Genomic DNA, 61098 nt, shown 5'->3' on the forward strand with positions numbered 1-61098 from the left:
CCTTATGCCCCTTCACTTAATTTTACAGGCCTCCTATTCTCTTTTTCTGAAGAGACATGCTTATATGTGTGTCCCCTCTCAATCGCCATGCCATAAGACCAGGATATCCTCGCTGACATTTGGCCATCTGTATTGGTATACAGTGTATTTATTTATTTTGATTTTAATGTAGGAAAATGAGCACAAAATACAGAGTTTAAAATTGCTGTTTCTACCAGCTATATTAATTTTTAAAGCTGTTTTAGTGATATCCTATTGTTATTTCATAATATTTATATCTACATATGGGAAGCTTTCAAATAAATTAAAAATTTGTCCAATAAGTAAAAAATATATATATTTTGTCCTCCACCTTTTAAGGCACTGCCTCTCCAGCTGAAGCAAGACTTGTTACATACAGATGGACCAACAATAAAGAAGGACAACGTTGATGCCGCAGCTCAAAAGTTTGCTTGCTTTGTTTTAAGTGTACTAGAGATGACGGCTGCACGGGGGAGTGGAAACAGATATTAACCTTATTGATTCAACGTGTTGACGTCACTTGGTCTGAAGCTTGGAATATACTGAGATTGTATTATTTGAAAACTAGAATGAAGCTTGGAATACATCGGGAGATGCTATTGGAGCACCAGACTGAGGCTTGGAATACACTGAGAGGCTATCGGAGCACCAGCCTGAGGTGTGGAATACACTGAGAGGCGATTGGAGCACTGGTCTGAGGCTTGGAATGCACTGAGAGGCTATTGGAGCACCAGACTGAGGCGTGAAATACTGTACACTCGGACTGGAGCAGACTACAGAGGGTGAATGGCAGCGGGGAAGTAGGAAACAGGCTGTTTTTTTCTGCAGCTGCAGTCAACACGGTGAGGGAAATAGGTGGCATGCTCTGAGAAGGAGGCTGGGGGGTGGTGGTGGTGGTAGGTATAAGATAGAAAGAGCCTGGGTGAAAGCTGGAGGTGTACCTAAAAAAGAGAGAGAGCGCGCGAGAGAGAGCCAGACACTGGATAAGGCCTGGGGGGGGGGGGGGGGGGGGGTAGATAGAGAGAGATTGGCTGGTGGGAGTGGAGGATATATGAGAGAGAGAGGTGGTGATATTAGAGAGAGGCAGTTATTAAATTGTTTGATTACAGACGTACATTGGGAAAATAGCCTTAATAAAGCAGTTTCTAAAGGAGCTGCTGAGTTCTAAGGGAATCCCCCCTCCCCGAACTTCACTGTGGACAGCATTGACACATTTTCCCACTTATTTGCAGGCTCAATGTGGCTTACATAGTACCGTAATGGCGTTTGCCAAGTCAGTAGATAACAAATACAAACTTATATTGTGGTCTAATGAGGTAGGTGTGTATTAGGTACCATGAGGGTCGAGGGGAGTGAAGATTGTATATTGTCCGGTACGATCATTGGTTATTCTGTGTTGCTGGGTGTGGGGATTTACGGTGGATTTGTGGGGTAAACCTTTTTGAAGAGGTTGGTTTTTAGTGATTTCCTGAAGTTTATATGGTCGTGGATTGTTTTCACAGCTTTTCGGAGTTTGTTCCATAGTTGTGCGCTTATGTAGGAGAAGTAGGATGCATAAGTTGTTTTGTATTTAAGACCTTTGCAATTTGGGTGATGATCTGATTCTATTTCTGATTGGTAGGTCTATGAGGTCTAACATGTATCCTGGGAGTACGTCGTAGATAATTTTGTGGACCAGAGTGCAGATTTTGAAGACAATCCTTTCTTTGATTGGGAGCCAGTGCAGCTTTTCTCAAAGGGGTTTAATTGGCACTTTTTCGAATCGTGTTTTACCAAATATCAGCCTGGCTGCTGTGTTTTGGGCGGTCTGGAGTTTTTTTGTGAGTTGTGCTTTGCATCCCACGTAGATTCCGTTGCAGTAATCTGCATGGCTTAGGACCATTGTTTGTATTAGGTTTTGGAAAATTTCTCTCGGGAAGAAAGGTTTTAATTGTTTAAGTTTTCACATTGAATAGAACATTTTCTTTATTACAGAGTTTACTTGGCTCTCAAGGGTAAGGTTATGATCGATTGTGACTCTGAGTATTTTTAGGCTGCCTGAGGTAGGGAGGGTGTGTCCTGGGGTATTTATGGTTGTGGGTTTGTGCTTGTTATGTTGAGATGATAAGATGAGGCAGTGTGTTTTTTCAGTGTTCAGTTGGAATGAGTTTGCCCAAGAGTCCATGATGTTTAGGCCGTCATTGATTTCATTGGCTATTTCTGTTAGATCATGCCTGAAGGGAATGTAGATTGTAACGTCATCTGCATAGATGAATGGGTTGAGGCCTCGATTGGATAGGGACTTTGCCAGTGGGATCATCATTATGTTGAAGAGTATTGGTGATAATGGTGATCCTTGGGGTACTCCGCAGGCTGCTTTCCATGGTGGTGATAATTTTGAGTTTGATTTTACTTGGTATGTTCTGGTGGTTAGAAAACCCTTGATCCAATTAAGTACGTTTCCAACAATCCCAAAGTGGCCAAGGAGTCTTAATAATATATTGTGGTTTACCATGTCAAGTACGCTCAACATGTCGAATTGGAGGAGGAGTATGCTTTTACCTGTGGCTATTTCCTGCTTGAATTTCGGCAGGAGAGTGACTAGGACAGTTTCAGTACTATGGTGGGGGCGGAATCCTGATTGAGAGTCATGTAGTATTGAGAACTTGTCCATGTATTCCGTGAGCTGTTTGGTCACCAAGCTTTTCATCAGTTTGACTACTAGTGGGATAGATGTAACTGGACGGTAATTGGTGAGGTCATTTGTGTTTTTCTTAGTGTCTTTTGGTATTGGGTTGAGTAGGATGTTACCATATTCCTCGGGGAAGAGACCTTGTTGTAGCATGAAGTTGAGGTGGGATGTGAGGTCTGCTATGAAGCGGTTGGGGTCGGATTTAAGTAGATGACTGGGACATATGTCCAGTTTGCAGTGGGTGTTGGCGAATCTGAGTCGCTTGTGTAACTGATTCAATGGTAAGGAGGGTAAATGCTGTCCAGATACGGTGAGCTGGGTATCCACCAGGGTTTAGGTCCAGGTTGTTGATGAATTTTTCAATGTCGGTATTGTGCTGAGGAAGTGTGCTCCGTAATTTTATTATTTTTTCGTTGAAGTAGTTAGCAAGTTTGTCCGCGGGTGGGATGTCTGTGTTGGTTTGTAATCCGGTCCTATTTTAGTTTTGTAGTAGGACCTCTTGGTTTGTCTTATTGCATATTTGTATTTTCTATTTATTTCTTTCCATGCATTGAGTGTATGTTCATCTTTTGCTTTTTTCCATGCTCGTTCCAGTTTCCTGGTTTGTGTTTTGATTTTTTTTTTTAAATTCGTCATTGAACCATGGTATTGAGTTTTGTCTTCTTGATATTCTTGTCTTTAAGGGTGCTATTTTGTTTAGTACGCTTCTACATCTATCCTCCCAGTGATTGAGATAATGTATGGAATCCGTTCGTGTTGTCCATTCGTTATCATATATCAGTTGCCAGAATACTTGTGGGTTTATTTGCCCTCTTGTGGTGTAATTTGTTTGTTCTGGTGTACGGTTTAATCCCTTTCTCCGCCAGTCTAGGGATAGGTTCAGTTTGTAGTGATCGGTCCAAGGTGTTTGTCCATTTGATGTCTGATATAGATAGGTTACGATCCGTGGACAGTTTGTGTGATAAGTCTTGGTCTTATATATGTATAATGTTCTAGATAAATAGTTCCTACATTGAGGTCTGGAAAGTATGAGCAAATATACTTCACCCTAGAACAGGGAATGAGCAACAGTGGATCCTATTAATGGGTTTTGCCTATATCAGTGAGTCTCCCTCACTGTAGCTAAGAACCATTTCCATATCATCAAGCTGATCAATCCATAGACTGGTGGGTTGTGTCCATCTACCAGCAGGTGGAGATAGAGAGCAAACTTTTGCCTCCCTATATGTGGTCATATGCTGCCGGAAACTCCTCAGTATGTTCTCTATCTCAGCAGGTGGTGGTCACACACAGCAGCAGCTCTGGCTAGGCCTCCAAGCCTAATTCTTAGGTTTTGTTGAGTGCCTGGGGTTGAGGGCTCTTTTGAGCAAGTGCAAACCTGGTGGTGCCAGGTCCCTCCTTTTCTCCCCCCTCCCGCTGGCTCCGTTAAAAAAAAAAATAAAAAAATTTTGAACGTCCTTAAAGGCGTTTATTTCGACGTTTATTTAAACGTTTATTGCAGCTACTCACTGGGACACCAGGTCGTTACAGCTCGGAGCGGCAAGCAGGTAATTTTTACCTTTTTATAGCGGGCAGGGGGTTCCCCGATTCTTCTCCTCGTGGCATATGGCGTCGGAGGGCGAGGGCGCAAAGAGTCGCTCCCCGGATCGCTTGAGCGCTTCTAGAGGGGATGCGGGGGTCTTAAAGCCTGATTCGCCCTTGTTGGGTGACAGTTTCGTGACCGATGAATGTCCCGGTCCTTCCTCCGGCGTGGCGGTTTTTCCCGCCATAAACGCCCATCCCCCGCTCCTCGCCTCCGCCATCTTGGCCGGCCACGCGGCTCGGACGGCTTCTTCTTGGGCCGCCCTTGAGGTTGGAGACATTAATGCCATGAACGCCCTTAATTTGGGCGACGGCACAAAAGCGGCTAAAGTTAAGCGCCATTCTTCCCGCGCGGCTCCTTCGCGGAGTGTCGCGCCGGACGCCATTTTGGATGCGCAGCATGTCTCTCCCCCGCTATTTCGAGCGCCGGTTGAGAGTGCGTCTAGGGCTGTTGCCCAGGCTGCGGAAGTGCACAGTCTGGGGGGTTTCTCCCCCGAGTTTGTTTTACTGCTGCATCAGGCCTTCCTTATGCAAAACGCTGCCCCTGCTCCCTCGTCTGGTAAAGAGGTTGAGGTTCCCAGAGGTAAACGCCCTCGGGTTGATTCCCAGGCCTTGGAGGACTATGAGGCTCATTTTCAAAGCACTTTGGGAGGCTAAGTTCCATAGGTTTCTATGGAACTTTGGGAGGCTAAGTGCTTTGAAAATGAGCCTCTTTGTCTCCTCCGATGTAGATGAGGGCAGCGTATCTGAGTTCTCCCAACGGTCCTTTGCGGATTCCTTGGAGGAGACGGATCCCCGCTCGGATGGAGCGGATGACCCCTCTGCAGCGCGGCTTTTTAGCTCAGAGGATTTGCCCAACCTGTTGATACAGGCCATGGACACTTTGAAGATTTCCTCTCCGGAGGACGTCTCTCCCTCAGCCCCTGTTGGCTCTGCCATTATGCTGGGGACGAAGCGCCCGCCTAGAACCTTCCACGTGCATGATGTCATACACACCTTAATTTCGGCTCAATGGGATGTCCCTGAAGCGAGCCTTAAAGTGGCTAGGGCTATGTCCCGCCTCTATCCTTTGACTGAAAGTGAACGTGAGGCCTATCTGTGGCCTACCGTGGATTCTTTAATCACTGCGGTGACTAAGAAAACGGCGTTGCCGGTGGAAGGTGGCACGGCCCTAAAGGACGCCCAAGACAGAAGATTGGAGGCGGCCTTAAGGTCGTCCTTTGAGGCGGCTGCTTTAAGTTTGCAGGCCTCAGTTTGCGGCTCCTATGTGGCCAGGGCGTGCCTATGATGCAGCGGGCTACCCCCTCGGTTGGCCGGCCCTGGAATCGGGCTTAGCCTATTTGGCAGACTTGCTGTATGATGTCTTGAGGGCCTCAGCTAAAGGCATGGCTCAGACAATCTCTGCGCGGCGGTGGCTTTGGCTGAAACATTGGTCTGCTGACCACGCCTCTAAATCCCGCCTGGCTAGATTGCCTTTTAAAGGCAAGCTGCTCTTTGGGGTCGAGCTGGACAAAATCGTGACCGATCTCGGCACGTCTAAGGGCAAGAAGTTACCAGAGGTCAGGGCTCGGGCTAGTACTCGTCCCGGTACCTCCAGAGGACGGTTTCAGGAAGTCCGTCGGTACCGCCCGGGCAGGTCGGGTTCCTCTGCCCCCTCTTCCTTTAAGAGGAATTTCTCCCCCAAGCAGCATTCCTTTCGCAGAGACCGCCGTCCCGGAGGTGCTCCCTCCGGTCCTCCCCCAGGGTCTCGTGCCCAATGACGGGGCCTTGGTCCACGCCCCAGTGCAGATTGGAGGACGGCTGTCCTCGTTTCTGGGCGAGTGGACCACAATAACTTCAGACGCTTGGGTGCTGGAAGTCATCAGAGACGGCTACAAGCTAGAGTTCTGCCGACCCTTAAGAGACGGGTTTGTACTCTCTCCCTGCAAGTCTCCGGTCAAAGCTGTGGCAGTGCAGCAGACTTTGGACAATCTGATCCGCCTGGGTGCGGTCGTTCCGGTGCCAGAAAGTCAGCTTACTCCATTTACTTTGTGGTACCAAAGAAAGGAGGTTCTGTCCGGCCTATCCTCGACCTCAAAGGGGTCAATCGGGCCTTGAAAGTGCGGCACTTTCGCATGGAGACTCTCCGCTCTGTTATAGCGGCAGTGAAGGCAGGGGAGTACCTGGCATCCTTGGACATCAAGGAAGCGTACTTGCATATTCCCATCTGGCCTCCTCATCAACGCTTTCTGCGTTTTGCAGTCCTGGGCCGACACTTCCAGTTCAGAGCCCTCCCGTTCGGGTTGGCTACTGCTCCGCGGACCTTTTCCAAAGTAATGGTGGTCATCGCGGCCTTCCTGCGAAAGGAAGGAGTACAAGTCCATCCTTATCTGGACGACTGGTTGATCCGAGCCCCCTCTTATGCAGAGTGCGGCAAAGCTGTGGACCGGGTAGTTGCTCTTTTGAGCTCCCTGGGATGGATCATCAACTGGGAGAAAAGCCAGCTGCGCCCGACTCAGTCCCTGGAGTATCTGGGAGTTCGATTCGACACCCAAGTGGGCAGAGTGTTCCTGCCAGACAATCGGATTGTCAAGCTTCAGGCTCAGGTGGACCAGTTCCTAGTAGCCTCTCCTCTTCGGGCTTGGGACTATGTGCAGCTGTTGGGCTCTATGACGGCCACGATGGAAGTAGTGCCCTGGGCCAGGGCTCATATGAGACCACTACAACAATCTCTGCTGCAGCGCTGGACTCCGATGTCGGAGGATTATGCTGTGCGCCTTCCCTTGGACCCAGCAGTGCGCAAGGCGCTGAGCTGGTGGATGCAGACAGACAAGTTGTCTGCGGGAATGCCTCTGGTGACCCCGGAGTGGATTATCGTCACGACGGACGCCTCTTTGTCGGGCTGGGGAGCCCACTGCTTGGGAAGGACAGCGCAGGGGCTCTGGTCTCCTGCAGAGGCAAAGTGGTCTATCAACCTCCTGGAACTCAGAGCCATTCGGTTGGCGCTTTTGGAGTTCATCCCGGTACTGGTGTTGAAGCCGGTACGGGTCCTGTCGGACAATGCCACGGCTGTGGCCTATGTCAACCGCCAGGGAGGTACCAAGAGCGCCCCTCTAGCCAAGGAGGCTATGAATCTATGTCAGTGGGCAGAAGCGAACCTGGAGCAGCTGTCAGCGGCCCACATTGCCGGAGTCATGAATGTCAAGGCGGACTTTCTCAGTCGCCATACCTTGGAGCCCGGAGAATGGCAGCTATCTGCTCAGGCGTTCTTGGACATCACGAAGCGCTGGGGCCAGCCGAGCCTAGATCGGATGGCGTCATCGGCCAATTGCCAAGTGCCGCGCTTTTTCAGCAGAGGACGGGACCCTCGATCCCTGGGAGTAGATGCTCTTCTCCAACAGTGGCCGACTCAAGAGCTTCTCTATGTGTTCCCGCCCTGGCCCATGTTGGGCAGGGTGCTAGACCGGGTGGCAAAGCATCCCGGCAGGGTAATCCTGGTGGGTCCGGATTGGCCCAGACGTCCCTGGTATGCGGACTTGATCAGGCTCTCAGTCGACGATCCTCTGCGGCTGCCAGTGGAGCATGGCCTTTTACATCAGGGTCCCGTGGTGATGGAGGATCCCTCCCCCTTTGGTCTTACGGCCTGGCTATTGAGCGGCAGCGTCTGAGAAAGAAGGGCTTCTCAGACAAGGTCATCGCCACTATGCTGAGAGCGAGGAAGCGCTCTACTTCTACTGCTTACGCCAGGGTTTGGCGTATATTTGCAGCGTGGTGTGAAGCAGGCTCACTTTCTCCCTTCACTGCTCCAATTTCTTCAGTGTTGGCGTTCCTGCAAGAAATGTCTGGAGAAAGGCCTGTCGCTCAGTTCCCTTAAAGTCCAGGTAGCGGCTCTGGCTTGCTTCAGGGGCCGCCTGAAGGGTGCTTCCCTGGCTTCGCAGCCAGATGTGGTGCGCTTTCTCAAGGGAGTTAATCACCTGCGCCCTCCTCTGCACTCAGTGGTGCCTGCGTGGAATCTCAACCTGGTGCTAAGAGCATTGCAGAAGCCGCCTTTTGAACCCTTGTCGAGGGCATCTCTGAAAGACCTGACGTTGAAAGCAGTCTTTTTGGTGGCTATCACTTCAGCCAGAAGAGTTTCCGAGCTCCAGGCGCTCTCATGTCGAGAGCCCTTTCTGCAGTTCACTGAGGCAGGAGTGACTATTCGCACAGTGCCTTCCTTCCTGCCCAAGATTGTTTCTCGCTTCCATGTGAATCAGCAGCTCTGTCTCCCTTCCTTTCGTAGGGAGGACTACCCAGAGGAGTACTCTGCTCTTAAATATCTGGATGTGAGACGAGTCATCATCAGATACTTGGAAGTGACCAATGAGTTCCGGAAATCGGATCATCTGTTTGTCTTGTTTGCAGGTCCTCGTAAGGGTCTGCAGGCTGCTAAGCCTACAGTGGCAAGATGGGTCAAGGAAGCCATTGCAGCGGCTTATGTGGCCGCGGGGAAGGTGCCGCCTATCCAGCTGAAGGCTCACTCCACTAGAGTTCAGGCGGCCTCGATGGCAGAGGCCGGGTCCGTCTCCTTGGAAGAGATATGCAAGGCGGCAACTTGGGCTTCGGCTCATACATTCTCCAAGCATTACCGCTTGACTGTGGCTGAACGGGCGGAGACCCGGTTTGGAGCTTCAGTGTTGAGGTCAGGGATTTCAATGTCCCGCCCTGGGTGAGTACTGCTTCGGTACATCCCACCAGTCTATGGATTGATCAGCTTGATGATATGGAAGGTAAAATTATGTATCATACCTGATAATTTTCTTTCCATTAATCATAGCTGATCAATCCATAGCCCCTCCCAGATATCTGTACTGTTTTTATTCTGGTTGCATTTCAGGTTCAAGTTTAGTCTTCAGTTACTTCAGAAAGACTTCGTGTTCAAGTTTTTTCACTTGGATTCTTCAAGAGTTGAGACGAGTTTGTGTTACAGTGAGCTGCTGCATTCCTCTCCCCTCCGTTTTACGGGGCTGGATTGAGATTTAAATTCTGCCGGCACTCCCTCCCGCTTCGTGCGGCTGTAGGGCAGTTTTGTACCCCTCCCGCTTCGGCGGTGTTAGGGTCAGTCAGCTCCTCCCGCGGTTGCGGTTGCAGGATAAGCCAGATCCCCCCGCATCGGCGGGTGTGGTGTCCCTCCCCCGCTCCGCGGGGATGAGCTGGACGGATTCCCCTCCCCCACTTGTGTGGGGATGAGCTGGGTTAATTCCCCTCCCCCGTTTCGACGGTGGTGAGCTGGGCAGAGTGTCCCTTCGTGGGTGTAATTCTCTAAGTGCTGAGTCCTGCGGATGGAGCTTTGATATCGACATACTGAGGAGTTTCCGGCAGCACATGACCACATATAGGGAGGCAAAAGTTTGCTCTCTATCTCCACCTGCTGGTAGATGGACACAACCCACCAGTCTATGGATTGATCAGCTATGATTAATGGAAAGAAAATTATCAGGTATGATACATAATTTTACCTTCTGGTATTGGCAATTCATGGTGGCCCTGAGCCCATGCTATGAATTAATGTATCAAGCCAACAAGATCATATTCACTCAATGTCCTGCTTACACTACTGTACCAATGGTTATACTCGCACAATGTCCTGTTTATAATATTGTACCAACTTCGCCCCAATGGTGATGTAAACCGCACTGATCCCTGAGAAGGGGATATAAGCAGTATATAAGACCTGAATTGAAATAATTATACATTTTTAATACAATATATATTGCATGTTTTTCAGTGTTATGGCACACAATTACTTGGGGTGGATGAAGTATGAGCACTGCATGCATCAAGTAGCAATGAGAAGTGTAGAATTTAAAACAATGCAATATGAATTAAACACAGCAGCCAAAAGCAACCTACATGAACCTAAAAATATGAAAGGGAAATGGGACTTGATATACCGCCTTTCTGAGGTTTTTGCAACTACATTCAAAGCGGTTTACATATATTCAAGTACTTATTTTGTACCGGGGCAATGGAAGAATTAGATGGGTCTTAGGATCCCTACCTGGCAGTCTATTCTGTGTTTCTATGAATGAGTGAGGTTTGGTTGACTGAATGAAGTCAGTGATTTATCTGGTTGGTTTGTAATTGCTAGGACCGTACTTCCTATAGAAGTGTTAACCGTATCATTTCAAACAACATATCTGTTTTTCTTTCCCTAGCATCTGCTATGGATGAAGGAGAAGCCACAGAGTTGTTGGCATTCCTCAGCCGTGATACCCGGCTGGACTTGAAGGGGCAGGCCACAGAGTACATCCTCGGTTTGACTGGCAATGCAGAAGGACGGAGATTCCTTGCCAGCAGAGCAGATTTTCTTCAAGCCCTGGTGACCCTCACATCTGATCTCTCACTAGCTATTGTAAAGGACAGTTTCCATTCACTCATTAACCTGTCGGCTGATCCTGCTGTGCATGAGTCTCTAATAAGAGGAACTCCCCTTCTGCTGGTGCTGCTGAAGAACCTGCTGGACCCGAAGTACATGTTTGCTGATCAGATCTGTACGTTGCTTTCTAACCTGTCCCGCGAGGAAGATACATGTCAGCAAGTGTTCCAGGCCATACAGAAGGAGGGTATAGGACTGGCTAAGCTGGTGGAGATCTTGTGTACAGAGGGTTACAATCAGAATGCCTCTCTGCATTATCTTGCTCCCTTCCTTTCTAATCTGACCCAGTTACCTGAGACCCGACAGTTCATCGTTGATAGAGACAGGTGTGTATATTTAGGAACATTAAGACCAGGGCCAGTTCAGGAGCATTAACTTTCATAAATCCAGACCACGCAGCTGTGTGTAATGCTGTGAAAATGCTTCAGAGAACAAGAAAATGTGTAGGGCAGACCTTTCCCTTCTTGTGTGTGGGGGGAAAAGGTATCAACTGTGTGAAGCAAGCAGAAATGTGTGAATGTCCCTTATCTTATCTCTTTGTTCTATTACCCTAAACTTAATCTGCCGAGTAACTATGTATCCCCCATCCCACCAAGTAACTGCAATGTTTCCCCCTGTAAACCGCCTCCCAAGGAGTAACTGCAATGTATTTCCCCCACCCATAAACCTCCTCCCATGTAACTGAAATGTATTCCCCCCATAAACCTCCTCCCACCATGTAACTGCAATTTTTCCATAGTGTCCCACAAATCAGTCCAGAGACTTGTGAGATCTGTTACACATGGTTCTGTGCAGCAGAACTTATCTCAGTATTCTCTCTATTTAGCAGGTGGATGGTCATAATCGTGCAGCCGAGTCTTGGGTAGTTTCTATTGAAGAAATTTGTCATTCAGCTACATGGTCCTCCATCCACACCTTTTCAAAGCATTACAGGCTGGACATTGCGGTGCATGGGGATGCCGCTTTCGGGGCTTTGGTCTTATCGGCCGGGGTTGCCAGGTCCCACCCTACTTGAGGACTGCTTTGGTGGGTTCCACAAGTCTCTGGGTTGATCTGTGGGACGCTATGGAAGGAAAAATTAGTTCTTACCTTATAATTTTCTGTCCATTAGTCCCAATAGATCAATCTAGAGGCCCACCCTTCTGTAGGTTCTTTGCCACACTATGGAATTTACCTCATACCTCTGTCGTTCGGTGGCTTTGGCTCCTTTTGTTCCTGCATTATAGGTTCAATGTTTGGATTTGCCTTTTTCTTGCAATAGGTTTTGGAGTTCTGTTAGAGTATATTAGAGGCAGGAGAGTGCTTGGTGATATTGTCTGGTTCTCCACTGCTATGGTATTGACAATGCTGAGATAAGTTCTGCTGCACAGGACCATGTATAGCAGATCTCACAAGTCTCTGGATTGATCTGTTGGGACTGATGGAAAGAAAATTATCAGGTAAGAACTAAATTTTTCCATCCCCTCCATAAACTTTCTCCCAAGGAGTAACTGCAATATGTTCCCCCTGCCCATAAACCTCTTCCCACTATGTAACTGCAATGTATTCCCCCCCCCTTCATAAACCACCTCCTACCATGTAACTGCAATGTCCCCCCCCCCCCCCACACACACACACACACATAGACCACCTTCCACCAGGTAGCATCACAAAGCTCAAGAGGTCAACATTTTGCAGTAGCTTTGAAGTAGTTGAGTCCACTCGAGCTTTGTGATGCCACCCAAGTCCTTGAAGCAGTCTTTTGAGACTAAACCCGTGGTCAGATGCATTTGCTGAATTGAAGGGGAATCCAGAGACAGCCTAGTATGTGTGGAGGATCCTTTTTGGACAGTATTCTTGAAAACAGTTTGGACTGCTGAGACACAGAGAGCACCAATAAGATAAGTGACGGTTTTCCACTCTTCGAACTGTTTAAGGGTGTTTAAGTTATTTATGCAATATACTTAGATTGCGAGTCCATCCGAGACAGTGCAAGTACCTGAATAGTTATATATGTAAACCGCCTTGATTTGTGCTTCAAAAGAAGGCGGTATATCAAAAATTGATAGACTTAGACTTAAAATTTTGGGATACACGAGTGATGAGGCTTTTATGCCAGCACACAGATTTTAGAAATGACCCCATGAAAGAGACAAAGTTTATATTCACCTTAAGGCGTCAAAACATTTGATGCTAGGTGTGTGAATACAAGTTCTGAGGGCATTTCTTATTTCACCATAATTTACTGATTTATTTAAAGAACAATGCATTAATATGGCTGACAAGCCAGATTTACATTGGTTATTATCCTGGTAAATATTTTTTGGGATATTACTATATGACCAGGGATTTCAAACTTGATTTGGTGGATTAGATCATTTAAATGGCATTTATAGTATAGGTGAATTACAAGAAGCACAAAAGGAAGCACATTTAGAAATGTAAACCTCACCTAATGCATAATAGGCTGGCTAATGGGTGTGCTTCATATTTGTAAGCGCACACTATTGTTCCAGTAAGAGTGAGTGTGATCCTCTAGTGAGCGTCCCAAATTGTCCACTTACTGAACCAATGATGTGTATTCCATTCCTCCTGACTTACAAAAGCACCAGAGTGAGTTTAAAAGTGAAATGTCTGAGGGCAGGAATAATTATGAACATTACGCAGATGCAGGGAAGACAGAGTTGGAAGGAGATGAGGCAGTTGAATCATGAAGCAAATGAAATCAGGAAGAGACACTTGAGCGTGATTCCATTAAAGACTGTGCAGATGATTGATTGAAATAGAGAAGAGAGACGTAAGAGAGAGATTTAAGATGCATCTTTGTCATGGCTCGTTCCTAGGTGTGTGATTCAGCGGCTCCTGCCCTTCATTCAGTACAAGGGATCCACTGTCCGCAGAGGTGGTGTCATTGCAATCCTGAGAAATTGCTGCTTTGAATCGTGTAAGATTTTTGCATATCAGTACTGATTAAAGTGTCAAGCTCCATCTTCACTGTAAGGCCTGGGAACCAGTGGTGGCTCCCAGTTGCCTGAAGTGCAGCTCCCTAGTTCTCCCAGTACACATACATTCCCCCACCTTCTCTGGAGGATTGCAGCCACTGCTGTTTAGGAGCTGCAAGTTTCTTCATGAGTCTGACTGTAACTACTCCACTATTCTCAGGTGGGAGGAATAGTGTTGGAGCTGGATCCCGCATGAAAAGAGAAGAGCTGTATGGAGGTGGTGCCTTCAGCAAGCTTCCAGAGAGGATGAGGGTGGGATTGATCCATTGGCAGGAGAGTTGGGTAGGGGTCCACACTGATTGAGTGGATCTGTTGGGTGAAGAAAGTGGGTGGTGAGAGGAGCTGGGGGAGAGAGAGTGCTGCAGGAGATGGAGGAAATGCGAGGTGGATGATGAAGCAGAGAAGCGGGGAGATGGGCTGAAGGAGAGAAAGTGAGTGAGAGCTGACTTCACTCATGAGATGGGCACTCTCTCTTCCAGGTCAGCTGAATCATTGGAGCTGGTTTCTCTGGCAATGGTCCACTGCTTCTCTCTCTCCCTCACTTGAATTTTGTTGCTGTCCTTTTGTTGCCAAAGAAGCCCTTCTTGAAGCGTAAAGGGTCATTGGTTTGATGTACTGCCATTTTTGTGGTACAACCAAAGTGGTTTACATATTATATGCAGGTACTTTCTGTGTTCCTAAGTTTAGAACATGGGCAGTGGAGGGTTAAATAACTTGCCCAAGGTCACAAGGAGCTGCAGTGGAAATTGAAGCCAGTTCCCCAGAATCTCAGCCCACTGCACTAACCATTAAGTTCATGCTCTACTGAAAAATTGTGAAGGTCAAAGGCCTAGTTTCTTAGGCTTCAGCCTCTGGTTGCCAGGAGGTGATGGGGTGGAATGGGGTTGGGGGGGGGGGGGGAGCAGGATTATGGATTTAGCTCAAGCTTCAGTAGTAGTAGCTCAGCTGTTGTACGTATGTTCATTGCTGTTATGTACTTATGTCTGCCATGTTTTCTTCTCAGCATGCCATGAGTGGTTGCTAAGTGACGACGTTGACCTGCTCGCTTTTCTGCTTTTGCCTTTGGCTGGGCCTGAGGAACTCTCGGAGGAGGAAATGGAACGTAAGGAACGCATTTAATCTCTTCCAACATGGTGCCTTGTGCTCACAGAAATGTAAAATAAAAACCACACAGATATAACTGGAACATGTCTCCCAGTTCAGATAGCTATCATGTGCCAAGCTGTATCTGTCCCTTCTTGCCCACCATTCAGCTGTTTCTGAGCCAGACCAGCCCGACTTTATACCTCTGACATGATCATCATTTTTTTCACTATTTATAAGCTGAACAAAATACTATCATGTTGTACACAGTTTCTTCAGTGTGACAGTCTTAAAATATTTTTTATCAGTTTGTATTTTCCCTCACAACCTCACTTATTCTTATTTCTTTATCTGAAAAAAAGATATAGTGGATTTAGAAAAGGTTTAAAGAAGAGCCACTAAAATGATAAAGGGGATGGAACTCCCCTCGTATGAGGAAAGGCTAAAGAGGTTAGGGCTCTTCAGCTTGGAAAAGAGACAGTTGAAAGGGGATATCTTTGAGGTCTATAAAATCCTGAGTGGTGTAAAACAAGTAGAAGTGAATCGATTTTTACTCTTTCCATTGTTATATTGAGATATTTAAATCTGTCTCCATACATTTTATGACAACGACCACTGTTACGATTGTGGCTGTGACCTCTCCCAGACTTACCTTATTCTGGTGGTCAGCTTCTGTGCTGGCTTCTGTTTCTTCTTTCTGTGTTGCTAGAGCTGCCTCGGTGTCTGTGGGCTGGCTGCTCCCACATGAGTCTAATTGCTTTACTGTACTGCAGCTGTGTGTGTTACCTGAGCTAGCTGCCTCTGTGTGCTGGTTGCTTCCAGCGTGGCTCTAATTGCTCTGCTATACTGCAGCTGTGGGGGTTAAGCCTGAGTTAGCTCTAGCTCTGTTTCAGTATGCTGCCTGCCTGTGTCTGGTAGTGGTGACATCATCAGGCAGGGCCTTGATAAGGAAGTGGTGTTCTTCCCTTCAGGGCCTTTGCAACGTTTGCTTAGTCGTTTGCTTTAGGTCCAGGTTAGTGGTAGTGCAGTGTGCACTTTTGATCTGTGTTAGCTTCCCTGCTTTTCCCTTGTGGCTCCCCTGCTTTCCCTTTTGGTGCTTTGGAAGCACTTCTGTGATTGGTGCTTTAGAAGCACTTCTGTGTTTGGTGCTTTAGAAGCATTTTTGGCTTATGTGTTTAGCTTCCCTGCTTTTCCCTTGTTGCTCCCCTGCTTTCCCTTTTGGTGCTTTGGAAGCACTTCTGTGTTGGGTGCTTTGGAAGCACTTCTGTGTTTGGTGCTTAGTAGCACCTGTGTTAGCTTATGTGTTTAGGTTCCCTGCTCTTTCCCTGTGGCTCCCCTGCTTTTCCTAGTGGTGCTGTTGGTAGCACTTCTGTTAGTATAGGGCTTAGGAAGTCCTTTTGTTGGTTTATTGTTAGGAACACTTTTGTTGGTTTCTGCTTGGAGTTCTTCTATTGGTTAGGGCTTGGGAGCACTTATGTCAGTTTAGGATTTAGGAGTACTGCTGTTTCCAGCTTGTTCTAGTCCTGGTCCCTGTGTCATCCGGTATCCGGTAAGTCCTGCCGGCCTCTCGAACCCAGGGGCTCAACCCTTGGGGGGCAGTGGCTAAGTGCAGGTGAAGCTGTACGGACCAGCCCAGTGTGTTCCAGTCCTGTGTCCTCCAGTCCAGGTGATTCCAGTCCAGTGTTCCAGTCCTGTGTCCTCCAGTCGGGGGATTCCAGTCCATGTGTTCCGGCTCGCTGGGCGGTGCCTGCAGTCCCTGCCGGTGTGCTTGCCCAGCGTTGGTTGGTGGGTTTTGCCTGCTGCTGTCGCTCCTCGTCAGCAGCCCAAGAGCTCACGTTTGCTCCAGAGCCCGGCCCCGCGGGCTCTGAACCTGAAAACCTGACAAACCACTGACCATTTTCGTAGCCGTCCTTCCTGTCTTCTGTCCTAATTCCAAGTCAGCTTCTTCTGTTCTCTGTTGTACAGTGATCATCAGTACCTGAGCGGGAACCTTCTCTTCCACCTTTTACCAGTCACAGTCCCCTGTTTCCTCTTCTCTTTGGTGATCAGCCATCCGGACGCTAAGCCCTTTATATTGTCTTCCCTCCAGGAATAACCTGGCTAGCCCTAAATTTGTCAGTCCTGTAATTTTCTTCTGGTGATCAGCTGTCCTTGAGACATCATAGTTCACATTTATTTGATATATTGCCAATTGGTCAGTAACATCTGGTGATCAACCTTACCTGTGCCAGATTCTCATGATTAGCTGTCCCTAAGCCAGATCCTATCTATATTCTACCTTTTGCTAAATGACCCTTCCGGCTGTCTTGCACCTAGTGATCGGGCCTCTCATAAGTTTTCTCCTCTGACAATCAGTCCTTTATAAGCTGTACTCTCTGGTACTCTTCCCTCTGCTAAGCTTTTTACAATATAAAACCGATTCACTCGACAATATTTTTTGTTTTGTAAATTCTTTGGAATTTTTTGTTTGGAATGGTTCTCGCCAGTTACCTTTTAATTCCTAGGCCTAGAACATGGATAAACTATCTTTGGCTGATTGGGTGTTAGTGAGGAGAGTGTTCAGTCTGAGTGAGGGGGGGAGGGGAGGAGAGAGTGTCTTGGCTGAGAGTATGAGAGTGTGTGCGTGAGTATGTGGAGGGAGGTAATTTACTGATAGTGGGTGTGTATGGTAAATAAGGAATTTTGTGCTGGAGTGGATATGTGAGTTAGGGAGGTGTTTTGGCTGCGAGTATGTGAGAAGGAAGGGGAATGGGACTTGATATACCGCCTTTCTGTGTGTGTGTGATTTTTTTTGCAGCTACATTCAAAGAAGTTTACATAGTATATACAGGTACTTATTTGTACCTGGAGCAGTGGAAGGTTAAGTGACTTGCCCAGAGTCGCAAGGAGCTGCAGTGGGAATTGAATCCAATTCCCCAGGATCGAATTCCGCTGCACTAGCCACTAGGCTACTCCTCCACTCCACTTTTGTGCTAGAGTGGATGTGTGGTTAAGGTAGAGTATCTTTGGCTGAGTGGGTGTTAGTGAATGAAGGTGTGTGCAGACTGAGTGGGAGGGTAGGGGTGGGGGAAAGAGTGTCTTGGCTCAAAATGTGATTGTTTGTTTGTGTGTGTGTGGACGGAGACCATTCCCTGATAGTGAGTATGTGGGAAGGAAGGATGTTTGTGCTGGAGTGGATGTGTGGGTATGAGAGAGTGTATTTGCTGAGAGTTTGTGGGGGGGGGGGGGGGGGGGGGGGAGGTCATTTCTTGATAGTGGGTGTGTGGGAAGGAAGGATTTTTATGCTAGAGTGGATGTGTGGGTGAGGGATAGTGTCCTTGGCTGAGTGGGTGTTAGTGAAGGAGGGTATGCAGATTGAATGGGGGTGGGGTGTAGAGAATGTCTTGGCTGAGTGGGTGTTAGTGAAGGAGGGTATGCAGATTGAATGGGGGTGGGGTGTAGAGAATGTCTTGTCTGAGAGTGTGTGTGGAGGGAGGTGATTTCCGGACACTAGGTGTGTGGGAAGGAAAGATATTTGTGCTACGAGTGGATGTGTGGGTAAGGTGGTTTGCCCTTGGCTGAGTGGGTATGGGGAGTGAGGGTGTTCCATGGAATGAGAGAATGTTCTCCTGGTTGTTAGTGGGAATGTGTAGTAATGTGGAGTGTTCATTGGTTGAGGGAGGGCATTCCTTGTGTGATTGGATGTATGGGGCGGGTCAGTTTCATTTTACCAAGTAGGATAAGGGAAGATACTTGTTGCAGAGCTAACTGTGAGAGAGTATTTTAAGTTGGTTGAGAGGGGCTTTAGTGTAGATGCTTCTCGAACACATGGCTCTTTGTATTTCAGGGCTCCCGCTGGACTTGCAGTACCTCCCGGAGGATAAGAAGAGGGAGGACGACCCCGATATCCGGAAGATGCTGATTGAGGCCATTATGTTGGTAGGAGGTTCTTGTTCTGTTAGACCAAGGGTGTGAAATGATGGTCCTTGAGGGCCACAACTCAGTCATGTTTTCCAGATTTCCACAAAGAATATGCTTGAGATTGATTTATCTGATCAGCCTTTTCCCTCTTTGTGCCCGCATCCTGAGAATAGCCATCTGCATTTCCCATGTCTGATTTAAGCCTGGCTTCCTCTCTCTGCTTGCTTTTCTCCCATCTATCCCTCACCCTTTCCCACACACTGCTGTGCCTTATCAATTGGTTCCCTCTCCTCATGCTTGCTTCTCACCCTGCTCCCTACACCTCACTCCTTTAGTGAATGCCTCTCTCTCCTCTACACACCTCCCTTACTGAATGCCTCTCTTTCTCTCTGTCCCTCCACACACAGCTAATGTTCTGAATTTTCTTTTCCCTGCAGCTTACAGCCACCAAGGTGGGACGGCAGGTGGTGAAGGAGAAAGGAGCATATCTGATTCTGAGGGAATTCTACAGCTGGGAGAAGGAACCAGATGTTCGTATAGCCTGTGAAAAACTGATCCAGGTACTCCCAGTTTCTACCTGAGAGGGGTGTTCTGAGGGATTGGGGCAGGAGGATGGAGATGTACAGCTCCTTAGAGAACTTATCCAGGTATTCACCTTCATCCTTAAGGTGAAGACAGCACAGCATCTTTGAAAAGCATTTCCTGATCCATGTGCCTGGTCCTTGAGGTGAGGGGTGTGTTGTAAAGAGTTGAATGGACCCTATGATGGTGACTGCCTTGCTGTTTCCTCTCTCTTGAAATAATGGCTGACCAGTAAACCAGTTCTTACACCCTCTCAAGTTGAAGTCTATCTGGCTTCTTCCCTTCCCAAAAGTGGGACACTGTCATACCAGGGTACAAATTATATCATAGTGATAGAGTGGATCAAATGGGTGGAGGGGTAGCGTATGTTAAGGAGGGCCTTGAATCAAATAGATTGAAAATTCTGCAAGAAAAACCCCCACATTTTGGAATCCCTTTGGATTGAAATTCCATGTGTAAAGGGGAAAAGGATAGTGATAGGGGTGTACTACCATCCACCTGGCCAGGATGAACAGACAGATTTAGAAATGTTATCGGAAATTAGGGAGGCTAGCAACCTGGGTAAATGTAACATTAGGGCATGCTAGGGAGGTAGAATTCCTTGACAAAATCAAGGACTGCTTTATGGAGCAGCTGGTACAGGAGCCAACAAGAGGAGGAAAAATTCTAGACCTAGACTTTAGTGGAGTGCATGATCTGGTGCAGGAGGTAATGGTGCTGGGACTTCTTGATAACAACGATCATAATATGATCAGAATTGATATCTGTTTTAGAGTAAGTACACACAGGAAATCCAATACGTTAGCATTTAACTTTCAAAAAGGAGACTATGATAAAATGAGAAGAACGGTGAAAATTAATTTAGAGGAGTAACTGCGAAGGTCAAAAATTTACATCAGGCGTGGATGCTGTTCAGAAATACCTGGAAGCCCAGGCCAAACATATTCCATGTATTAAAAAGGAGAAAGGAAGACCAAATGACAGCCGGCATTATTAAAAAGCGAGGTGAAAGAAGCTATTAGAGATAAAAGAAAATCTTTTAGAAAATGGAAGAAGGATCTAACTGAAAATAATAAGAATAACAACATAAGGAATGGCAAGTCAAATGCGAAGTGCTGATAAGGAAGGCAAAGAGAGACTTTGAAAAAAAGATTGCGTTGGAGGTAAAAACATACAGTACATTTTTTTTTTTTTTTTTAAATACATTTTATTAAATGAAAATCAAACAAACAAATATAATTGCAAATATTCAGCGGGATAGTTTTCAACGTATACTTTTAACACTTTTAGATTAACTTTGTCCAACTGTTTGTAGTTCCCCTGCCTGCCTCCCCCCTCCCCCCCCCCCCATCCCTCCTAGTTGATTGACAAGGTAGGGTCCGGTTGTGCCAACCACTCCGTGTATGGGTCCCAAACTCGATGATAGGGTATGAGTCGACCCAATCTCATAGCAGTCAGCTTAGACATCAACTGGATATAGTCCAATTTCTGCAGGATCGCCTTTAGGCCCGGTAAAGTCTGTTGCTTCCATGCCGCCGCCAGCACTAGTTTGCTGGCCACCAGTATCTGGGTGGCCAGTTGGTGCGCTTACGTTTTGCTGCCTTGCAGTCTTATATGTTAGTAAATGTTTTTAAAGGTATTTTAGCAAGAAGCTGGCAAAAGAATCAGTTGGACTGCTAGATAACCAAGGGGTAAAAGGGGCACTCACGGAAGACAAAGCCATAGCAAAGATATGAAATGAATTCTTTTCTTTGGTCTTCACTGAGGAAGATTTGGAAAGATACCAGAGCCTGAAATGGTATTCAAAGCTGACGAGTCAGATAAACTGAATGAAATCTCTATAAACCTGAAAGATGTAATGGCGCAATTTGACAAATCCAGAGTACTGATAGAATTGAAAAATGAACTTGCAGAACTGTTTTTAGTAATATGTAATTTATCTTTAAGATTAAACGGTTTTTATTGATGACAAATCATAAAATACAACCATTGTTTCATCGTCATACAGTTTCAAAGCAGAAACACAACAACAGTGCAACATTCCATACAGTCATCAAACTTCTATATATTTAATCCCTCCTACCCCTTACCCTTAAACTCCTGTCAAACTTATAAACAGACAGCCTCAAAATTCTCCCCCCCCCCACACGTAAAACATTTCCAGAGTCGTAAGTAATAACCCTTTCCCAACCTTACTAATACTGTCCAAGATTCCTTTGCACAGTGTTCATGACCTCCCCCTTCCTTGTCCATAGGGACTGGACTCTTATAGCCCCACAGATCATGAACCGAGAGGTCTATTCAATTTATCCGCACCTGCCTGTGCAGCTGAGGATCTAGTCCAGGCAAGCTAACATTTCTAGAATAACCATTTAGCTTCTAGCTTCTGGAATTTGCTTCCAACATTCCTCTGTGGGTGGTATTTGACCCATATTATTGATCCGGTAATCCAACCGAACCCCCCCGATTCCTGGCAAGTACAAATATGGATAAATTAAACAGAAGTAAATCCCTCCCTCCCCCCTTCCCTTCCCGTTCTACCTTGTGACCCCCGATCCCCATGAAGGAGGAACCGCAATCATGGTTAGTTCACCCGTGTGGCTAGAATAGTATTAGACAATGCGCTGAGTTTATTAAGAATATAGCTGCGAGTTTTGGGAGACATCACATTGATGTAGCCTATCCAAGTTAAATAAAAATGTTTTTGTGTTTTGAAGTTGAGCAGGGAGTCCTGGAGTTCCATCAGAAGTAGGGCATGAAGGCGGTTGCGCCATTGCCAGAAAGAGGGGGCCCGCTCCAAAGTCCAGTTTACCAGTATACATTTCATCCCCACTAAGAAGGCTTTATGAGCAAGTGCATTCTGATGAACCGTTCCCCCCACTACCGGTGCTTGACATCCCAATAGGATACATTTAGGCAGTTGTCTGACCCGGGAACCCCCAATCCTGCCCATAAACCTAGTTATCCTGTTCCAAAAAGCCGTGATAGCCGAGCAGCACCAAAAAGCAGGATAAAAGTCATTCTGTGGCGCCCCACATCGTTTACACTGAGCTGATTCTAAATAACCCATGTGATAAAGACGTGTTTGTGATGTGTATGCTCTGTAAATCACTCTAGCCTGACATTCCCGAAGTTCTACACTTCGTGTCCATTTCCAAACTCCTCTCAGGCCCTTCAAAAGGTCCTGGGTCGAAACTGACGTCTGCATGTCCTGGGCCCACCTGATTGCCACTGAGTCCAAATCCCTCTGCGGCCGGGCTACCCTCAATCTTTTGTTTAGCAGAGAGATGGAGATAGGGTCTCCCGACGGCACCTCAAAAAGATCGTCCAACTTAGTGTTCAAATCAACCGCTAGCGCCGCACTAGGCAGGGAGGCCACATAGTGTCTCACCTGTTCATAGGCAAAGCACGAGCCCCAGTCTGAGGGAGTTAAATTAAGCTCCTCCATAGTCTTGATTGCCCCAGTGGACTTCAGCACATAATGTAAAAATGTAATCCCCTTCTCTCCCCAGGCCCGTAGACCGGGGTTTTCCGTACCCGGACGAAAGGCATCATTCCCTTGCAGAGGAAGAAACCTACTACACCCGCTATCAAAGGCCCACATCTTTGCCAAAACTCTCCATAGCTTCCTCAGTGGCCCTATCAATACACTAGCTTGCACCTGTGGATTCACCTCCTTACCTGCCGCATGTAGCATATAAAAATTGTGTTGTGGACTACATATCGCTATCTCCATGGCTAACGGAGTATAGGCCTCTGTCTGCTGGTACCAATCCCCTAAATGACGCAAAAGGCATGCTATATTATAAAATTTAATATCTGGGACTCCAAAGCCCCCCTCCCTCCCGTTCCCCATAAGGAATTCAAACTTTATCTGAGGTCTCTTCCTTGCCCAAAAGAATTTAGAAAGCATACTATGAAGCGCCCGTATCTCCCACTGTTTAAGGTAAAGCGGTATAGTTTACAGAAAATATAGCCACTTGGGGAACAGCACCATATTAAACAGTGCGATACGCCCCGTCAAAGACAGCGGCAACCCTTCCCATCTCCCAAGGGCCTCTTTTGTGCTGGATAACAAATGTTTTACATTGAGCTCTCCAAGACGCCTAGGGTCTTTGGTAAGCTGGATTCCTAGATATTTAAACGCTGCCTCCGCTCTCCTAAATGGGCAATGTAAGCTCTCCCACTGATCTTCCCTCATATTAAGGGCCATAACCTCCGACTTATCTAGGTTAAGTCGGAAACCGAAAAAGTCCCCAAATTCTGCAAAAAGTTCCATCAGAGAAGGCAGGGAGATCCGAGGGTCTTCTAATACTACAAGGAGATCGTCTGCAAAGGCAGAAATCTTAAAAACTTCTTCTCCTATCTGCACGCCTCTCACCTCCCCAGTCCGCTTGATGTCCCTAATAAGGGGATCTAACACCATTACGAAAAGAAGTGGCGAGAGAGGGCAGCCCTGCCTAGTTCCTCGAGCTATCCTAAAAGGGGCTGAAGCCTGTCCATTTACCCAGACCTCAGCACTCGCTCCATGATATAGGGCCTCTATAGCTTCTAGAAAAAAAAACCCCATACCATATGCTCGCAGAATGTCAAACATAAAATCCCAATTTACATGATCAAAGGCCTTTTCGGCATCAAAACTAATTATTAAGGCTGAGGTTGAGTGGTGATGTATGTTCTCTAAGGCCCCTAAAGCTTTCCTCATATTGCGTGATACTGTTCTGCCCCGAACAAATCCCACCTGAGATTCATCCACTACCCTAGGCAACACCTTAGCTAATCTGTTTGCTAGTATTTTTGCAAACAGCTTAGTTTCAAAAGGCAACAGGGAAATGGGTCTGTATGAACCCGGTTGTACGGGGTCCCTCCCTGGTTTTAAGATAACCACTATTTGCGCCTTTCGCAGTGTTTCTGGTAAGACTCCCATCTGAACAAATCGATTAAACACCACCGTAAGGCAGGGCACTATATCCTGGGCCAGAGGTTTATAGAACTCTGCAGTAAATCCATCTCCCCCTGGTGTTTTATGCAAAGGGCTATCCCGTATTCCCCAGCTCACCTCATCCTCTGTAATTTCCCCATTAAGACTGTCTTGCTGTTCCCTTGTGATCTTGGGAAGTGATTGACCTTTCAAGTACCATTCAGCCCGAAGTCCCTGGTGTACTGGTGCAGCATACAACGACTCATAAAACTGCCGAAAGACCTCATTCACTCCCTCTGTTGTGTGCTGGAGACCTCCGGTCCTATCCCTGATCTGCGGCACAAAACGCGTGCCTCCCATTTGTTGCACCAACCGTGCCAGCAATTTCCCTTGTCGATTGGCATGTTTATATAGTTGGTAGCGAAAATATTGATTAGATTTTTTGGCTTTCGCGTGTATTAATTGGTTCAAGGAAGTCTGGGCCTCCAACAACTGATATTTATGTATATTAGAAGGCTTAGCTCCAAACCGCTGTCGCCCGTGCTGCACTATCTTCCCCAGGCGGAGAATCTCTGCCTCCTTAGCTCTTTTCTTATGGGAATAGTATGAAATGATTGCACCTCGCAAAACGGCCTTAGCCGCTTCCAGGGGCGTATCTGGACTTCAGCGGTAGGGGGGGCCAGAGCCGAGGTGAGGGGGGCACATTATAGCGCGCCCCCCCCCCCCCGGCGCCATTGCTGACACCCCCTGCCGCCACCAGCACCACCTCCAACAAGTTTGACCCCCCCTCGACCCGCCTGCCTGCCATCCGTCACCGTCTGTACCTTTGCTGGCGGAGGACCCAACCCCCCACCAGCTGAAGTCTTCTTTCTGCATTTAGTTTCTTCTGAGTCTGACGTCCTGCTGCACGTACAACATGCAGGACGTCAGACTCACAGAAACAGAACAAAGCCCTGCAGATTGCAAGGCTTTGTTCTGTTTCTGTGAGTCTGACGTCCTGCACGTTGTACGTGCAGCAGGATGTCAGACTCAGAAGAAACCAAACGCAGGAAGAAGACTTCGGCTGGCGGGGGTTGGGGTCCCCCGCCAGCAAAGGTACAGATGGCGACGGCGGGTTGGCGGGGGTGGGTTGAGAGGGGCGTCGGTAGGGGGGCCCAGGCCCCCGTGGCCTCATAGCAGCTACGCCCCTGGCCGCTTCCCAGAATAATACCGGGTCCCTGTGATAGGTGTCTACATTGAATTCTGTATACTCCTTCTACTGTGCCCGAAGATATGGGAGGAACTGCCCATCATAATAAAGTTCCCTGGGGAACCGCCATCTAGGTTTCTGCCCCTTCTCCAGCCCACAAGAAAAAGACACCCACACCAATGCGTGGTCCGACACCTGAGTCGGTCCTATCTCCACCTGCTCCAACGATGTAACTTTACAAGATGAAACCAAAATATAATCAATGCGCGACAACGTGTCATGCGCTCTAGAGAGGTGGGTATAGTCCCGATCCCCCAGGTGGAATAACCGCCATGCATCCATTAGATCCAGCAACAAGCAGAGCCGTGGGATTCCCTTTCACAGATTTACTGGGCCTACTCTGGAGGTGCCTGTACTGTCCAACAGTGGGTCAAACACCGAATTGAAATCACCCCCTATAATTATTGGTATTTGTTCAAAAGAATGCACCTCTCTCACTATAGCTTGGTAAAACCTCATCATATTGGTTCGGCGCATAAATGTTCACCAGTAACGGGCTGATTATTCACTCGTACCTCTACCATAACAAATCTTCCTTTTGGATCCACCACCACCCGCTTCTTTATAATGGGAAGCCCTTTCCGAAATAATATGATGAGACCCGCCTTTCTGTTAGAAGTTGGGCTTTCCACATAGTCTCCCACCCACCATCTACAAAGGTTTTTATGTTCCTGCGAAGATAAGTGTGTCTCCTGTATTCTCCGAGGACAAGCAGGCTGCTTGTTCTCACGACTGGGTTGACGTCCACGGCAGCCCCCACCAACCGGAACAAAACTTCGCGGGCGGTCCCGCACGCAGGGCACGCCCACCGCGCATGCGCGGCCGTCTTCCTGCCCGTGCGCGACCGTTCCCGCTCAGTTTTTTTTGATTACGCGCTGGAGAGAGACGTGTTATCGTCTCTCTCTCTGTCAGCCCCGGAAACCGGATCGCGGCTTAGCTGCGAGTTTTTCTCTTTTCGTACGCGTTCGCGCTTCTTTCTTCCGTTAAAAAAAAAAAGAAGTTTGTCACCTCGTCGTCTTTAGCTGCGGGGGAGCCTCGTTGCGGTCGTTTTCTTTTTTCGGGTGTGCTTTTCACCGCCACCATTGACGACTTTGACTTCGCCGACGCGATTTTTCCGTCGATGTCCTCGAAGGTCCTGAGCGGATTCAAGAAGTGTGGTCGGTGCGGCCGGCAGATCTCGCAAACCGATACTCACGCTTGGTGCCTCCAGTGCCTTGGGCCGGAGCATAATACCAAGACGTGCACCTTGTGTCTCTGCTTGCGGAAGCGGACACAGGTGGCGAGGCATGTTCTTCGGGACCATCTTTTTGGAACTTGCGCCGGCCCCTTGACGTCGACGGCATTGATGTCGACGGCCGGATCTTCGGTACCGGTACCGATGTCGACGAAATCGGCACCGACCCCAGGAGTACAGGTACCGTTGGCCCGCCGGCCTACCTGCGACGGCCGCGCGGGCAATCGGCCCCGGCCACTCCCTCTACCCAGGGCCATCGGGACCGAACCCTGTCAGACCCGATCCCTCGAGGCCGGGGGGGTTCTACCTCCTCTTCATCTCTGCCGCGGAGCGCCGATGACGGGCACCGAAAGAAAACAAAAAAGCACCGTCATCGGTCGCCCACGGCGCACGGGACTACCAGCTCCGGCGCCTCCAGAGATGATTCGATGCCGAGGAAGCGGCAGTGCCGAGAGGAGCGTTCCCCCTCGGTTGAAGAGGTGTCGCTGCGTCAGTCCATGGGTGCTTCGGTACCGTCTCCTGGACCCGAGCAGCTTCCGGCACCCACACCGGCCCCCCTGCCTTTCCCGACAGTGGGCCTTGACGAGTGCCTCCGAGCCATCCTTCCAGGGATTCTGGAAGGGCTGATGCGCCAGGCTTTGCCGGCATCGGGGGTGCTTGCGCCCCCGGCGCCGTTGATGGAGGCGCCGGTGTGCTCTAGCCCGATGCCGAGGCCGCCGACGCCGCTTGCGGCACCGGTGTCGACCGCCACGCAGGTGGAATCCCCGTCAACGTCGATGGAGGGAGCTTCATCCCCGCCGGCGCGGGAGTCCACCGCTCGACGCCATCATCGAGGACATGGTTCCTCGCAGTCGAGACGGGCCCGGTTTAGGTCTGAGCTGCAAGAGCTCATGTCTGACACCGAGGAAGAGGCCTCGTGGGGGGAGGAGGAGGACCCCAGATATTTCTCCACAGAGGAGTCTGAGGGCCTTCCCTCCGACCCCACTCCTTCACTGGAGAGGAAGCTCTCGCCCCCTGAGAGCCTCTCCTTTGCCTCCTTTGTCAGGGACATGTCTATTTGCATTCCCTTCCCCATGGTCTCTGTGGATGAGCCGAGCGCTGAGATGCTCGAGGTCCTCGACTATCCATCACCACCTAGAGAGTCTTCCACGGTGCCGTTGCACAATGTCCTCAAAGAGACACTGCTTCAGAACTGGCTGAAGCCCTTATCTAACCCCACCAAACCCCAAGAAAGTGGAGTCCCAATACAGGATCCACTCTGACCCAGAGTTGATGCGGCCCCAATTGCCTCATGACTTGGCGGTCGTGGACTCTGCTCTCAAGAGGGCACGGAGTTCGAGGGATACCGCCTCGGCGCCCCCAGGGCTGGAGTCTCGCACTCTGGACTCGTTTGGGAGGAAGGCCTACCAATCTAACATGCTCGTGACCCGCATCCAGTCATACCAGCTCTACACGAGCATTCACATGCGGAACAATGTGAAGCAACTGGCGGACCTGGTCGACAAGCTCCCTCTGGAGCAGTCCAGGCCCTTTCAGGAGGTGGTCAGGCAGCTGAAGGCGTGCAGAAAGTTCCTGGCCAGGGGTATCTATGACACCTGTGATGTGGCATCTCGAGCTGCGGCCCAAGGTATAGTGATGCGCAGACTCTCCTGGCTGCGTGCCTCTGACCTGGACAACCGCACCCAGCAATGACTGGCGGATGTCCCTTGCCGGGGGGATAACATCTTTGGCGAGCAGGTCGAGCAGTTGGTGGACCAACTACACCAGCGGGAAACCGCTCTCGATAAGCTCTCCCACCGGGCGCCTTCAGCATCCACCTCAGCAGGTGGACGTTTATCCCGGGCCAGGCAGGCTGCGCCCTACACCTACAACAAGCGTAGGTACACCCAGCCGGCCCGAAGGCCTCCTCAGGCACAGGGACAGTCCCAGCGCACTCGTTCCCGTCAACAGCGTGCGCCTAAGCAGCCCCCTGCGCCTCCACAGCAAAAGCCGGGGATGGGCTTTTGACTGGATCCATGGGAACATAGCCGCCATCAAAGTGTCCGTACCAGACGACCTGCCGGTCGGGGGGAGGTTGAAAGTTTTTCACCAAAGGTGGCCTCTGATAACCTCCGATCAGTGGGTTCTCCAAATAGTGCGGTGCGGATACACCCTGAATTTGTCCTCCACTCCACCAAATTGCCCACCGGGAGCCCAATCCTTCAGCTCCCATCACAGGCAGGTACTTGCAGAGGAACTCTCCGCCCTTCTCAGCGCCAGTGCGGTCGAGCCCGTGCCACCCGGGCAGGAAGGGCAGGGATTCTATTCCAGGTAATTCCTTGTGGAAAAGAAAACAGGGGGGATGCGCCCCATCCTAGACCTGAGAGGCCTGAACAAATACCTGGTCAAAGAGAAGTTCAGGATCCTTTCCTTGGGCACCCTTCTACCAATGGTTCAGAAAGACGGTTGGCTATGTTTCCTGGATTTAAAGGACGCTTACGCTCACATCCCGATACTGCCAGCTCACAGACAGTATCTCCGATTCCGTCTGGGGACATGGCACTTTCAGTATTGTGTGCTGCCCTTTGGGCTCGCCTCTGCACCACGGGTATTCACGAAGTGTCTCGTGGTGGTTGCGGCGTATCTACGCAAGCTGGGAGTGCATGTGTTCCCGTATCTCGACGATTGGCTGGTCAAGAGCACCTCAGAGGCAGGAGCTCTTCGGTCCATGCAGTATACTATCCACCTTCTGGAGCTGCTGGGGTTTGTGATAAATTACCCGAAGTCCCATCTCCAGCCAGTCCAATCTCTGGAATTCATAGGAGCGCTGCTGAATTCTCAGACGGCTCAGGCCTTCCTTCCCGCAGCAAGGGCGCAGAACCTTCTATCCCTTGCCTCTCAGACCAGAGCGTCTCAGCAGGTCACAGCTCGGCAGATGTTGAGACTCCTGGGTCATATGGCCTCCACGGTTCATGTGACTCCCATGGCTCGCCTTCACATGAAACCTGCTCAATGGACCCTAGCTTCCCAGTGGTGTCAAGCTACCGGGAATCTAGAGGATGTCATCCTTCTGCCCATCAGTTGCCGCAATTCGCTGCACTGGTGGACCATTCGGACCAATTTGACCCTGGGACGTCCATTCCAAATTTCGCAGCCCACGAAAGTGCTGACGACGGATGCATCTCACCTGGGGTGGGGAGCTCATGTCGATGGACTCCACACCCAGGGTCTGTGGTCCCTCCAGGAACAAGATCTTCAGATCAACCTCCTGGAGCTCCGAGCGGTCTGGAACGCGCTGAAGGCCTTCAGAGATCGGCTGTCCTACCAAATCATCCAAATTCGGACAGACAATCAGGTCACAATGTATTACATCAACAAGCAGGGGGGCACCGGATCTCGCCCCCTGTGTCAGGAAGCCGTCGGGATGTGGCGTTGCGCTTGCCAGTTCGGCATGCTTCTCCAAGCCACATACCTGGCAGGCGTAAACAACAGTCTGGCCGACAGACTGAGCAGAGTCATGCAACCGCACGAGTGGTCGCTCCATTCCAGAGTGGTACGCAAGATCTTCCGAGAGTGGAGCACTCCCTCGGTGGACCTTTTCACCTCTCAGACCAACCACAAGCTGCCTCTGTTCTGTTCCAGACTATAGGCACACGGCAGACTAGCGTCGGATGCCTTTCTCCTCCATTGGGGGACCGGCCTCCTGTATGCTTATCCTCCCATACCTTTGGTGGGGAAGACCTTACTGAAGCTCAAGCAAGACCGCGGCACCATGATTCTGATAGCGCCTTTTTGGCCCCGTCAGATCTGGTTCCCTCTACTTCTGGAGTTGTCCTCCGAAGAACCGTGGAGATTGGAGTGTTTTCCGACTCTCATCTCGCAGAACGACGGAGCGCTTCTGCACCCCAACCTTCAGTCTCTGGCTCTCACGGCCTGGATGTTGAGGGCGTAGACTTTGCTTCGTTGGGTCTGTCTGAGGGTGTCTCCCGCGTCTTGCTTGCCTCTAGAAAGGATTCCACTAAAAAGAGTTACTTTTTTAAGTGGAGGAGGTTTGTTGTTTGGTGTGAGAGCAAGGCCCTAGAACCTCATTCTTGTCCTGCACAGAACCTGCTTGAATACCTTCTGCACATATCAGAGTCTGGCCTCAAGACCAACTCAGTAAGGAATCACCTTAGTGTGATTAGTGCTTACCATTATCGTGTAGAGGGTAAAGCCATCTCTGGAGAGCCTTTAGTCGTTCGATTCATGAGGCTTGCTTTTGTCAAGGCCCCCTGTCAAGCCTCCTGCAGTGTCATGGGATCTCAACGTCGTCCTCACCCAGCTGATGAAACCTCCTTTTGAGCCACTGAATTCCTGCCATATGAAGTACTTGACCTGGAAGGTCATTTTCTTGGTGGCAGTTACTTCAGCTCGTAGAGTCAGTGAGCTGCAAGCCCTGGTAGCTCATGCTCCTTATAGAAAAATTTCATCATAACAGAGTATTTTTTTTTAGTTTAATAATTTTTATTGATGAAAGCAGAGATAAAACAATTCCATATTAACAAGGATAACTCAGGCAATTAACATTGCATGCCTGTACTAATACAGCAAAATTGCTATCATCAATTTCTTTATTTCTTCACCCCCCTCCCCCCCTCCCCTCCCCCCTCCGTATTACTATATTAATTGACAATGGCATATGCATACAAAGGTGTTATACATAACTATTATTCATAAATCTGCCTGTGATTTTGGAATGTATCAACTAGCAACCTGAGCATTATGTAACAAAATTTAAATAAATATAAATCACTGGTACCATTCTTTGTGCTTAGTTTTTATTCCTTTGCTCTATTATACTGTGGCTCTGCCAGTCAGCGAGTTATCACCCACTAAACAGGAGAACCACATCACATCTGCATGGTACCACTATCTCCATCAGGCTTTATTTCTTTCTTTTTGAAGTTAGTTTATCTGCACAGTGCACATCAAGGGTCCTATTTACTAAACCGTTCCAGAGGCGCATTAGCCTTTTTAGTGCGCACTGCGCAGATGTCCACACTATTCTGAAGGCGCCCACACAGCATATGCCAATTTGTTCACTCTATTTAGATTATGTTTCAACATTTTATTGATGGTATATGTTATCACAGCAACAATCATGGGTGCACACAGTGTTGCCCTAAGTTATCCATTCCCATAATTCCATTACAACATCCATCATCAAACTTTTTATGCCTCCCATTCTCCCTTAACAGAGTATTTTTTTTTTTTTTTTTTAATTTTTGTTACATTTGTACTCCGCACTTTCCTACTCATGGCAGGCTCAATGCGGCGGGCAGTGGAGGGTTAAGTGACTTGCCTGTGCCGGGAATCGAACTCAGTTCGTCAGTACTCCGCACTCACCCTAAGTTCCTGCCAAAGGTGGTGTCGGAGTTCCATCTTAACCAGTCAATTGTCTTGCCAACATTCTTTCCCAGACCACATACCCGCCCTGCTGAACGTCAGTTGCACACATTGGACTGCAAGCGAGCGTTGGCCTTCTATCTGGAGCGGACACAGCCCCACAGACAGTCCGCCCAATTGTTTATTTCTTTCGACCCCAATAGGAAAGGGGTCGCTGTCGGGAAACGCACCATCTCCAATTGGCTAGCAGATTGCATTTCCTTCACTTACGCCCAGGCTGGACTGGTTCTCGAGGGTCATGTCACGGCTCATAGTGTTAGAGCCATGGCAGCGTCAGTGGCCCACTTGAAGTCAGCCACTATTGAAGAGATTTGCAAGGCTGCGACGTGGTCATCTGTCCACACATTCACATCACATTACTGCCTCCAGCAGGATACCCGACGCGACAGTCGGTTCGGGCAGTCGGTGCTGCAGAATCTGTTTGGGGTTTAAATCCAACTTTACCTTCCAGGACCCGATTTTGTTCTGTTCAGGCTGCACTCTCAGTTAGTTGTTCTTCGTAGGTTAATTTCTGTTATGCCCTCGCCTTTGCGAGGTTCAATTGACCTGGGTTCTTATTTTGAGTGAGCCTGAGAGCTAGGGATACCCCAGTCGTGAGAACAAGCAGCCTGCTTGTCCTCGGAGAAAGTGAATGATACATACCTGTAGTAGTTGTTCTCCGAGGACAGCAGGCTGATTGTTCTCACCTACCCTCCCTCTTCCCCTTTGGAGTTGCGTTTTTACTCATTCCTTTGCTTGTCATTCAACTGAGCGGGAACGGTCGCGCACGGGCGGGAAGACGGCCGCGCATGCGCGGTGGGCGTGCCCTGAGTGCGGGACTGCCCGCGAAGTTTTGTTCCGGTTGGTGGGGGCTGCCGTGGTCGTCAACCCAGTCGTGAGAACAATCAGCCTGCTGTCCTCGGAGAACACCTGCTACAGGTATGTATCATTCGCTATAGTGCTATATGAGCTTTTTGCCTATTTAAAGTTTGTAGTATTTTACTACGCTTAATCGGAGACGTGACGCCCCCTACATTCCAGGATACCACTTTAACCATATTCTGTCTGAAGTGGACCAATAAAGCAGGTATTTATGAAGTAAAGGGGAAGATGTCCCAGCCTCCACCTCCCCCCTCTGTTTTTTCTCCTAACCACAACTCTCCAGTTCTTTCGGCTCCTTCTTTTCCTTCTTGTCCCTCCTGTACCCAGGCAGAAATCCCCCCTCTCCCACCCCCCTATTATTTCCCCCCCCTGTCCACGAGTTCTCTAGAACTCATCACGTAATGGTGTCCCCAGGCCCCATCGTTAGACATTTCCTTCAACCCCGTAGTAAATTTCAGTATGTACCAACAACAGGTGTATCTCCCCTCCCTCCATTATATATTCGCCCAACATTTATGCATACCTTTTATATGTGACCCTACTACTCATTCAGGTCTGCATCAACATTCACTCCTCATACTCACAATTATGCTCCCCCATCATCCTGCAATGAAAGACTTGCAAGTCCAGACCCATAGTTGTTCTGTCATTCCCCAGCAAACCCTCATAACTATACTCCAGCCTTCACCACACAGTTCTGTTTTTCCCCCCTGATGGAAATGTTCTTCAAACCCGACGTGGTCCTGCAGATCAATTATATTCCATTCAGGTTGCTTGTTCCTTGGGCAGACCTTGTATAAACTCCTTGGCTGCCTCTACTGTCTCAAAGTATTTCTCAACTCCATCGTGGTGTACTCTTAATTTTGCCGGGTAAATCAAGGCAAATCGGATTTTGCTCTGGTGCAGCATCGCGCAGACCGGTGCAAATTCCTTCCTCGCAGCGGCGACGCGCGCTGAGTAATCCTGAAAACAAAGGATTTTCTGCCCTTCATAGTTTAGTTCTCCTTCGGCTCTGAGAGCTTGTAGAATTGCCTGTTTGTGGCCATAATGTAAAATTTTTATTATCACAGCTCGTGGTCTAGCGGCACCTGTCTTCTTCGGCCCCAACCGATGGGCCCTTTCAATCCTCAGTGGGCCGGGCAGATTATTAAGTTTCAGCATTTTCGGGAGCCAGCTCTCCAAAAATCCTCCTAGCTCCGCTTCTTTAAGGTGTTCCGGCAGGCCAATAAAACGCAGATTATTACGCCTGGATCTATTCTCCAGGTCATCCAGCTTGGATTCTATGTCCACCACGCGCTTCTGAAGGGCCGCCATTGTCTGATCAGATTCTGTTCTGCGGTCTTCTAAATCGCTGATCTGCTGCTTCATATGATCGAGATCAAGGTGGAATCCATCCAGGCGCTCATGGGCAGAGTCTGCACGGTCAAAAATTGCCTGCAGCTTTTTATCAAGGGCCGCTTCCACCGCCGCTGTGACCTCCGCGGTGATTTCCGCCGTCCAGACTGAACAAACGCTCGTGTTCGGGGACTGGCGTCCCTCCGCCATCTTGGGCTCTGCCGGTTTCGGTCTGTCCCGCTCCTTTCTTGGCGCTTTGGCGGCCATCCTGCACCCTCGCAATCCGATCTGCTGATCAATTCAAAACTCCGGTTTTGCTCAAGGTAGTATTGTTGCGAGGAGGTCCCTTGGTCCACTTTTAGGGCCGAAAAATTACGTTAGCTGAGGGGGCCTGGCAGGAGCTTCACTTGGACATGTCCTCACTCCTGCATCACACCACGTGACCCCCCCCCCCCCCCCCCCCTGTAATTTATCTTTAAAATCAAGCATGGAACCGTAAGATTGGAGGGAGGCCAATATAATGGGGATTTTTTCTTTTGTGTGTAAAGGTTCCAGAAATGATCTGGGAAATTATAGACCAGTGAGCCTGATGTCAGTGCCAGGCAAAATGGTAGAGACTATTATACAGAGCATATTCAAAAGCATGAACTAATGAGACAAAGACAACATGGATTTAGTGAAGTGAAATCTTGCCTTACCAATCTACTACATTTCTTTGAAGGGAGCACAAACATGTGGATAAAGGTGAGCCGGTTGATATTGTGTATCTGGATTTTCAAAAGGTATTTGACAAAGTACTTCATGCAAGATTCCAGAGGAGATTGGAGAGTCATGGGATAGGAGGTAGTGTTCTATTGTGGATTAAAAACTGGTTAAAAGATAGAAAAGAGATAGTAGGGTTAAATGGTCGGTATTCTCAATGGAGACAGGTAGGTAGTGGGGTTCCTGGGGTCTTTGCTGGGACTGCTGCTTTTTAGCATATTTATAAATGATCTAGAGATGGGAGTAACTAGTGGGGTAATTAATTTTGCTGACCACACAAAGTTATTCAAAGTTGTTAAATTGCAAGAGGATTGTGAAAAATTACAAGAGGACCTTACGAGACAGGGGCATCCAAACTTAAAGATGACATTTAATATGAACAAGTGCAAAGTGATGCATGTGGGAAAAGAAGAACCCGAACTATAGCTACGTGATGCAAGGTTCCACATTGAGTCACTGACCAGGAAAGGGATCTAGGTGTCATCGTTGATGATACGTTGAAACCCTCTGCTCAGTGTGTGGCGGTGGCTAAGAAAGCAAATAGAATGTTATTATATTGGGAAAGGATTGGAAAACAAAAATGAGGACGTTATAATGCCTTTGTATCACTTTGTGATTCAACCGCACCTTGAATACTGTGTGCAATTCTGGTCAATGCATCTCAAAAAAGATATAGTGGAATTAGAAAAGGTACAGAGAAGGGTGACGAAAATGATAAAGGGGATGGGATGACTTCCCTATGAGGAAAGGCTAAAGTGGCTAGGGCTCTTCAGCTTGGAGAAAAGATGGCTGAAGGGGAGGATATGATAGAAGTCTATAAAATAATGAGTGGAGTGGAATGGGTAGATGTGAATTACTTGTTTACTCTTTCCAAAAATACTAGGACTAGGAGGCATGCAATGAAGTTACAAGGTAGTACATTGAAAACAAATCAGAGAAAAAATTTTTCACTCAACGTGTAATCTGGAATTCGTTGCCAGAGAATGTAGCAAAAGTAGTTAGCTTAGCGAGGTTTAAAAAAGGTTTGGATAATTTCATAAAAGAAAAGTCCATAAGCCATTATTAAAATGGACTTGGGGAAAATCTGTTGCCTATTTCCAGGGTAAACAGCATAAAATGTATTGTACTGTTTTGGTATCTTGCCAGGTACTTGTATTGGATTGTCCACTGTTGGAAACAGGATTCTGGACTTGATGGACCTTCGGTCTGTCTCAGTATGGCAATACATGTGTTCTTATGTAACAGCCACTCCATTCTACTTAGAACACAGTCTGCCCACCCTGTTCATACCCCTCACCTAAAATGCATACCATGTATATAGCTCTCTCTACTTTGAAATACAATCTGATATCCTTTTGTTCTCCTCCTTAACTCCCTTGATATGTGTCCTGCCTGCCTTGCTTGTCTTTCTGTTCCTTCTCCTTTTCAAAACAGTTTGCCCGCCCTATTCTTTTTCCTGTTCTAAAATGCAGCCCTTGCATCCTGCCCACCCCCCCACTGCCACCCTGAAAATATATTATGCTTTCTTTGCTTCCTCCTGCCCATCTCCTTCCCTTTCTTGAAATGCATCTGCCCTGTTCCCTATCCCCTCCTCAAAACACAGCGTGCCTGCTTTATTCTTTCCCCTCCCCTGAGACACAGGTTGCTAGGCCTGCTCTCTGTCCTCAGGTGAAGTGTAGTGTGCCCACACTGCTCTCTCCTTTCTCTTGAACAGGTGCTCATTGGTGACGAGCCAGAAGCTGGCATGGAAAATCTTATGGAAGTGACAATCCCTACAGCTGTGGAAGAGAGATTACGAAGCTTGGATATGGAGGAGCAGAGATCGGTGAAGGAGGAGCAGATGCAGAGAGCTGTAGAAGCTTTGAATGAGGAGCAGAGGACTGAGCAGGCAGACAAGTCAGTTACAGAGGGACTAGAGAGATAATGGTCCTTGCAGGCAGTTCAGACTCTGTGAGTGAGCCTTCATGTATGAGTGAGGCATCTCATTACTAGAGTGCAGCACTAGTCCACATTTCCCTGAACTATATGCAGACACACCTATGTCAGTCCAACGAGAGAGATGAGGCTGGAACCAGGATATGTGTTCTGAGGACACCAGACAACTTTTAGATGAAACAGACTTCTTCTTGAAGAGGGAAGCTTGGTTTGATGAAAAATAAAATGTTGCTAAGTCGTAAAATAATACCCTTTATTGGTGGGAAGCAAATAAAGCAAATGTAATTCTTTTGTAACTGTGTTGCTGCTCCTTTGTATTTATGTTTCAACAGTTTTTATTGATGACAATAAACATTATAAACATGGTTCATAAATTCAAACAGTTCATTAACCTAAGAACAGGTCACTGTTGCATACATACATCATAACTGCTTCATCAATATTTTCCATCATCATTTTCTCCCCCCCCCCCTCCCCCCCCCCCTTTTTCCTCCCCTCCCCCCCCCGGGTAGTTGACATCTTTACAGTGATCGTTTTTAACTTCATAGCACCTAATCTTTTTCAATATCTATTACAGGACTATACCCATTTACATCCTGAAATGCTAATCTCCCAAACACCCCACTGGCTAAGGCGTTCCAAGTCTATTTAGTACCGCACTTCGTGCTTTATGGGATATGTTTTGCAAGTACTTACTCCATATTTTAATAAACTCCTTTCTTTTCTTTGAGTTACCAAAGGCCGTCCTAGCCTCCCAGAGCATTAATTCATGCATCCTATTTCTCCAGTACCAAAAGGAAGGTGGATCTTCCTGCGTCCAGTGTTTAAGTATGCATTTTTTCCCCACTGCATATGCCTTGCATAAAAATAGCCCTATATAGCTGTCTGTTATCCCATATGCATCCCTTTTGTTCAACAACACTCCTCTCCAGGAGGGGAGTAATCTTTGCCCTATGATCTGCTCGATATACTTCTGTATAGCTCTCCAGAATATTTTTATTCGAGCACATTTCCAGAATGCATGCAAAAAGGTATTATTTTCTCTATTACATTTGGAGCATTGAGCTTCGCCTATCCAACCCGCTCTTGCTGCTTGGTTTTGTGTTATGTATCCCCTGTGTATTACCCTATATTGACTCTCCTGTAACTCTGCCCCACCTACTTGATGTGGTATATCATTTATCAGTTTTGCAAAATTTATTCCTTTCAATTCGTATCCCAAATCCTTACTCCATGCCTCTTTAAGTATCTCATAGGTACGGGGGGGACTCAGTGCTACTAAAGCTCTATGTAAACTCGATATTGATACCTGCCCGTATGCATCTCCCTTTAAGAATTCACGAAGTCTACAACCAAGCCTCGCGCCTATTGCTTCTTGGTCCATACTGCCCCAGTAATGATGTAGTTGTCTGTATGAGTAATGATCCTGGTTTGCTAAAGACATTCTTTGCTGCAGATCCTGAAAGCCATACAACCCTCCCTCCTCATTAACTAGATGTTCGAGTAAGGTAATCCCCGCCCTTGACCACCTGTCAAATATACCTTTCTCCAGACCGGGTGGAAAGTCCCCATTTCCTTTGATTGGTAGCTGATCGCTAACATTGGGGTTTTGCTTCCATATCTGCATGAGCAATCGCCATATGCTTCTCATTGGCCTTAACAATATACTTTTACGGAGGTTTAATGGTAAGTTTTTTGTTTTGGCCTGCAATATAAAATTCAAGTGCCAGGGCTCAAATAGTGTTCTCTCCCAGCTAGTCGGGGTATACTGGTTGGTATTGAGCAGCCAATCCCTAAGATGTCTCAACAGGCATGCTTGATTGTATCGTTTTATACAGGGTAATCCCACTCCCCCCTGTGTCCATCCATCATACAAATATTCAAAGCAAACTTTTGATTTCTTCCCCCCCCAAAGGAACTTTCGGATTATTCTATTTAACTTTCTAATGTCCTTACCCAGGATATGCAATGGCAATACCTGCAATATGTAGAGCCACCTTGGGAATATAATCATTTTGAACATATTGATTCTTCCTATTAATGACAGAGGCAAATGATTCCAACTCTCTAAAGAGCTGCTGGTGTCTTGTAACAGCTTTTCTATGTTGATCTTATATAGATTAGTTATATCCATAGTTAAGCGCACTCCCAGATATCTGAACGATTCCGCCGCCCATTTTAATGGTAATTGTCTTTGCCAGTCTCTAACTTGGGCTCCCTCCCTCTGCATAGCTTCAGACTTCTCTAGATTGAGCTTAAAGCCTGAGAAGTCGCCGTACTCTGCCATACACTCAATGAGGGCTGGTAGTGATTCCTCTGGCTGAGTCACATGTGCTAATAAATCATCAGCAAATGCTGCTATTTTAAAAGTTTCCGTGCCCATCCTAACTCCCTTTACATCGGGTGTTTGTTGGATATTCCTAATCAATGGGTCTAAAGTTAATACAAATAGTAAAGGTGATAGTGGGCATCCCTGCCTTGTTCCCCGACAAATGGGAAAGGGAGGGGACAATATTCCATTCGCCCACACCTGGGCTTGTGGAAGATAGTATAATGCTCTAATTGCCTCCTGAAAGAACCCTGTTATGCCATACACATCCAATATTCCGAACATAAAGTCCCATACTACTCTGTCGAATGCCTTTTCAGCATCGAAGCTGACCAGCACCGACGGCGTGGCCCGCTCCGCTACCGCCTCCAAAGTTACCAATATCTTTCTCACATTTTTTGTGATATTTCGCCCCTGTACAAATCCCACCTGTGAATCTTCAATAATATCTGGCAGAATTCGCGATAAACGATTTGCCAAAACCTTGGCAAATAGTTTAGCCTCATAATTAAGTAGCGAAATTGGCCTATAAGATTCTGGTTTCTGTGTGTCCCTTCCTGGTTTTGGGAGCACAATGATCTGAGCTGTTCTCAAGGAGATAGGCATTTGTTTTTCTTTCACTATGGCATTAAACATCAATGTGATGGGTACCACCACTTCATCCCTCATCATTTTATAGAATTCTCCTCTATACCCATCTGGGCCCGGGGCTTTCCCCAAAGGCCCCTGCTGTATTGCCCATGCTACTTCATCTTCCATTATGGGGGCATTTAACATTTCTTGGCTCTCTATATCTATTCTCGGAAGATTTTGTCCCTCCAGATACATTTCACTATCCATCGGGGGTGGATCAGGGACATCATACAGCTGCCTGTAATAACCTTGCAAAATTCTGTTTATTTGGGTATCTTTGTTTTCTAAAGTTCCATTGGCCGAATATAATGCGTTAATTTTTGGGGGTCCTTGCCTTGGATTTGCTAACCTAGCCAACATCTTTCCCCCTCTGTTAGCATATTTATATAATTTATATTTATAAGAGCCATAGTTGTGTTGGGCCTTTCTATGAAGTCTCTCATTAAGGGTCTGCTGCAGTTCCAAGAGTTGGGCTTTTAGTGTAACAGTATGTTGGCGTCCATACTCCCGTCTTACCCTTGTTATTTCCTTCTCTAGCCAAATCCGTTCCTTCTCCCTTGCCTTTTTTTGATGGCTAGTATACGCGATTATCTCTCCCCTAAGCACAGCCTTTGCCGTGTCCCAATAAAGTATAGGAGTTGTTGTATGTGCCTGATTGGTGTCTTGGAACTGCTTATATTTTTTAATTATAAAATCTCGGAATCCCTGATCTTTGTATAACCAAATAGGGAACTTCCACTGGAACTGTATAATCTCTCTCTCCATAGGCTCCCATACGGTCATTACCATTGCATGATCTGATATTTTAATGGGGCCTATTTCTGCACTACATATTTTAGTAAATATTGATCGAGATATAAATATGTAATCAATCCTCGACATGGTGGCATGTGCACGAGACAAGTGAGTATAGTCACGCTCTACGGGATGCAGTGTTCGCCACACATCCACCAGGTCCAGGACCTCACTTAACACCTCCAGTCCTCTTGATTCCATCCCTGCTCCTCTTCTTCCCCCCTGTGATCTGTCCAGTGTGGGATCCACTACTGCATTGAAATCTCCCCCAACTAGCATGGGTGGTCCTTCAAAACTTGTTAACTGACGTAAAAGTTGTTTGTAGAAAGCTTTGTTATAAGTGTTAGGAGCATATACATTACACAGAACCACTGGTTGACGTTCTACAGTTAAATGTACAATTACAAATCTTCCCGCATCATCAGCTATTACTTTGTGTGTAGTTATTTGCACCCCTTTCTTGATTAGAATTATGACTCCCGCTTTTTTTGCTTGCGCTGGGGATTCATAATATGAGCCCACCCACCAACGGCATAGTTTCTCATGTTCCTTGGCATTTAAATGTGTTTCTTGAAGTAATGCTATTGACACCTTTTGCCTGTGGAGTGCCCGGAGTATCTTCTGCCTTTTTATCGGCGAAGAAATACCTCCCACATTCCATGTCACTACTTTAAGGGCCATTAAGTGATATCGTAAGTTTGCTGTATTACTACCTTGATTCTTTCTCTGATTAAGTGGGGAGGGCATCCCAGCCTATACCCCCACCCCCTGTAGTTGATCCTGTTCCTACATGGATGTTCAACTCGTGTGTCCCCTACTATATTGCCTGTATTCCCCTGTTCTTCTGTTACCATGAAGATTTTGTTCCACATTAACCCTCTCCCCCTCCCTCCCCCCTACTACCCATCTCCCCCATATTCTTATTGGCACCTATAGTGCTGTACTTCCGTGCTTCCGACCAGGGATCCCTCTAGACCAATCCTTACTTGTGTGTCATTTATCCCCTCCCCCCTCAGTTTACCTTATTAACTTTACAAACAGTATCAACATCTTCAAAACTTTGTAACTCTGCATCAAATAGTCTCTGGTTTCCTCACCACTTCTGCTCTTCCTCTTACTATTGTACCAGTTTCTCTTTTCTTGTCACCGCACTACTCAGGTTTTACTCGACGTTCCCGGCCTTTCTTCCTCCAGCCGGTCCACAAATGCTTGAGCGGCTTCCACCGTGTCACAAAATCTGACTGAACCATTGTGCTGGATTCTCAATTTTGCTGGATATAGTAGACTGAACCTTATCTGCATTTTGTGCAGTCTCCCACATATTTGCGAATATTGCTTGCGCTGGAGGGACACTTTGGTAGAATAGTCCTGAAAACACAGTATCTTATGTCCGTCCACCTCCAGCTTCCCTCCTTTCCGTATAGCTATCAACACATCCATCTTATGTTGATAGTATAGCATTCGCAATATGACCACTCTTGGCCGTGTATTATTCTCTCTTCTTGGACCCAACCGGTGTGCTCGTTCTATCTTAATTGGTCCCGCGGTACTCTGGTTAGTCAAAAGCTTGGTGAGCCATGGCTCCAAAAAACCTCTCAGTTCCGCCTCTGGTATTGATTCTGGTATGCCTACCAGCCGAAGATTATTCCTTCGAGATCGATTCTCCAGGTCGTCCACTTTGTCTTCCAAGGTTGTCACCATTGCCTGTAAATGCTCGATGGATTTTGATGCCTCCTGCGTGGAGGTTTCCACCTCTCCCAGTTGCTGTTGAACCTCCTGGAACTCGTTGGTAAACGTGGTGATTCTTTGGTCCATTCCTTCAAGCTTGTCAATTATTTGCTGCAATTTATTGTTCATGGTTTCCTCCACCGCCATTTTTACCTCCGTGACAATTTCCGTGGCCCAAACAGAGCTCACTGTTGGTGACGGTGGGGAATTTTTGTCCGCCATCTTTGTACCCCCGTTCTTATTCTTCTCCGGCTCTCTCCTGGAGCTTCTGGTAGCCATACAGCAATGCACAGGGCAACTACAGTCTATTCCACTGATTTAATACTGTTTTTGTCCCCGTTTCTCAGCTGCAGTGAGTTAACTCGGCTTGTTATTTGTGCTGGATACTGTTTTATTATTCTTGGTCTCTATGCTAAGTATTCCTCTGTCTCTTTATTTTTCAATTGCCACATGTTCATTTACAGGGATTGGTGCTGTATTCCTTGCTCTTGTTTCCCCACGCTTCTCTTCCCACTTTCTCTCCGCCATCTTCTCCTGATAGCACGGTACCTTATGCTTCTTTTGCCCCACGTTCTTGTCCGTCCTCCGCCGTGCTCTCATCTGGCTGCTCTTAGCTGCGGTCTCAATCGCCCGTTCCCGAGCACATCAGCAACATCGGCGAGACCTTTCTGTCTTTGAGCCTCCAGGTCTCCCGCCCGCGTCGAGCTAGGTGTTCCGCTCCCCGCGTCTCGCCGGCCTCCTCCTGCCCCGGCTCCACGTGGTTGCAGTCGGGTGCGCGATCGCCGTTTTTCTCCGCTCCGTCTTCACCAAGCGGCTTCGCGGTTCCCAATTATGAGCCTGGGACTCTCCTCCGCACTAACCCGTCTTCTCTGTCTTGTTCTGGGGGCTTGGGCTGTTTTAATCGATATGATCCCTGGTCGTTGCCTGCAGGAGCTCACCTTACAGCGGCCATCTTGGCTCGCCGCTCCCTGCTCCTTTGTATTTAATAGGCCTGTTGATTCTGCACCAGTATTAAGGCATTTCGGGCACAGTTAGCCAGCAGCACATTTTTCCATATGCAAGGACATCCTACTGTGAAGTGGTTGCTGGGATCTTAAGACGTGCTCGTTCTATGAAATCGTTTTTGTTGCCCTCACTGCCTGCCATTAACGGATGCCATCATGGGACATGCCACAGAGCAGGGAGAGAGAGCCCAGGAACCAAAGGGAATAAAAGTTACAGCCAGAATTTATTTAGGAATTGGAGATTGTTGGCAGGGTTTCATATGGTAGATGCCACCTTATTTACAGTCTGCTATTGAGACAGACATGGGGAAGCCACTACTTGCCCTGGGATTGGTAACAGGAATTTTGCTACTATTTGAGTTTCTGCCAGGTACTTTTTGACCTGGATTGGCCACTGTATTTTTTTTTTTTTAACTATAGGAAGTCTTTACTAAAAATATAACAGCAAATACAAGCCCGGGGAGGTATTTCCAAACATATTTACAACAGAGTCAAAAAGCCAAAAACCAATAAAACAAACATAACTTCCAATGTGTATAACAGGTTTTTGTAAAAAGGACAAACCATTCCCCCAAAAAAACAACAGCAAAAAAAATACACTCCAACTACAGCAAAGTTAAGAAACTGCCTCCCAATACTGGAAACCACCATACCAAAGCAAAAAGAGAAAAATCCACCAGTGAAAAGAAGGTCACCGCATCTCAAAAAAGATATAGTGGAATTAGAAAAGGCACAGAGAAGGGCAATGAAAATGATAAAGGGCATGGGATGACTTCCCTATGAGGTCTCCCACTTAGCCATCTCTCTCCTCTTCAATCTGTTCAAAATTCTGCTGCATGACTTATATTCCACCAGTGTCGCTATGCTCATATTAGCCCTCTCCTGAAGTCACTTCACTGGCTCCCTCTCCGTTTCCATATACAGTTCAAACTCCTCTTATTGACTTATAAGTGCATTCACTCTGCAGCTCCTCAGTACCTCTCCACTCTCGTCTCTCCCTACACTCCCCCCCCCCCCCCCCCCCCCGGGATCTCTGTTCACTGGGTAAATCTCTCTGATGTAGAGTATCCTTTAATGGAAAACTCAGGGCAAATGGAAATCCTCAGAGATGTTTAATTTGCTCCCAGCGCAGGATGTCCAAAATCAGCTTAAACTCCCTTCTGTTTACCAAGGTGTGTGCCAATAAATCCTGATAAACACTGGCATTCACATCTGACCAGGCTTTCTGCAAAATAGAGTCTTTATCAGCAAAGTGAGAGAAACAGACCACAATGTCTAACGGTTTATTATTCAAGGGAGCACCCAACGTGTGATGCATCCACTCCAACTCAATAGGTGACACATCATCTCGCAGGCCCAAGATGACAGCATGCACAATCAGGGTAATGGTCTCTTAATTATTGTTTTCAGGGACACCACAAAAATGTAGGTTGTTCCGGCGCCCCCTACTTTCAAGGTCATCCAGTTTGTAAGGTAAATCCTTATTTTGTGCAACCAGAGAGGAATAATTAGTTTGTAAGTCCGACAGAACCTTGCCCTGATCTTCCACCTGTGTCTCCATATCGTCAAGGCGGGACCCAAGGTCACGTACATCCCGATGCAACGTGTTGATCTGGGAGGCCAACTCCCCATGCATCTCTTTCAATTCAGCCCCGAGATCAGAGAAATACCACCAAAACTCCCAATTCAGTCCAACCAGAGTAATCACTTCCGCTTCCTCTTCATCTGCAGAGGCCTCCGGTGATGGTCACGAACAATCTCGAGGTGGAGTGGTTGAACACGTGGTAGGCCGTGGGATCTCCTCGCTCACAGTCCACCAAATGTGCCTCAAGCACTCTTTAATATCTCCCAGTCTAAAGCACTTCAACATGGTAAGGAGTAAGTTAGTTGATAGCACACCTCCAGAAGCAGTAAGGAGCAGCTGATGTAGTGAGATTTTCACATATATAAGAGTTGGAACCAGAGCTCACATTTTAGGCTGCCATCTCAGTGGCTGACATCACTTCCTCCCGCTGGATTGGCCACTATTGGAAGCAGGATACTGGGCTAGATGGACCCTTGGTATGACCCAGTATGGCTATTTTTATGTTCTTATGTAAGAGAGGGGTTTGTATGCAGCTAGTGAGACTCAAAGAGAATAAAGTGCTAGGGCTGGATGAGACACATCCCAGGACCTTAAGAAAGCTATTGCCAAGTCTGATGCAGGATCTGTTGAGTACATCTTGGGAATAGGGAGTGCTTCTGCAGAATTCCACCAAGGTGGATTTTGTCTCTCTTCATGAAGGTGGTAATGAAAAGGGGATTGGAAAGTAAAGCGTGGCTACCCTGACTAGATGAAAGATCTGAGACAACGGGAAGTGTTGTTAATCTGATTCATTTCTTTGATTAACTGCTTAATGAATTATGTCAAGAACATGCATAGAATATGATTTACTTGGATTTTAGGAAAGGTTCCACAGAAGAATTTTATTATTGAACTTGGTAGCCTGGGGGTGGACCTCAACTCACTGGAGGGGATTAGAACTGGTTGAGTGATAGGCAACAGAAGATAGTGGTAAATTTATTTTAAAAACACGAAGCCCACCATTTCCAAAGGTCAATGTGGGTTACATCAAACATATATAAGGAAATGACAAAAAAAATCCTAAACACAAAATCATTATCACTAAAAGGCGTTTGATAAGGTACCTCATGAAAGGCTACAGAGGAAATTGGAGGGTCATGGGATAGGAGGAAATGTCCTATTGTGGATTAAAAACTGGTTGAAGGATAGGAAACAGAGAGTGGGGTTAAATGGGCAGTATTCACAATGGAGAAGGGTAGTTAGTGGGTTCCTCAGGGGTCTGTGCTCGGACCGCTGCTTTTTAATATATTTATAAATGATTTGGAGATAGGAGTAACTAGCGAGGTAATTAAATTTGCTGATGACACAAAGTTATTCAAAGTCGTTAACTCGCGAGATTACAGAAGGACCTTACAAGACTAGGAGACTGGGCGGCTAAATGTCAGATGACATTTAATGTGAGCAAGTGCAAGGTGATGCATGTGGGAAAAAAGAACCCGAATTATAGCTACGTCATGCAAGGTTCCACGTTAGGAGTTACGGACCAAGAAAGGGATCTGCGTGTCATCGTTGATAATACATTGAAACATTCTGCTCAGTGTGCTGCTGCGGCTAGGAAAGCGAATAGAATGTTGGGTATTATTAGGAAAGGTATGGAGAACAGATGTGAGGATGTTATAATGCCGTTGTATCGCTCCATGGTGCGACTGCACCTTGAGTATTGTGTTCAATTCTGGTTGCCGCATCTCAAGAAAGATATAGTAGAACTGGAAAAGGTGCAGCGAAGGGCGACAAAAATGATAGCGGGGATGGGACGACTTCCCTATGAAGAAAGACTAAGGAGGCTAGGGCTTTTCAGCTTGGAGAAGAGACGGCTGAGGGGAGACATGATAGAGGTATATAAAATAATGAGTGGAGTGGAACATGTGGATGTGAAGTATTCAAGCTTTCCAAAAATACTAGGACTAGGGGACATGCGATGAAACTACAGTGTAGTAAATTTAAAACAAATAGGAGAAAATGTTTCTTCACCCAACACGTAATTAAACTCTGGAATTCGTTGCCGGAGAACATAGTGAAGGCGGTTAGCTTGGCAGAGTTTAAAAAGGGGTTGGACGGTTTCCTAAAGGACAAGTCCATAGATCGCTACTAAATGGACTTGAAAAAATCCACAATTTCGGGAATAACTTGTATAAAATGTTTGTACGTTTGGGTAGCTTGCCAGGTGCTCTTGACCTGGATTGGCCGCTGTCGGGGACAGGATGCTGGGCTCGATGGACCTTTGGTCTTTTCCCAGCATGGCATTACTTATGTACATTAAACTAAAAACTAACATCTAAATAAAAACAGAACATAAACACTAATACAGCCAAATAAGGAAATAAAATGTTAAAAAGCAAACCCAAAATAAACATAAATAAAATAGTTAAAAGACAAAAAAACCCTACCTGAATCTAGTAAACATAGTATAACAGTCAACCATGAGACCCACTGTCTATCTTAGATCCATTTCCTAGTAAATGTGAAGTAATAAGAAATGTTTGGATTTTGTGAAAAAGGAATGCTTTAAGTTGTTTTCTAAATTCAAGTGTATTGGTCATTAAAGGGTATTTTTTACTAAGGTGTGCTAACAGATTAAGAGCTTGCTAAATTCTAAGAAGCCCATTTTATACCTATGGGTTTCTTAGCATTTAGCGCACACTAAATCCATTAGCACACCTTAGTAAAAGGATTCCTAAGTGTAACTACATTGGTAGAGTATTTCATAAAAAAGGGGTGGGGGAAAAGGGTCGTGGATTTGATATGCTGTCTTTCTATGGTACAACCAAAGGGGTATCTGGTGGGCTCACAATCTAGTTTTGTATTTGGGGCAAAGGAGGATTAATAGACTTGCCTAGGGTTACAAGGAGCTGGTTCTTAGGCTACTCCTCCACAGGAGCTGCCCCTGAAAATACACAACTACAAGTCTTTTATAAACCAACTTGCTAATATGTTGAACATTTAAAAGGTAGCTAAAGAACACTGGAGACGACCAAAGAACCAGTGCGCAGCCAAAGGTATCTTTGAAAAGGATCCTTTACCAACTGCTCACATAACATACATGGGAAAGCACATAACTGCTTAAGGGACACAACACTGGCCATGTTTTGGCTATACTGCCTGCATCAGGAGTCCAGAGATATCAATCCAAATGTGCATATATCACAGCCCAGCCCTGGAGAAAGATTCAGGCAGTAATCTGGGAAGCCAAGAAGGCACGAGAAAATCCAAGATTTTACAGAAGAAGCAGCAGCCTGACAATGACTACCCCCAGCACAAGAAACGGCCAATCAGATTTGTTTTCTGATGAAATAAACAGCAACAACAATAACAGAGTGTGTGGTTAAAGAGGCATTAACTCCAGCCACCAGTAGCAGAACTGGAAGTATTTTCACCCAGCAAAGTATTTTCACAAAGCAAATTTAAAACACAAGCTGATCAGAAGTAAACTTCCAACACAGACGGAAAAAGAAAAGGGCACGTTTCCGTGTAACACAGCCAGCTGCAAACTATGCCAAAACATTTCACAAGACCCCACAGTCATTCACAAAGGAAAAATATTCAACATAAAGGACTATTTTACATGCTCATCTTCCAATGTGGTATATATCATTCAGTGTAAAAAATGTAACGAAGGATGCTATATTGGAGAAACAGGCCAGAGGCTTAAGACAAGATTCAATCTGCACAGACATCACATGAAAATAGCCGGTGCCAGTCAAGCCCCCACCCCTGTGGGCCAACACTTCACAAGACCAGAACACTGCACCAGTGATTTCACAGTAAGAATACTGAAAGGTAATTTTAAAACAATACAGGAACGTAAGACCTTTGAAATAAGAATGATTGAATATTTTGACACCCAACAAACAGGACTTAATAAGGATCTGGGTTTTCTAACTCATTATAAAACATAAAGCTGTATTTCTCTTTACGCTCCTCTCACCTACCAACACTCATTCTGTTAGAATATCAATGAAATGCTTTGATGTCCCCATGCATACCCCCACCCTCCCACTCTGTCAGACTGTCAAAGTAATGCTTTGATATTTCTCTCATATATACTATCTGCTACCACATTTGCTTATTTCCGATCTGAGGAAGAAGGGCAACCTTCGAAAGCTAATCAAGAAATGTATTAAGTTATGTCCAATAAAAAAAGGTATCATCTTATTTTCTTTTCCATGTTTTATTTTGTTTGATTTCTATTGATCACCCAGCAAAGAGGAATGTGGGCCATGCACAGATACAGCACTCATCTCTCTAACCACGCCAACCAGAAGATCCTGTGTTCCATACTGCATAATATGATGCATGTTTAACACTTTACATATGATATATGCACATATGGATTTATATCTGGACTCCTGATGCAGGCAGTATAGCTGAAACACAGCCCGTGTTGAGTCCCTTAAGCAGTTACATGTTTTCCTATGTATATTATGTGAACAGTTATTAATAAAATACCCTTTTCAAAGACACCTTTGGCTGCACACTGGTTCCTTGATCATCTTCACTGTTCTGTTGCTGCGCTATGAGTTGTGGAGACTGATCCCTCTTCTTTTTTCCCTTCAAACATCTAAAAGGCACCAATTCTCAGACCTCAAGGCCTGAAAATGATAAAGTTTTAACAAAGTAGCAGTGGTTACTGGAGCTTTGTTGCATAATGCTTTGTGTATTGGAATAAAATAGTTTAAATGTTATTCAATAAGCAATGAACAATCAATGTAAGACTTGCAAAAGTAGAGTTCCTGGAAGAAAACAGCCTCAACCAACATGTGTTCCACTGCATTTTGTGCAACGTGAAACGGACTCGGTGAGACCCAACAGTAGGCCCAAGTTATCTAAGTGAGAAATAACCAGTGATTGAAAAACATTACACAAGTTATCACAGATAACTATAGCTTAAAAACTAGAGTATTGACTATATTAGCTATATGTGCCTTTGTGGACAGACTGGAATCCATAATGATTTCTAAATTCCTGAGAACAGTAAGTAAAAATCAACCATTTTATACCTGAATGTAACTCACCTTGAGCTAAAAAGGTGTGAGCAAAATCTAAAATAAATAAACAAAATTAACAGTAATTTGAGAGAAATGCATTGCAGATAACTAATGTAAAATCATTATTTCATTTTCCTGCCTATTTTTAAAAAAATTATTAAAATTCCACACATAACTTGTTGGCAAACATCCATGTTTCTATAGTCTTCAAACATAATGTCACTAATCACATGGTTTCTTTAATCGGAACAAAATATTGTAAATCATAGGTGTAGATATTTGTAAAAAGAACTCCCAATCCTGTCAATAAGCAACATACAGGGTTGCACACAGATGTTAAACAATAAAGCATATGATGAAAACCCTTGAAGGACCCCAGTCGATAATTTCACACCATAGGGAGCTATCATCACATACTCATACCTGTTGTGTGCAATCAGATAGGGAGAGAGAAAACCAATGAAGGCATTGCCACCTGTCTCAATGGCAGCCAGCCATTGTAAAAGGATTGAATGATTCATAGTGTCAAATGCTGCTGATATATGTTTAAATCTATTTATTGTTTTAACACATCAACAAAACTATACAGTTCACAATTTCAAAGTGCATTCCACCCAACGTACTTCATCTAGTTGTTCAACTCACAACCTTAAATTGTACTGCTAGTTCTTACAAGAATGTCCACATGTGCACTGTATTAATATACAATTTCAGTCCCTTATCTTCCCACCCTCCCTTCCTTACCTTTCTAATGAGAGGGGACAATAACAAACAAAATAAAAAAAAACCTCTCTTGTAAAGCCATAACAGTTTTTAATTTAACAATCGGCTGTGAGCTTGATGGGGTAATATCAACCAAAATGGCTCCCAAGTTGCTATAAGCCTACAGCCTTTTATTATTTATTTATTACATTTGTATCCCACGCTTTCCCGCTCATTGCAGGCTCAATGCGGCTTACATAGTCTAAATCAGAGATACCCAGTCTGTCCATCCTCAGCTGTTCCAACATGTACAATTTCCAATGTTTTAGGCTAGGAGGGGAGGACTAGAGCCATACACTTAATATAGACTTAAGGCCAAAAGCCACAGTATATCATAAGAAAGAGCAAAATCCTGCATTGATGGACTCCTCCTCCTCCAAATGTCCAAATAGCAACACTGGGCTAACCACCACTGCTTGGTTCCACCACCTTGATATCATTTTTATTAAGGATTCCCAGAAGATCCTAACATGCTTGCAATGCCAAAACATGTGTGCCCCAAGCGCGCTCGCTCCATCCCATATTTAGGGCATTTTCTTTCTCTAGTGAGCCCTGCTTGCCTTGCCCTGTTTGGTGAAATAAACAATCTCATAATAAACTTGTACAATGCCTCCTTATATTGCATCGAGATCACTTGCTGATGTATGTAACAGAATTTGGTATAAGTAATCTCCGTTCCCAAATCTAGAGACCAAGCAGATTCCAGCTCTCTATATCGAATGTCTGCAGTATTGTCTGGTAGAAATCTACGGTGGTAAGATAATGGTACTCCCTGTGTTCATCCCAAAGTGAGTGCCTCCGATAGCACCTCCTGTACATCTTCAGTCAGATCAGTCCATTGGATTGAGTTTATGTAATGCTTTAATTGTATATAAGCAAAAAAGTGAGTTTGAGGCAAATCATGTTCCCCTTGCATCTCAATGAACATCTTCAATCTTCCCTCTCCCACCACATTAAATAGATACCTCAGACCTTTCTTCCCCCATGTGGAAAAGGTCCCCCCATGTAATGCAGGTGGAAATGCTGGATTTCCTACAATGGAAAGAAAAGGGGTCACCGATGCCGAGAATCCAAAGTGATAGCATAACCATCTCCACGATTTACGTGCCACCTTATACACGGGGAACTCCTTAAAAACTCCAGGGGGTAAAGATTTGGTAGCATGTAGTATAGGACTAAGATGTATAGGTTGTATGATTCCGCCTTCTAAAGATGTAGCCGAAAATTTCTCTGTCCCCCTAAGCCAGTCGTTTATGTGCCTCATCTTGCATGCAGTTGTCAAGTATCGAATATTTAATAGCCCTATCCCTCCAAACCTCTTTGGTGTCTGAATGATCTCCATGCTTAACCTTGCCTTCTTCCCTCTCCACAAAAACTTCTGCACAAGTCTGTGGAACTGCCTCAGTTCTCTGTTTTGCAAGTACAATGGCAGCATTTGAAAAGTGCATAACCATTGGGGGATAATTATATTAATAAGATATACCCGTCCCCGAAGGGAAATAGGGTACGCCATCCAAACCTGCAGTTGTGTGGCAGTGTCAAATAGCAAGGACTTCATATTCACAGAATACAATTTGGATAAATCTACTGGTAAAGATATGCCTAGATATTTTAGAGATGTGTCCGCCCATTGTAGAGGGAATTCCCCCTTCTATCCCCCCTTCACCCCCTCCTCATTCGGGAGAGCTTGAATTTTTCCAAGTTAAGAGTAAATCCTGAATGCTCTGATCATTGTAAGCAAGCTGGGAAGCAAGGTCTCTGGATCTGCCAAAGTCAAAAACAGATCATCGGCAAAAGCCAATACTTTTATTTCTTTCCCTCCCATTTCCACTCCCTTAATGGTCCCCTCCGGACTCATTTTACAGATCAGGGATTCTATGCAAAGAACAAAAAGTAGGGGGGAGAGGGGACAGCCCTGGCGTGTACCCCTTTGTATCTGAAATGTTGATGTGCGTTCTCCATTCACTAAAATGTGAGCCCTAGGTTGATGGTACAAAGTTTTAATGGTGTCCAAAAACCATCCCCCAATGCCCGCCCTTTCAAATATTAGTTACATGTATTCCCACCTCACTTTGTCAAACGCTTTTCCTGCGTCTAGGCTAACTGCTACTATATGTTGACCTTGCTTTTTATTACAGTATATGGCATTGCCATCAAACTTTTCCTAACATTTTGTACTAATTGTCGATCTCTCACAAATCCAGCCTGTTCATCCCCTACCAAATTAGGTAATTGTATTGCCAACCAATTTGCTAGCAATTTAGCCAATAATTTTATATCCACGTTAATGAGTGATATCGGTCAGTAAGAATCCGCCTCATCTTTCGGTTTTCCTGGTTTTGGCAATATTGTGATTAGGACTGGGACTTTTAAGGCACTCCCAGTTTTGAGGGCAGGTCAGGTGGTTTGGAGATGGGTTTGTAAGTGGTACCATTTCTGCCTATTTGTAATAACCCTTCTATTCCTCTAGGTCTGAGCTCTGGTGTGTTTACTTAATGAGCTCGCAAGGGGATTAAGTGCCTGCTGCAGGTGGTGACTGAGGATGGTCATATGAAACTATTTGTGGATTTGCAACAACAATATCAACTTCCTCAGTGGGATTTTTTTTTTTTGCCTATTTCCAACTGCGGCACTATGTCCATTCTTTGGCTTGGGAGAATCTCACGGAAGACATTCAGGAGACAATTTCTGAGGCATTTATGCTGGGGTCTCAAAAGAGGGTCCCCTTGACTTTTCACCAACATTTTCTTCAAGACATCACCACGGATGCGGATTATGCCAAGCTGGTGGAGTGGGAACTTGCAGGTTCAATTGTAGGCCTCACATCTTCAGTCGTTTATCCTCGCCATTCAAAAGCATGCCATCAGCATTCCACATCGGGAGCTACTTTATAAGTTTGGTTTTTGTTTATATTTTTCCCCTCAGCGGGCTGCTCATGCTGGACTTGCCAGAAATATATCTTGGCTGCGGCAACGTTGGGTCATATGTTTTGGTCCTGCTCAGCTGTCCAGTGGTTTTGGGCTGGGCTGTTGACCGGGTTTCATCGTTTGTGGTCTATCACTCACCCAAGCTTTTGTTTGAGGTCTATACATTAGATAGATCTATCCTGAGGGGCTGTAAGGCTTATCTGAGGATAGTAATTTTGATGGCTTTATGTGACAGCCAAAAAAAACAATTTTGTTGTTTTGTCTGTCACCCTAAAGCACCTTCATTGCAATGCTGGTGATCATATATGATTTCCCAGCTGCAAATGGATCAGCTTCAGGACCATGATTTTGTATCTGCTGTGGGTACCCGTTTTTGTGCAATATGGGATCCCTTTTTGCAGACTCTTTCTACACAAGCTCAGAGTTGATTGTTGAGCATGTGACTGTTGATATCTTTGTTTTCTAGGATTAGGGGCAGTATTGGTTATTCTGGTGCATGGCTCTCATGGGTGGGGGGAGGGGTGGGGAGATGAGGGGAAGGGGTATAGGATTCACTTGTGTTTTGGTCTTTCCATATTATAAGGAGTGTTCTGAGTTTTTTTTTCTCTGCGATTGACCTTCCATTTTTGTGTCATGGTTCAACATTTTCAATAAAAAATGATTTAAACGTAGAGAATTAGAAGCAAGGTCTGAAGACTGATTTTGTAGACAAATTCTAACCAGTCTGAGTTTGTTATTCTGCCAAGAAAAATGGACAAAACTGTGCCTTTCCACTGTGCAATGGTAGAAAATTATTCTTAAAGACTCATGGCTTTTATTACTGCAAAGGAAGCTTCCAGCAGGTATGTGATGAAGGGGTGTGAAGATGTTATGCAATCAAGACTTTATGGATTCTTAATTACCTTTTGAATATTTCTATAATTCTTTTTTCATGTTGAAAGTATAGGGTATGTTGTGTGAGTTGGTGAAACACATTTTTTAATGCATTTAGAATTGTAGCTTTTAGACAACAGAATGTGAGAAATCAAGAACGATATGAAAGCTTTTACAAGGCACTGTCTGTGACTCTGAAGGTATTCCAGTCTGAGGCAAGAGTAAGTATATTTGCTTCAGGAATCTTGGAGATGAACATAAACCATTTAAGAGAGCATGGAGGGCATTAGTAGAACATCTATGGTACACACTGACCATCTTTTAGCAGCTGCATGACTTCTCTAAATATCTCCTGACTACTCCCTTTATATGAGATGGAGAACTTACCGGCAGCTGTGATATGGTGATGGAAGAGAAATGTAGGCAGAAGAACAGAGTAACAATGTCTTTATTGAAAGACTGGTTTTGGAAAGTAAAATCAGTCTACACGCTATTCCCATTTTCTCACTTATTAAATTATAACAGTTCATTAGAATTACAAGACACATCCTCCAGAAACTTAACATCTTGAAACTAAATGGCAAAGAAAGGGAACCTAACTGGGGTCAAGCTCAACAATTTATGACATAAGCATTTTTTATCTTACTGATTCCAGAGTAAATGTGAGCAAGGCTGTGGAAGACAGTCTGTGAATCACCCACATGCATTTCCCACTTGGATGTACAATGCAAAATTTTATAACTGGACCTTTTAGCTGTAGTCCATATTTGGGAGATCTGGCTTCACTCATCAGGTCAATGTCAGAGAGGATATCACAGCAAAGCCTCATTCCACAATATGTGGAGGACATGTCCCAGTCTACAAGCATTCTAAGAACCAGTGTTTACAACGTGCTGAGGACATGGCAGGATCCCCTCTTTCATTTATCTTTGCACTAGTGGTGAAGGTGATGGACTGTCCACCCAGTGGTAGTAGGCATTTAATCACCCGTCCTTCTGGCCTCTAGACTATAGCAGCATGCTGGAAATATGCAGTCCCCCCTGCTCCGTCCACAGTACTCAGCAAGACCTGCCACACATTAGTAATGGAAAAACTTACTAGCTGGAGTTCAGAGACAGTTACTGATTTTACATTTTATGGTTGACAGTCATTAGCTATACACCAAATAATCAGCTGGTAGTAAAATTATACTCAGACTCTAAAGTTTCTATAAACTTGTGTGCTTTTTTTCACCTCATCTGTATGATTCTACATTCTGTGTGCCATGTACTCCCAAAGTGCTCTCACACAAACCTTATGCAATGAAAAGAGAATATCTTTAGTCTCTTCCAACATGGCAACTCTCAGTTTCATATCCATTAATAGCACCGAGCCCTTTTCCTGATAACATTTTGCCCCATTGGACCTAACTAGCGTTGAATACAAAGATGATAATTTTATACTAGGCTAACTCATGTGGCAGATAAGCACCAGTCACTGTCACTCTTTTTGTAGCAGGGGTGGCATTGGCAAAAAGAATTCAAGGTTAGAGCCAGAACTAGTGCGGGAGAAAGCCTTACATTACATTACATTACAGTTCTTGTAGTCTGCAGTTACCTACCTAGTTCTATGTTGATAACAAAACCAGAATACTGGAACAATCCCAGGAATTCCAATGTAGGTGTAGAAAAATCAAAACCTAACATATCTTTTCATGTCTGGAATAGGCCTAGAGTGCTGGGGGTGGGGAGGGGAGTCTCTCTCCAGTGCAGCTGTTCAGGCACATGCCAAGAATAACATGGGAGTTTGTGTTCTGTATAACTCAAACCCACTGGAGCCACACACTCCTGATGGAAAACAGAGCAGCTGTTCTAGAGACAGTGTCAGCAGCAAGGGCCTCTGGACAAGGGAGGGGGGATGTATTCCATAGAGAAGCATTAAGGAGCCACAGCTGGCCCCCCCGGCAAATTCTCCCCCCTTCCCAAGAAGGTCCTGCATGCTTCTCTGAGGCGTGCACATGTTTCCCAGGTTATGTATTTTATATGTTGATAATACTTTGCTGCTCCTGACAAAGTCTGTGCTTACTACAAGTTTGCACATATTGCACATTCTGCATTATTTTACCCATAGAACTGGCTTATAATCAGGGCCGGTCAAACCCGGTAAGCGGGGTAAGCGCCGCAGGGGGCGCCTGCCTTCAAGGGCGCCGCTGCAGCGCCATACCACGCCGCCCTTGGTGCTTTAAATCTTTAATTTACCTCCGTTCCAGCAGCCACATCTTTTGAAAGCCCTGCCCCGTCTCTAGCCTTCCCTCCCTTCGTGAGTTCGTTCCGCAGTCCCGCCTTCTGATGTCATTTCCTCGAGGGCGGGACTGCAGAACGAACTCACGAAGGAAAGGAAGGCTAGAGACGGGGCAAGGCTTTCAAATGACAGGGCTGCTGGAATGGAGGTAAATTAAAGATTTAAAGCACCAAGGGCGGCGGGGGATGGGGGAGGAGAATCGCTGGACGAGGCAGGGTGGGAGAAGAGAGAAAGGAGATGCTGGGGGGGGGGGGGCGGGGGCACGCGGGTGCCGGAGGGGGGGGGGGGGCGCAGGCGCCAACTCATAGTCTGCAGGGGGGCACCAGAGACCCTAGGACTGGCCCTGCTTATAATATTACCCTTAGAACACACATGTATAGGGTAATTATACAATAGGTCGCCTAAGGGGGACTATTTACTAAGGTGCAATAAAAGGTTGGCCTTTTACCACACCTTAGTTTACCACAGGAGTCACTAACCTAAAGTATCTCAGTACCGCAGGCTAGTGAGTCTCATGGTACATGAAAAATGTAGCTTGCAATCAACCTTGCAAGCTACATTAAACATCCTGCCTGAGAACATTGAGCCGCCAACATGTGGAAACAGAAGCTGCTCCCCCTCGCCCTTCCTCTCCGTAGAATGTCTCTGAAGATACATTAATGTATTGGGCCAAGCACAGCCTCCCCCCATCAACAAATAACTGTACCTCCCTACCCTCCATTCCCCAGGCCTACCTAAGGCATCCCTGGTGATCTAGCAGTACTGGGCAGGAGCGGTCCTCAGTCAAAATGGTGCCAGTGATCCCTAGCAGTGGTCCTGTGGTACTACTGCTAGGAATCAGAATGGCCTAAACCTCCAGGGATGCCTTAGGTAGGCCCCGGGGACCTAAAGAGGGAAGTGGGGTGATTAGGTTTTTTAAAAAACGTCTTTCTATACTCTTCTTATGTTTAAACAATTTTATTGGAAAGAAAACCATAAAAATACCCCCCACAACACAGTACTCAGACAAGTTGTACTATGAATAACAAAACAATACTGTCATCAACATTAAAGACGAATACTGCAGAAGCCTCACCGAGTTTATTGTTTATTCCCCATACCTCAATACAATAAAACTATAAAACCCACCCTATCTCCCTCCAAACCTCCCCCTCTAAATAAGCACTTACTAAACTTTTGTGGCCATTGGCGGCTTGGGTTCTTATGGCTCCTGAGGAAATTTGTGAATCTTGTATAGAGCGAATGTTATTGAACACACCAATAAGGATACATTTAACTGTCAAACATACAAATTGTTCAACATCTTAGACGGCATCATCTATCCATTCTAATACCCCCTCTACCCTTTACTATACTCTTCTTAACCATTCGTCAAATCAAAGTGGTTTTTGTTGGCAGGATTTGGCCCAATAACTTCAGGAGTCTTCTAGGGCTGAGAAGTGCACGAGAGAGGGAGGGAGAGCAACTCCTGTTTTTGCAAGAAACAGGTAGGCAAACAGTCTGCTAGGTCCCAAAGGAAAGAAATTGAAGAAGCAGACATGGTAAAATGTGGATAAAATCTTTAGAAAAATTTATTTGGTTGATCAAGTGAAAATAACACCCGACACAGCCATGTTTTACCATGTCTGCTTCTACAATTTCTACCCAATGGTATGCAGTCAGCTTGAGCTGGTATAGTTGTTCCTGGAATAATGCAAAGTTCACCAGAAGCGGTATTATTTGATTTACTTAATAATGAGGTGTTTTGCATACTTTGCATTTCATTATTATGTTTCCTGCAGTAACCTAAACTGACATGCTTTACAATAATATAATGCACATTACTGCTATTTAATGAGCATTAAGGGGCAAATAACATGCACTGTTGTCTTAAAGCACCTTACTAATCCCTTCCCCTCCCCCCATGTTGGGAGGCCAAATATGCACTTATTTAAGAAGCCATTTTATGAAGTCACACAGGCAGTGTGTTGTCACAAAAGTGCAACAATCATGGCTAGAATGCAGCAAAGTATGTTTGTTCCTGCTTAGGAGTTGGGGTAAATGTACATGGCTGAAATGCATGTAAGTGGCTATTTTATCAGCATAAAAACAAAAAAAACAAAAAGGCACACAACTGCTTACAAAACAGTAGATAAAAAACAACAAAGCAGTGGAATCAAATGCATTTATTGGAACAATACCCGACGTGGCCACGTTTCGCCCTCAGGCTGCGTCAGGGGTATAAACTATAAAAACAAAACACAAGTATAAAAACATGTATAACCATACATATTAACAATGTCATAAGCATGATTCAACTAATAAAAGGCAATTATATAAAAAGAGATTCAACATATATAAAACAATCCTTTAAGAGTTCTAAAAAAATATTTATACATGATATCATCTATAAAACAAAATATTTATAATTATCATTAAAATCATACATCACATAAAATTTTTATCAGAACATCTACAATTACTCAAATCACATTTATAACTCTCAATAAAAAATGTTAAGATCATACAATTAGAATCAAAACATTTCAATGAAGAGGGGAAGAAATTTCTTTATACATACCTATCAAAAGTGTATGTAAATATATCATACACACTAGTAGTTCCAAAAATCTAGTTCTACACAGATATAAAAACAAAAAATAAAAATATCATCAGACAAGAAGCATATCTAAATGTGCACAAAACTTTTAAAAGACTCTAGACATTCTAGTTTCTCCACTGGTATTCTTAACACAAAACCAAAAAAACTCCTTAGAAATAACCAGTCCACATTACTGCTAGAGGCAGGAAACAGGAAACAGTTCACTGAATAAAAGAGTTCTCACAAAAATATAACAACAGAGGAAGCACTGCAAGCACTCAATCTTAAAAACAACATCTAGTACATCTCCACCAGATCACAGCTAGACTCCCTACATATTCCAAAGATGTGCAAGATGAACAGAAATAAAACAAACACTTACCCACTTATCTGCTACTTCCAACTAAACTGATATGCATTAGCATTACTAGCTTCTGAGACCCATGACTCATATAGCATCATAAGGTTAAAGGTCATCTCTAAGCACATTGCAAGTATCTTAAAGGGCCAGATAGCTATTTTACATTGGAGAGCCAGATTTTAAAATAAACAGTGCTTAATTGTGAAATGTTCATAAAGGTTACAAAACTAATGATCTGAATTAATAAAAGCTTACAAATGGGTATAAACACAATGCTTTCAAAACCGAAAACTCTAGGAATAAATAACCTGTCCACATTTCTGCTAAGGCAGGTAACAATTCACTGAATGAAAAACTTCTCACAAAAATGTAACAGCAGAGAGAGCACTGCAAGCACTCCATCTTTAAAAACAACATCTAGTACGTTTCAATAAGATCACAACTAGACTCCCTACATATTCCAAAGGTGTGCAAGATCAACAGAAATAAAGCAAACACTTACCCATTTATCTGCTACTTCCAACTGAACTGATATGCATTAGCATTACTAGCTTCTGTGAGACCCATGACTCATATAGCATCATCATGAGGTTAAAGGTCATCTCTAAGCACATTGCAAGTATCTTAAAGGGCCAGATAGATATTTTACATTTGAGAACCAGGTTTAAAATAAACAAATGTTCATAAAATTACAAAACTGGTGATCTAAATTAATAAAAAGCTTATCTAAACAAATGGCTTTATCATAGAAAAACCGAGTAGTCACTCTCTTGATTTAACCCATATGGTTTCACTGTATTAAATTTAAAAATAAGCCTCTGTTCTGCCTTTAACAACAATTTGTTGACATCTCCACCTCTCCAATGTGTTTTGATTCTCAATAATACAAGAAATCTCAATTCTTCAAAGGAGTGCATAAAATCATGCATATGTTCTACCAGTGGTTTTTCAAACATCTTGTTTTTTATGGCACTCTTATGTTCTGCAATACGTTTGTTGAATATACGTACTGTTTTACCAATATATACAAGTCCACAAGGGCAAATAATTGCATAGACAACCTGAGATGTTTTACAATTCGAATATTGTTTTAGTTCAAATTTTTCTCCTGTCTTTGGATTTTCAAAAAATTTTGCTTTCAGATTTACTGTACAAAAACAACAATTCAAGCATGGGAAATGCCCCCAAACTGGATCTTTCCTTACAGGTACTGGTAATGCTGATGGTGCTAAGAAATCTTTTAAATTTCTATTTCTCTTAAATGCTATCATCAGTTGTTTCT

At 45.7% G+C, this 61098-nt stretch overlaps 1 protein-coding gene and 1 long non-coding RNA gene across 2 annotated transcripts in view; both read left to right on the forward strand.

Moving 5' to 3' along the window:
* Positions 1-771: 771 nt before the first annotated feature.
* HGH1 (HGH1 homolog) lies at positions 772-37230 on the forward strand. Its single transcript, XM_030190259.1, has 7 exons — positions 772-863; positions 10447-10993; positions 13490-13590; positions 14652-14750; positions 18558-18649; positions 19069-19191; positions 36714-37230. Exons 2-7 carry the CDS (start codon positions 10455-10457, stop codon positions 36921-36923), a joined length of 1164 nt encoding a protein of 387 aa, XP_030046119.1. The 5' UTR covers positions 772-863; positions 10447-10454; the 3' UTR covers positions 36924-37230.
* A 12008-nt stretch (positions 37231-49238) lies between these two features.
* Positions 49239-61098, forward strand: part of LOC115460493 — a 17098-nt gene continuing 5238 nt past the window's right edge. The window contains exons 1-3 of the long non-coding RNA XR_003940510.1: positions 49239-49316; positions 51968-51976; positions 52042-52043. This is a non-coding gene — a long non-coding RNA (uncharacterized LOC115460493). The remainder of the gene's footprint in view (positions 49317-51967; positions 51977-52041; positions 52044-61098) is intronic.

The sequence above is a fragment of the Microcaecilia unicolor genome, chromosome 1 (genome assembly GCF_901765095.1).
Source record: "Microcaecilia unicolor chromosome 1, aMicUni1.1, whole genome shotgun sequence".
NCBI lineage: Eukaryota > Metazoa > Chordata > Amphibia > Gymnophiona > Siphonopidae > Microcaecilia > Microcaecilia unicolor.

Bases quoted from the DNA above. Each gene is read 5' to 3' on its own strand.
- HGH1 (XM_030190259.1), top strand. From the start codon at position 10,455: ATGGATGAAGGAGAAGCCACAGAGTTGTTGGCATTCCTCAGCCGTGAT. The intron at 18,650-19,068 runs GTAGGAGGTTCT...TTTTCCCTGCAG, and splicing joins TGATTGAGGCCATTATGTTG to CTTACAGCCACCAAGGTGGG. The intron at 19,192-36,713 runs GTACTCCCAGTT...TCTCTTGAACAG, and splicing joins CCTGTGAAAAACTGATCCAG to GTGCTCATTGGTGACGAGCC.